Source organism: Pinus tabuliformis, chromosome 3_2, assembly GCF_031772625.1.
Source record: "Pinus tabuliformis cultivar Carrire ecotype Pingquan chromosome 3_2, CPIR1, whole genome shotgun sequence".
Lineage (NCBI taxonomy): Eukaryota > Viridiplantae > Streptophyta > Pinopsida > Pinales > Pinaceae > Pinus > Pinus tabuliformis.
In genome coordinates this window covers 188,603,446-188,675,534 of record NC_142302.1, presented here as the reverse complement: position 1 = coordinate 188,675,534, position 72,089 = coordinate 188,603,446, and positions in this window count along the sequence as shown.

Genomic DNA, 72,089 nt, shown 5'->3' with positions numbered 1-72,089 from the left:
CATCCTCTAGAGCCTTTCAGATTTGTAGAAGTTGGGATAGCTGGGGATCAGTCATGGGGACAACCATGAAGAAATACTAATGGTGCATATGGAAGTAGGTCTTAGAAAAGGTACAAGATGGACAATTATGATACAGTGAAGAGTGGCAGACTCTTGGATACACCTGAGAGGAGGAATAGTACTCATGGATTTTAGTCTAGTTTTGCTTCTGGGAGACATCATCATCGTCACCGTCAGCATTGTAGGAAGAGTGAGTATTTGTAAGAAGAGTTCAATATTCTCCTACTTTTGATGGTGACTTAACTAAGTTAGAAGATGCAGAAGCATGAATGCATGGGATGATTTGAAAGACTCTTTAGTAAGAAGCTCCTATTTGAGAGATATCATGATGGAAAGGCCAAGGAATTCTATGAGCTTAGGATGAGAAAGAAAATATCTAAAGGTTAATCAACAAACTGCAATTATGATTCAAATATTAGATTGAGTTTGATGATCCTCAGTCATTAGAGGAAGTCATCAGAAATTTGAAGCATTGTTGTGAATATTCAAAGTGCAAGATTGAGTTCAAGCGTGACTAGAAGTGTAATGAGAAGACTAGAGGAAAATGGTTTGAGAAGTGAAGAAGATCTTAGGATGCAAGTGATAAGGAAAATGTGGCACTTCATAAGAAGTTCAATGCATAAGAGCAAGGACATGGATCTCATCTTGTGGAACAGTAGAATAAAGGCAATGGTAGAGAACCATTGCGGTGTTGGACCTGTGGTGGAGATCATCGCAAGAAGGATTTCCCTTTGTATCAGAGTGGTACAACAAAAGCATGACAAACCTCTACATTGCTCAAGAGGCACAGGTAGTTGGGGATGTAGGTTAGAGCACTCCCTAGATCTATGCAACAATGGATAACAGGCAGGAAGATCATCATGCATCCATTATCGAGATGGAAGGTGGAACCAGAGGGAGAGTTCTAGGCAGAGCCTCAATACATCCTGTAGTAGAATAAGCTCATGATCCGAGACCGAGCAATAGATCAAGTTAAAGTGCATAGAAACATTTTGGGTCCAAGGAAGCTACATGGAATATGGTTGATTAGATGTAGGGATGATAGTTGGTTTCTAGTATAGTTGAGTTCATCAAGGGAATTGGAATCCCTTGAGAGATGATATATGTAGGTGTTAAGTTGTAGGGAATCGTGATGGGTACAATAGAGAAAGGTAACATGTAAACTGTTATATTTATTTATGCACTAAAAGTTGTGTGTTTATGGAAATATGATGAAGGGAATTTCGTGGAAAAAGAGATTGCCATAGATATTGAGGAAGGATCGGGCTGAGATTTCACTGATGAAACCTTGGAAGCACTAGGAGACCATGGGAGTTGAGTCATGGTTTCTATTGAAATTCTTGTGCTTTTGGTAATTTGTGATTTGTTTGTTCTTAATTTGCGGTTTTTACTATGATTGGTGCATGACCATGCCACTTCGTTTGTGGTGTTTTATTTCTATTTGGTTTTCCATGTTTTCTTTATCTTGTATTCTTGTTCTTCCTTTTATGTTTTTAGGGTCTTGGGAATTGGTTGGGGAAAGAGGAAGGTAATGGAGCTCAGGGAGAGCTGAGTGAAACCCAACAGGTAATATGAGACTTGGATGAAGCCCAGTGCTTGAATAAAGGGTAGCTGAAGGCAGAAATATGACAACCGACAGGACATTCATGGGAAATTTAACATGAAAGGTAAAGTAAATGTATTTGAGGTATCAAATGCCTTGGCTAGGTTGAGAAATGTTGTGCATGCATTGCATGGATGAAGGAAGTTCTCTTAACCTTTATCTTATGAACATTAGTAATTGTGTAGTAATCATGATTATGTTAATGATTATATATATGTATGTATGATTTCCATTATATAATAGGATCATCAGGGATCATTCTTGTGGAAGAATGTTTGCTTTATGTAGGTGAATGGCATGAAAAGGTTCCTGGTTTTATAAGGAATCAAGTGGGAAAGTAGCCCTGAAAGGTCTATGAGGTTAGTATCACATGGATATGATTTTGATAGTATGTGATTATAACTATGACTATGTTTATGTTATGGACATACAATGTTGAAGGATACATTAGCAGAATGAAAGTAGTATGATATGCGACATGCTGGTACAAGCATGGATAGTAAAAAGAGCCACAAACTTGGGACTTGGGTTGTGGATGCGTGCAGTAAGTTTTGGGAAAGACATTAGAGGCTAGGTCAACTAGTAGACATGGTGTGGTCTATGGATGTGCAGTACTAATGTTGTGTACATTTTTTGTTGTGTACATGGTGTGCTATGTACATGTTATACTATGTCATGCGTATTGTGTAGTCGTTGTATTGTGACATTTGTATTCGGTGTGTTGTACTATGTGTACATGTATGCATTGTGTTTTTCATTGTGTGTATGTGTACATATTGTGAAGGGATTGGTTCTTGGGATCCCTGGAGGCTATGGGTTGGGGAAGGATCTCTGGAGCCCTGTGACAGCTTGGGTTCCCTAGAGGTTGTGGGTTTGGGCCTTGTAACAAATTGGGTTACCTAGACGTTGTGGGTTGATATAGTATTCCTTGGAGCCAAGGAAAATTTGGGAAGAAACTAATTTTGAGTTGTTGACACCGAGGGTAGAGGTGGTATAGTCTCTAGATACCCTTGCTATTGATACTAAGGGAAGAGGTGGTATACTCTTTGGATACCCTTTTACTGATATTGAGGGTAGATGCAGTATAGTCTCTGGATACTCTTATTGCTCATGAGGGTAGAGGCAATATAGTCTCTGGATACAGTTGTTGCTGATATTGAGGGTAGAGGAAGTATAGTCTTTGGATTCCCTTGTTGCTAATACTACATGTGGAAGAGAAGAGAAGGCACCAAATGCTTGCTGAGTTGGGTAATTGATCTAGTGTGTGTATGGAAAGGACAAAGAAAAATGGCAGAAGAAAAGAACAACTTAAAGATAAGTTTTAGTATTTCATTTCCGTTTTTAATTTCAAAATTATGAACATAATCTATGTTTTTTATTTATGATGGTTGAGTTTTGAGCTAATTGGATGTGATATGCTTATACATGATGATTTGATGAAGGGTCTAATTTGACTTATTGTGACAAGAATTAAACAAAATTGCAAGTGTCACATTATTCACGAGCTATCTGTTAGTTCCTAATTTACCTCAGGCTGAAAAGGTAGGATCCAGGGCCAACATCAAACCATGCTCAGCCTGGTAGCTAGCCCTACCAGGTCAGGAGAGGGCTCTCTCCGGGTCAATCTCAGCAAATTATGATCGATGAGGTCTTGAGATGACTGAAATATCTACTGATCTTAGGCTAGGTATAAGTGCAAGAGAGTTTGATTTGATAAAATGTTTTTTTTTTGGCTCATATGGAAAGGTAGATTTTGGGTGCGGGGAATGAGGCTCAGTCTTGCAGAGATATCAATGAGGCAAGGTAGGTAATTATTTCTGGCACTTCAATTTGAATGAGATGGAAGGATTAGATAGATGAGGAGATGAAGAGGGAAAGGAAAGTCATGGATCCTCTCCAAATAGCTGAAAACATCAAGAAACTAAAGCAAACCTCAAGCAGAGCACTGCAATTTCAATGGATTCTACTTACACTCTTGTTTGTTTAGTTAAGAAGAAACCAGATAGAGAATGGCATACATAACACATAAGCAAATTCAGAATTACAAAGAAAGCATTGTACCAAGACAAATTGCCACATGGATCCCAAAGAGTGCTGCAAACCCTGGTCTCAATTCCTTAGCCAAAATGCTGGTATGAGTGTATAATGAAGCTCAAAGCTTTCTCAAAAGTCCAACCATGCTAGTGACTGAAAAAAAACATAATATAGACAATCATAGCTCATCCTTGCCTCTGGGGGTCGATCACACATGTTTAGGAGCTGTTTCAACTAATTCTAAACTGAGAACTAGAAATTAGGCAATAGAACAACATGCCTCTAGAAACAAGGGAACTGATTCATTCAGTCTCAAACACCCTTTAAACTGATGAATCTACATCTACAAGTGAAAATTTAACATATTTACATCATGATCCATCAATGTACATCAAATTACATTACAAATTTTCCATTAGGAAAGTGAAAAAGTCAAACTAGCCAAAGCTAGGAGAAAAGCAGAGCATTCCTGGTCAAACTGGTCCAAATTTCCTCTATGCGTCGCGCCTGATTTCTCTATGCATAGTGCCTGTTTGGATCCACTTTTGAAGGCCTTCCTGGTGTCTAAATTTTCTACAAGTGTGATTTTTGGAAATTTATACCTGTGTAATTTCCAATACAAGTGGAATTTTTTAATTTGGCTTCCATTTGCCCCTCCAAAATTCAGTTTTCTCAACACTGCTTCCTGTGTGTCAAAATAGGGGCAGTAAGGTCATTTTTTGAGTGTTTTTGACCTTTTTTAGGGCTCCAAACCTGTCAAAATTTCTTGGCCATTAGTAGGAAAGCACGCTTTTTCATGCCAAATTCAAAAATTCTGAGTTTTTTTCATTTGGAGGCTCCTAGCAAAAGCGAGCACCACGTGGCGTGGCGCATAGAGCAGAAAACCTTGTGTTAAAAATTTCTATGCCTAGCATCTTTTTGCAGAACAATTTTGAGGGCCTTTCTGTTGTCCAAATTGAGTGAAAAATAGCTCTTTGGAAATCTTATTGAGTCTACTTTCCAAACCAACTTGAATTTTTCAATTTGGAGTTCATTTGCCCTGTCAAAATTCAAATCTCCCAAGACTGGTCAAAATGTGCAAAATGAGGCTGCCTAAAGGCAGAGTGCTGTTGCAGTCAAATTTTTAAGGTCTTACTCAACCCCAAATTGAGCTCATGATAGCTCATAGGAAATATATTTGTGTCTAGTTATCATTTGAATCATCAAGAAAGTCATTTGGCCAACCACGCTAGGATAAATCTTGATTTTCCCAAAGTCACTTCAGAGGTGCATCAATTCTCCTGAGGCAACTGTATTTTTGACATTTCTCTAAAACCATGACACCTGTGTAAAAAGTGAAGGAGTTTTTTCTTACTTGGCCTATTTTGGATAGAAACCTCTCTTAGTTTTTCCAAATTCATCTTTCCTTACTCAAAAACATCATTTTAGTAAAACCTACCCCGATGTGTGGAAGAGGGGATTTGTCGAAATGAAGGGAAATGAAGGAGATAAGGGGCTTCTAAATTCTTGAGGAAAGTTTGGGAAGTAGGGAGGGATGTTAGGAAATAGGGGAAAGTTTAATTTCAAAAATTGAGTGAAGGGAAGGGGTCCAAAAGGGAAAAGCATAGGCCTAGCCTAGAACATTGTCAAGTTGTAACAAGAAACTAGGGTTTGTGCGAAAATGAGGAATTTGGGGGATCTCAGTGATGGGAAGTGTTTAATAAGGTACATTAAGGATATGGGAACGTGTATGAACATCAGGATACAAGTTTTGTTGATGATTTGACCATCCAAGAGAAATTACCTTCAAAACCCTAGGCGAGGGAAATGAACCTTACCTAGGCACAACTGAAGCATGAACAAGGTGTAAAATGACCCATTGGAACCTGAAATGATGATGAAAACCATATGAATGATGGTACACTCAGCCGAATGGTGACATGAAGCTCTTGGGACAGCCATTAGGGTTTTGGAATTTTTAACTAGGGTTTGGGATAGTTAGGACTAGGGATTTGGGATTAATAATTTAAGGATATGGGGTTGATGAAAATGTAATGAGAAGGAGAAAATGAATGAGGGAATGAAGAAGTGAGGGAGTGAAAAAATGAAGGAGTGGAAGAATAAACTTGGCAGCAAAATAATAAGTACAAACCCTAGGCAATGGTTTTTGAGAAATTGCAAGGTATTAGGGTTTGAATTTTCTTTTACGCAACCACCATAATTTTTAAGAAAAACCCCTTTACTAGCAAGGTAAGGATCTTGACTTATTTGCACACTAGAAGATTTGAGCAATTTTGGCAATTCGAGGGAGTTTATGATGAAACTAGGCTTGGCAGCTCTATGCGCCGCACCACAAACCCAATGCGTCGCGCCCTTTATATGTGTCACGTCAGTGTATTTTTTACATTGTAGAGGCTGGCCCAATGCGCCGCGCCTTCTCTATGTGCTGCGCCTTTGGATTTGCATAGTTTTGCTTCAAACTTGCTTCCTTTCTCCAACACGACCTTCTGTTGCTTAATATGTCTTCTTTGAATTCAAATGAGCTCTTTGAAAATTACCAATGAGTTATACACAAGAGATTTTAATTTTTCACTTATCAAAAACCCACTTTGTAATGTTTGCATTTGACTTGCTTTTCAAACTCTGTTTTTGGGCAATTTGCTTTATTTTTGCCTGTGATGAACTGGATGCTTTGATTTTTTGTTTGCCTTGCAGGTGATGGAGCAGCTAAAGCTTGTCAAGGTGACCAGGGTTGCCACTGAAGTGATTTACATACAAGAGAACTAAAATTACATGAATTTATACAACAAAAACCTAGAATACTCTATTTTTCCTCAAAACAGAGTTTTGAGGAAGAACACATCTTGGAACACTTGATTATGAAATTTATTGATGCTGGAACCTCCCCATGTGCCTACTGGTTATTATTGGACATTTTGAAACCCTTTTTGACGAAACCCTAATGAAACCCTAGACCTAAATGACAATGAAACCCTAGAAAAGACTTCTGCAATCTTTAAGACAAAAAATGTGACTATATACAATTTTTGATGAATAAACATGAGCCAGTAGGTAAATGACATGAGGGAAACTGTAGGAGAAGCCACTACCGTCAGATCCATGCACCTAATGGAATGCAGCTAACTGGGCGGGACACCTAATATGCAATGCAACAAGAGGATTTGATCTCTGATGGAGGGATGAAGATACCAACACTAACACTATCAATGAGGTATGATTTAAATTTATTACAATTCCTCTTGAGTCTAATGGAAATTATGTTCTTGGTATAATAGGAAAGCATGGAAATGCCTGGTTTGGGTGGTAGGAACTAGCTGCAAGAGAATTAGCAGTGACAAAAAAAAGAATTGGAACATGCAACAATATGTTGATAAAGTACTTCAAGAGCAAGGCCATTGTGGGACACTAGTACCCAATAATGTCCATTGATTGCCATAAGAATGCTATGACCGATATGATGGTTTTTAGGCAGGGATATGTCTTGGTTTTTGGACCTTCTGATGCAAGGAAACTTTCCAAGGGATGGATCGCTCGAGGGACTGAGTAGCAGAGAATGGGATGTCGAGGAACTTGGAAGGTTAGTGATTGCACGGAAGGGGGTGACTATATTTCCCAAGGGAATGCGAAGTAGAGAAGGGAAGGTTGGGGAATAATTTTTTTTTGGTCATTAGCATTGCCAGATGGAATCATAAGCACATTTGAAGTGTGCCTAGGAACAATGAGTCGATAATTGTTCACTAAGAGAATAAGTAGCGCAAGGATTGCAACGTTGGACATTGGAGGAAGAATTTTATCTTAGAAATAGATTCTGGACTTCCTAGGAGGGAGGTGAATCCTTGGTACTACTTTTGAGGGTGGAGGTATGAGCCTCTGGATTCCCTTGTCATTGATGCAGCTATCATATCCTTTTAATTTCCAGTTAAATAAAATGTGTATATGTAGGTATGTGTGTATTCTTGATACTATATTGAGTTGTGCTGATAAAGCTCCATAAACATTATGTTTATTTGTTGATTGAAGTAAATGTTCCTAAGTAAATGTGTTTATCATTGTAAATACTACATTGAGTTGGGTTTATAAAGCTCCATAAGTGGTATGTTTTCCATGTTTTTAGTAGTTATCATTGTAAATGTTGAATCAAGCTGTGTTTATAAAGATCCATAAATAGTATGTTTTTTTGGTCATAAGTTTCATAGAACATCGAGGATGGTGTTCCCCAAAGGGGTAGGGGTTTGTAACAACCCTGGGTTATATTTCCATGCAAAAAGAAAAAAATCAACCAAGGTCATGGGACACGTATTCCAAGTTGAATGGAGGGGAAAAAATCGCATTGGGGGTCACTTGTGGTTCATTAATGGCTATGCAAATTGGCAAAGGAAAAAAAGGCAATAAACAACAATTTAATATAAGAAATGAAGGAAAATAGAAGAAAAGGAAAATGAAGAGACACAAATATGCATGCAAGGGAAATTAGAGAGAAAATAAAGGAAAATGAAAGAAAAGAGGAAAGGGAAAGGAAGAGACATCATACATCAATGATAAAAAGGCACCTGAGAAATAGTTGACAATTTTTTCTCAGCTTTTGATTAGTTTCAGAAATTGAACTCCAAGAGGAGAGGAAGAGAACGTGGACACAAGAAATCAAGCAATAAAGGAAAGGACAAGCAATAGAAAGAAAATGAACACAAGAGGAAGTTTGGACAACGGTAAGTAAGGAAAAAATATAATTGTGGATTTGCAAGTAACAGTGTGCATATGTGATTTAGCAGTGCAGGGATTTGATGCATGGTGCATGCATTGGTTTATGGTTTTGTGTTGTTTTCATTGGCATGGGATTTACTTAGATTTAAAGTGGTTTACAAATTTTCCTTTTCCATTTCTTGGATAGACAGGATGTAGCGGGTTCCCTGTTTTGGTTAAAGCTTTGGATGACTAGTAGATTTCGGATCCTGGTGAGGTGGTCTCAGGGAAATTCCCAAGCGTCGAGGGTGGAGATGGGATTTCTCCTAGAAATCTTGGCGGATGGGTGGAGATAGGAAAATTCTTCTGGGTATGATGAAGAAATCGAAAACATCCAAACTTGTTTGGTTTTAGTGATTTCTGAACCAGTTTAGGTGAAATCACTGTGGTTGAGATGGTTTAACCTAAGGAAGCCTTGGTTGGTTATGTTTTGGTTTATCCCATGTGATCCCACATTCATGCTTGGAATATGGCATGAGAGTGATTGGTTAAAAGAGAGATTTGGTTCAGCCCAATCTATGGTCGGATGGTACATGGAAGTCCCTGACTTGGTTGGCTTATGCATATGTTATTATGTGTTATTTCTTATTGAGATCTATGAGCACATGTATTGGTTATTGTATTTATTTTATGACTGGTTTATCATGGCTTCATTCTACTTAACTGTTGGTTACAGACATGGTATACTCTTGGATGTGATCTTATTATGGATATTGTTCATGGTTTGATAAGCTATTATTTGATTATATGAATTCATGGGATAATATGTGTTTTCTATAGCTAGTATGAGAGCGAAATAAGCCTTCTTGATGAAGTAAGGAAACAATGAGAAGAATGTGAATTCATGGCCTACAGTTATTATGTTTACAATGTGTTTGTTTAAATGGTTACCATGTAATTTCCAAGTTTGGAGCAAGACTAGATCCTATGATTAAGTATACATACACACAAACCTTGTTCATAGAGTTTTGGAAGGTTATGGGAAGATCTGGGCAGTTGGCATGAAGACTAGCCTGAAAATCCAGATATGAGTTTCTTGCCACACACTCTAAACTGAGATATTTCAGTTGCAACCACACGGAGGAAGGCTTGTGTGTGCAACTAGAGATTTCCAACTGCATGCACAACTTGGGATGCGTCCACCTGGGAGGTAGGGTCAGGAAAATGCTAGTTCTAGTCAAGGACAAGGTCATCAACATATGTTGTCTGGTATCTGGGTGATGTAGTGCTCCTAGGAGGTTGGAGTATGTTTCCAGTTGTATATCCCACTTCCATCATTTGAATTTGGATGTTGGGTCATGTCATAGAAACTACCAACTCGTGTTTATCCTAGAGAGCTTGTAAAAGCGGGCAAATGTAGGGCATATGTTTACATCAAGTCCAATCGAAATTGATTTTCAATGAGTTGTCAAATAATACATGGATATTGAGTGTGTCCTCTTCAAATGTTGTAATTCTTTCAGGATGCAAAACCATAGGGATAGTACAGGAAGAGAAATATGGGAGAAGTTTAAAGGGGCATATTCCTTGGAGAACTCGCCATACAGAGTTGTAGTCTACTTGGAGGGACATTTACTGGGTGTTTATCTTCTGATTGATAGATTTCATAATTGGTTGGAAATATCATAAAGGATGAACTCACTAGTAAGGGATAAAGCTTCAGTTTGCAAGTGGGAACAATTGGAGGAGAAACGAGACTCTTAGGTGGATATTTTAGAGGACACAACATGACTAAATTGTCAAGTGCACATGTTATTAATTTAACTATTTTTACATTATGTTTGTATGGAGTTAAAGGAGTTTTGTTTTTATTTGATAATATATATTTTTCTTTTAAGGTAGGTGTTGATAGTGGCACTAACAATTGAGTTGAGTTGCAAGCTTCACTATACTTCTTGAAACGATATGTAGAGAAAGAATAGGTAGTATAAAAGTATTTGGTGATAGAGTGGATGTGTGGAACATAGTATCCAAATCATTACACTTAGACCATATTGGATCACATTTGAACAATGACAAACCAATGCAAAAATATATATTTCAATCATTTCAAGAGAGAACACAATTGTTAAGAGAGGGATTCTCACACAAGTTGGCACAATTGGCACAAGTAGAGGCAATATTTGGAACCATGGATGGAAGGCAGCAAAGGATCAACATGTATAGTAAAAGGACAACTGGAAAATGGGTGGCAGAGTTTAAATTCTTTGTTGGCCAATTAAAAAAATTTCAAGGGACAACTACATGAAAGATTAGATCTAAAGGCAGAAGATCAACATCCCAAAAAGGAAATCTCAGAGTTGGAGGCAATATTTGAGAACTATATCTAGATTTTTTGTTAGAGATATTATTTTTTTTTAGTTTTTTGTTAGAGTTTCATTCCTAAAACTTGTAACTATTTATAGCTATGTAATTTTTTATAAATATGATAGAAATAGATGTAGTAGAGGTTCACTTTTTGTTGGGTGTGGAGCCTGATTACCTTCTGTATTCAAAGGTTTCACTGCATTGGACCCCAGTTCGAAATAGGGTGGCAACGCCTCCCGTAAAATATTCTTTGAAGGGGGGGTCGAGGGGGGGGGTGGCTGTGACCTTTGGGGAGCCCCCCCTGGCGGGGGGATCGGGGGCAGTGCCCCCAAAGCTAAGAATAGATGTAAAATTGCCTTGTAAAATGTTGTAATTTCGTAGTCAATCTAGGTCATTCATTAGGCGGAGATCTAACGGTAGAAGTTACATTTAATTTAGGGTTTTTTGCCCTAGAAGGCAACCCATCACTATATATGAGGGAATTGTATTGCGTCTATGTAGATCTGTATTCTGAGTGAGGAAGAGAGAGGAGCTTGAGAGCGAAGAGGGAATTATAGCGGATCTGCTATAGGTTGTATCTCTTCAGTTTGCTGGATAATATAAAAAGAAGGACTGGCTGTTTCTCCATGGACGTATCCCAAATTAGGTGAACCACGTATGTCTGTGTCTCTCTTGTTTTATGTGTTTTCTGTGTTTATATTTCTGCAATATTTTATGTGTTCCATTGCTCTGTAATATATAATTTTCTAACCACTGGTATCAGAGCCGAAGGTCTTTTTGGCTAATAAACTTGTAGGAGAGAAGGGTTCCTGGTTCGAGTGGGAGCAATGGCGGAAGATGGTAGGTTTAGGGTCAAAAAATTTAATGGCCAAAACTACCAGTTGTGGAAGATGCAGATGAAAGATTATTTGTACCAGAGAGATCTGTACCAACCATTGAGCGGAAAGACAAAGAAGCCGACAAGTACGATAGACACGGAATGGGATATTCTCGACAGAAAGGCACTTGGAACAATACGGCTGTGCCTAGCGGCGTTGATAGCATTTGATATTTCAAAGGAAACGACAACAGATGGTTTAATGTCAACATTGGCCAAACTATATGAAAAACCCTCAGCCTCAAATAAAGTATTTCTTATGAAGCATTTATTTAATATGAAGATGTCAGAAGGTGGATCTGTTGCTAATCATTTAGATGAGTTTAATATAGTTACCAGTCAGTTAAGTTTTGTAGGGGTAATTTTTGATGATGAAATTAGGGCTATGTTATTTCTGTGCTCATTGCTAGAAAGTTGGAATGGTTTAGTTATGGCCATTAGTAACTCTGTCTCCAGATCTAGTACTTTAAAGTTTGATGATGTTGTCAGTGCAATCCTTAGCGAGGAAATGCGATGGAAAAGCTCCGATGAGACATCAAGTAATGCTTTGACTGCAAAGACTAGGGGAAGAAAAATGGAAAGAGGAAAGAGCCCTGGATATCGCAGTAAGTTAAGAAAAGGCAGATCCAAGTCCATATCGGGGATAGCATGCTGGAAATGCAGGAAGAAAGGACACCTGAGGAAAGATTGCAAGTCTCAAAAGGGAAAGGAAGGAGACGTGCAGCAAGAAAATAATCATGAAGCAAATGTAACAGGGGGTTGCAAGATGATTTGATTCTTTCTTTAGAAAATATTATTGATGCCTGGGTGGTAGATTTAGGGACCTCATTCCATGCCACACCTGATAGAAAACATTTTCATGATTAAGTTCAAGGAGATTTTGGACATGTTCGATTGGGTGATGATAAACCCTATAAAATCATTGGAATGGGTACAATTTTCATAAAATAGCATAATGGAAATCAATGGATATTGAAGGATGTAAGGCATGTTCTAGATCTGAAGAAAAATATGATTTCAATAGGGTAGTTGGGAGGTGAAGGTTGCGTAACTACTTTCACAGATAAAACCTGGAAGGTCACTAAAGGATCCCTAGTAATAGTGAAAGGAGGAAAGGTTGGTACATTGTATTTATGCAATGGTATTTCTAATTTTATTAATGCTTTAACCTCTACAGGAGAAGATACGGCATTGTGGCATCATAGGCTCGGGCACATGAATGAGAAGGGATGCAGATTCTTCACTCAAGAAATTTGTTGCCAGGTTTGAAGCATGTTGATTTAAAATTCTGTGAGAATTGTGTTTATGGAAAACATAAGAGAGTCAGATTCCATAGAGTTGGGAAAGAAAAAAAGAGCGAAAAATTAGAGCTTGTGCATACAGATGTATGGGGACCTGCTCAAGTATCATCTCTTGGTGCCTCTCATTATTATGTTACTTTTGTTGATGATGCAACCAAAAAAACTTGGATTTATTGTATTCAAAGTAAATCTGATGTATTTGATACTTTCAAGAAATGGAAAGCTTTGGTTGAAAATGAGACAAGAAAAGGTTGAAGTGTCTCAGATCAGATAATGGAGTTGAATATTGCAGCAAAGAGTTTGATAGGTACTATTCACAGAATGGAATTCATAGAGAGAAGACAGTTCCAGGAACACCACAAGAAAATGGTGTGTCAGAAAGGATGAATAGGACAATCATTGAGCGTGCAAGGTGCATGAGATTGCATGTAGGATTTCCTTTACAATTTTGGGCAGATGTTGTAGATACTGTTGTTTATCTAATAAACAAAGGGCCTTCAAGTTCCTTGGATGGTGGTATTCGAGAGGAGGCATGGACAGGTAAGAAGGTAAACTACTCTTTTTTAAAGACTTTTGGTTGTGAAGCCTTAGCCCACATTAATAAAGAAAATAGAACAAAGCTTGAGGCAAAATCAAAGAAACGTACTTTTATTAGATATGGTGTTAATGATTTTGGTTATCGCTTTTATTATTATGAAAGACACAAAATCATTAGGAGCAGAGATGTCATATTCAATGAAAAGGTTTTGTATAAGGATTGGCTGCAGGAAAAGAAATAGGGAAAAGAAAATAGAGAATACACAGTGCTTGACGAGATCACAAGAAAAGTGATGGTTCCTGAAAATCATAATGATCAACAGCCAGAACAACAACCACAACAGCAACAAGAACCTCAAACCCCTGAAAGTGGTGTTAGAAGATCTACCAAGATAAGTAGACCCCCTGAACAATACTCTCCTTCATTATATTATGTATTGTTGACTGATTCTGGTGAACTAGAATGTTATGAAGAAGCTGTGCAAGTAGAAACCAGGAAGAAGTGGGAGCAAGCCATGAAAGAAGAGATGGACTCCTTAGCACATAACTAGACTTGGGACTTAGTCAGGTTGCTTGTAGGTAAAACAACATTGCAGAATAAATGAGTTTACAAGTTGAAGGAAGAAGATGGAGGTAGGAAAAGGTATAAAGCTAGACTTGTGGTGAAAGGGTTTGCACAGAAAAAAGGTATAGACTTTGATGAGATATTTTCTCCTATTGTTAAAATGACTTCAATCAGAACTATTTTAAGCCTAGTAGCAGCTGAATATTTGCATCTTGAACAGTTAGATGTAAAGACAACCTTTCTCCATGGGGATTTGGAGGAAGAGATATATATGTAGCAACCACAAGGATATGAGGTAAATGGGAAGGAGAAACTAGTGTGCAAGTTGAAGAAGAGCTTGTATGGCTTAAAACATGCTCCAAGGCAGTGGTATCTAAAATTTGATAGGTTTATGTCTGAACAAGGTTATACTGGATGTCACTCTGATCATTGTGTTTATCTCAAAAGGCAAAATGATGGCAGCGATATTATATTGTTATTGTATGTAGATGACATGCTTGTTGCAGGTTCTAACATGAAGGAAATAAATGTGCTCAAAAGAAAATTGGCAAACTCATTTGCAATGAAGGATTTGGGTGCTGAAAAACAAATCCTTGTTATGAGAATAACTAGAGATAGGAAGAATCACAAATTAACATTGTCTCAAAGTGACTACATAGAAAAGGTGTTGAAAAGGTTTAATATGTAGAATGCAAAACTAGTTGGTATACCTTTGGCTAGCCATTTAAAATTAAGTAAGGAGTGTCCCAAGACTCAGAAAGAAATGGCTCATATGTCTAAAGTTCCATATGCATCAATAGTTGGAAGCTTAATGTATGCAATGGTCTGCACAAGGCCTGATATTGCACATGCAGTGGGAGTTGTAAGCAGGTACATGAACAATCTAGGAAAAGAACATTGGATAGTTGTAAAGTGGATTCTCAGGTATTTGAGAGGTAACGCAAATCAAGCATTATGCTTTGGTGGTTCAAACATTGCTCTACAAGGATATGTTGATGTAGATATGGTGGGTGATAGAGATAGCAGGAGGAGAAAAACAGGGTATGTGTTTACTGTATGTGGAACAACTGTCAGTTGGGTCTCGAAACTACAGAGTGTTGTTGCACTCTCAACAACAAAAGTAGAGTATGTTGCTGCTACAGAGGCTAGTAAAGAAATGATTTGGTTACAAAGGTTTCTGGATGAATTTGGTAAGAAGTAGGAGTTGGGCAGGTTATACAGTGACATCCAGAGTGCCATACATCTTACAAAGAATTCTACATTTCATTCCAAGACTAAGCATATACAGCTCAAGTACCATTTCATACGGTTGGCATTGGAAGATAGACAGTTGAAGCTGGAAAAGATACACACTAGCCAGAATCCTGCATATATGTTAACAAAAGTTGTAACTAGGGAGAAACTGAGAATCTTCTCAGTTTCAATTGGTCTTCAAGTATGATGAAGAAGATGAGAAACAACCAGGTCCAAAGTCCATTGTCTAGCAAATGAAACAACGATGGAGTTGCTATAATCAGTCTCCAAGTGGGAGATTGTTGGGTGTGGAGCCTGATTACCTTCTATATTCAAATGTATCACCGCATCGGACCCCAATTCGAAATGGGGCGGCAACGCTACCCGTAAAATATTCGCTTCAGGGGGGGTCCAAGGGGGGCGAAGACGACCTTTTGGGAATTGTATTGCGCCTATGTAGATCTGTATTCTGAGTGAGGAAGAGAGAAGAGCATGAGAGTGAAGAGGGAATTACAGTGGATCTGTTGTAGGTTGTATCTCTTCAGTTTTCTGGATAATATAAAGAGAAGGACTGGTTGTTTCTCCGTGGACGTATCCCAAAGTGGGTGAACCACGTATATCTGTGTCTCTCTTGTTTTATGCGTTTTCTGTGTTTATATTTCTGCAATATTTTATGTGTTCCATTACGCTGTAATACATAATTTTCTAACACTTTTGTGGGCCCAAAAACACTTATAATTTGTAAAAGTTTTGAGATTTCCAAGTTTAATCAAAGACTTCTAGTTCCAACAAATAACAAAATTATGTCATCGTGAGTACTTCTAGTTTTCATTATCTTTTTCCTTCATATATCTTAGTTGTGCGGATCATTGGGAGAGGTCAGGTTGAGAAACAACCTCCCTTACATCCCTTGCAAAGTTATGTTCAACACTGAGTAGATCAAATAGACAAATTGTCAATATTGGTCCCTCTGGACCTTTAGATTAGTACTTTATACAAAATTGCAATTTATATTTTGTTGAGTTGATGAATGATTTTCCCATGCTTTCCATATTTATAAGTTGATTTACCTATCTAGATTGAATAATAGATCATTTATGATACTTTCTTAAATCTTCTATTCTGAACCTCTTTTAAAAAATTTATGATGTTGGGGTTGGATACTTCTACTTGGTGAAAGTTTGGAAGAAAGGGGTTTTATACTTCTACAAGGAATTTAAGACCATCAATAACCACCTCTCAAAAACCCATAAATCTGGCCACTTTTCTCAAAAGGCTATTGTTCATTTCCATGAAATATTAATTAACACAGTAGGGTGAGTTGATTTCTTGGCACAATTTCCAGCCAAAAATTGTCTTCAAGAAATAGATACAACATTTGGCATCATTGTTGGGGAATGGATAATGAGGAGATATTTCACTGGAAGAATGATAATTATTAGATCTATTCTTTGATGGTGATCAAATACTACACATTAAATATTGGCTACATTTCCTTCACCTTAGGACTCCACCTTGTTTCTATTTGGTGATTCCATGAGTGGAAGATTCCGCTAGTTTCAAAATGTCAGATATTTCATTTGTTGTTGTGTTATTCGAGGCTCGGTAATGATTGCATTTAGCATTATATTTTTCTTCCTCTCGACAGTGATGAAAATTATCAGACATCAACAAAGGATGATGTCTTCAAATTTCTTCAATAATGTTTCAACTTTCAACAATATACTTATATGCAGTTGTAAGTATAAGTTGCTCATGGAATTTTTGTTTCATCCTACAAAATATTTCCATGTTTTCACTTGCATGCAAGGTGGTCTATCAAATAATCTTCTTGTCACTAGTTACACTGGAAGTCTGATTACATGTAACATACATAGTTTTAGTTGAATAAAGTAGGGGTGTGTGTCTAAGTAAGATTGTGTTTAAGTAGTCAGTGTGCAGCAAATCGACTGGTTTTTTATTTGCTCCAATATATAAAGCAATTTAAATTTGCATTGAAAGCATTAGATTAGTTTAATAATGACTTTATAGCCCAATAGAGAAGCATTGGTATAGAAGTTTGTTTTCAATAGATTTGGTTTGCAGTGTGTGGTTTGTTTTCAATGTAAATAATGAGCAAAGTGGGTTACAAGTTTCAGTTCACAGGTTGCATTTTATTGATAAATCCACAATGATTGATGGGGATTGGTTTGATTCCATTATCCCAATAGTTAAAGGCACCTGGTCCATTATTTCTAAATCCCATAGAGGGAAGCAAACCCTAGTTGGAACCTATGTTGTAATATTTTCTTATAAAATGTCCCAATTAAACATTTTTGAACTTTTTTGCCAACTTGCCCTAAACCCATCAATTTCCTATCTTCTAAATCTATTACGTATTGATTTGATATTTCTTGCAAGTACTGATTTGATATTTTTAACCTTACACCTTGTCAATTTTCCAATTGTTTTTATCCTTAGTTGAGAATTTTAACTTATTGCCTTTTTTCTAGTTTGAGAAAGTGGATTTCCTTTTTCCAACTCACCCAAAGTAATAAATTTAAACGAATTATTATGAAAATTTGAGATATGAGTAAACAACCCATCATTTTTATAAAATTTATTATTAAAATAGAATGCTGGACCAAGTTGAAATCTAATTAATGGTTATTCTTCCATGGATAAATGGTTCAACCATTGGTGATGAAGAAGAGATTTTTGGAAATACCAAAACACTAAGTGTGTTCTAAGGAGAGGTGTGCTCATGAGAGCACTCATGGATATCGAATCGTGACCAAAAAATAGAGCACCAAGTGCCGAAGGTAGCAGAGAACAATTAGCCAACTGTCCAAGAATGCCTACAAAAGAATTTTTGTTTGGTTGTGCCAAATTGTTTGCAGAAGTTGGGTTCGAGTTTTTCATTCAAATATTAATGAAGTATCCCAATTATTGGAGAAATATATGTTTCTCTTCATGCGAGTTTTTCATTCAAATACTAATGAAGTAGCTCAGTTATTGGATAAGTATATTTCTCTTCATGAGTTCTTTGTTTGTACACTCAAAGAAGGATCCAGGCCTGTGGATCAAAACCCAAAATGTATATAGGAATATAATTTTTTTCAACACAAAATCAAAGACCAGCGAGAACATTTTGTTTGCTAAATCATGAGCAAGCTGACTACTTGGATTGACAAGCTAGGTTAAAATTCATTACAAGATCAATGGATATTATAAATAGTGGACCCCTAGTTTGATCGGTATTTAATGAAAGGTGGCTCAACAAGGAACTTCAAGTGTAGATTCCGACCAACTAAAGGAGAATTTTAAAAATCAGAAACATGGGTTATTTTTGCAGAATGGCATCAATTTGATTACTCAGGAGAAATTTTGAGAAATTGTGAATGGTTTGAGAAATTTTGTTGTTATTTTGAAAGGTATTTGTCCATACTTCATGAATGACCAAACTGATAAAATGTCCAACAAATGAAATTACCAAGATTAGCTCTAAGTAATCTTAGTGAATGGATTTTAGGGATATATGGGAAACCTTTTCTAGTATAGATATGAAATGTCCAACAAATGCAACTACCAATATTAGCTCTGAGTAATCTCAGTGAATGGATTTTAGGGATGCCTAGGAAACCTTTTCCAGTATAGATATGATTCTATAACGAATAGAATTTTCTTATGATGTTGATAAATGTAGCCATTTAATAAATCTTATTCATAAAGTTGAAGGGGATCAAAGTTTTGTTTGCAAATTATGCCTATCATTGGTTTCTACGTAAGGATATAAAGGATAAATAGAGGTTTTCCGAGGAAATTATTGTCCTCTTGCTTACAGTCTATTTCATTATGGGTCAAATCATTTGGTGAAGTAAGCAAGGAGGTAAATGATTCCAAAATTGGAATTAATGTTTGAATGGTGCATAAACATCCATTTGTTGGTTAATAATGTCTAATCGAAACAAGACATGGTTAGTGAGTGTAGCCTCTTCAAATGTTGTAATTATTTTAGGATGCAAAACGATAGGGGTATTATAGGAAGATAAATATGGGAGAAGCTTAAAGGGGCATCTTCCTTGAAGAATTTTCCATACATAGTTATATTCTACTTGGAGAGACTTTTACTTGGACTTGATCTTCTAATTGACAAAGTTCATATTTGGTATGGAAATATCATAAAGCATGAAATCGCTAACAAGGGTTAAAGCTTCAGTTTGCAAGTGGGAACAATTGGAGGAGGAACAAGACTCTAAGGTGGATATTTTTGACAACATAGCACGACTAAACTATCAAGTGCATATGTTAATTTTATCTATTGTTACTTTATGTTTTTGTGGAGCTAAAGGAGTTTTATTTTTATCTAATAATATATATTTTTCTTTTAAGGTAGGTGAACTGTGTAGTGGACTAACAATTGATCCAAGTTGTAAGCTCTACTCAACTTCTTGAAACTATCTATAGAGAAAATAATAGGTAGTCTACAAGTACTTGGTGATAGAGTAGATGTTGTGGAACATAGTCTCAAAATCATTATATTTGAACAAATGCAAACCAGTGCACGTATATATATTTCAATCATGTGAACAAAGAACACAATTTTCAAGAGAGGGATTCTCACACAAGCTGATGCAACTGGAACAGGTAGAGGCAATTTATGGAACCATGGAACCATGAATGGAAGATAACAAAGGATAAATAGGTATAGTAAAAGAAAAAGTAGAAAATGGGTGGCAAAGCTTACCTTCTTTGTTGGGAAGTTAACATAATTTCAGGGGAAAACTACATGAAAAATTTATATCTAATGGAAAAAAATCAACATCCTAAAAAAGGAAATCGCAGACTTGGAGGCAATATTTGAGGATCAGATATAGATTTTTTTTTTAATTAATTAGAGATGCTATTTATTTCTAGTTTATTGTTAGAGTTCCATTCCTAAAACTTGTAACAATTTATAGATTTTTAATTTCTTATAAATAAGGAAAAAATAGATGTAGTAAAGGTTTTCTTTTGGAGTTCCAAAAACACTTGTAATTTGTAAAAGCTTTGATATTTCCAAGTTTATTCAAATATTTATATTTTTAACAAATAGAAATATTGTGTCATATGTGAGTACCTCTAGTTTTCATGATCTTTTTCCTTCAACACTGAGTAGATAAAATAGAAAAACTATCAATATTAGTCCCTTTGCACCTTTATATTATTGTTTTCTGCACAATTGCAATTTATATTTTGTTGAGTTGATGAAGGATCTTCTCACACTTTCTAGACTTGTTAGGCGATTTAATTATTCAGATTAAATGATAAATCATTTATGATACTTTCTTAAGTCTTTTTTTCATCTCTTTTAAAATTAATGTTATTGTGGTTGGATACTGGCGCTTTGGTCAAAGTTTGGAAGGAAGGGATTTTACACTTCTACAAGGAATTTAAGACCATCAACAAACATCTCTCAAAAACCATTAAATATAGCTATTGTGCTCAAAAGGCTATTATTCATTGCCATGAATATTTAATTATCCTTGTAACATTTGAGGGATGCCCTTTCGCTCAAGGGCCAACTTGAACCCAAAGTAGGTTGAGTTGATTTCTTGGCATAATTTCCAACCAAAAAATGTTTCAAGAAATAGATACAATGGAACACTAAATTTCTCATAGAATATCTATGAAATTATAATGAAATAATATCTAAAATTTCAACTAGAAGTTCCCCAATATTTCTCCTCAATATTTCCCAAATTTCACCCTCGAAATCCTCCTAGAAAAAACATTATAGTGGAAATTCCAAAATGACACGTCTCAAGCAACAAAACGCTAGGTTTTTATGCTCTAACACCAAATGTTGTGAACCTTGAGCCTTAAAAATGATAGGAAACCAACAATTACAACCATATTTGAGGGGAAACCTCCTTTTACAATGCATATAGCCTATAAGACAAGATTTTATGATCCTAGGATTATGTTTCCTTAGTGTATATATAAGAGACAAAGTATACGATTATAATAAAATGAGACCATGGAAGGTTCTAGCCTACATAATTATATAACAATAGAGATGTAATCACAAAATAGACCCAAGGGTTAACTCGACTGGTCAAATCCCCATTGTTAAAGTACCTCGCTAATCAGGAGGTCATAGGGTCAATTCTCCTGGACGCCCTTGGGGTTAGGCTCAGCTAGTAGGCCATGGGGCTTGATCCCCTTTGGGGTTGATCAGCTCAGTTCTTTCCTATGGGAAAAAAAGTAATCATGCAATATATAGGGATTAATAAGTATTTTAAGGGTTAACATGGGGCTTATGTATGGCTTAACACAAATAGGCTTACACCAAGTTTGCAGGACATTTTGGTGTAGAAAAGATAGTGGCTAACTTATAGAGGTATGTGTACTAGCCTAGAATGCAAGAATATGTAGGCAAGCTCATAAGAGGATATATGATTTATTGTATCGACAAACCCTGTAATAATAAATAGGGTCTATACCATCCCTTACCTATACCCAATTGTCCTTTGGAAAATATTCCCATGGACTTTGTGAGAGGTTTACCAACAACTAAGAAGGGGCATGATTATATATTCATGGTAGTTGACAATTCAACAATATTTTCATTCTCATTCCATATAAAAATACTATCAAAGGGAAAGACTTAGAAAAAAATTATTTGAACAGATCTCGTTGCACTTTGGAGTACCAAGGAGCATTCTTTTAGATAGGTACACTAGGTTTCTTAGTGCATTTCAGACTATATTGTGGGAGAATATAGATGCAAAGTTGAAGAGGTTTACAACAATCCATCCAAAGATAGATGGGAAAAAATAAGTATTCAACAAGACTTTGGTGCAAATTTTGAGGGGTTACAATAAGAAGCATCCAAAGACCTAGGACAACAATATGGTATATAGATAGCACTCATATAAGAAAGCAGTGCACACTTCTATTGGTAAGTCCCCATTTGAAACTTGTTTTGGATATTTTCCACCTTCACCTTTGGATATTGCATATGGGTAGCAAGGAGGAGTGAGGGAGAATCTCATAGGGGATGCTTTATGAGTAAATTTTTTTATTAAGAAGATAAAAAAGATCCATTTACAAGTGAAAGAGATGTCGAATAAGTCACAAGAAAAATATAAGGTTAGGCATGATCAATATAAAACAGAGAATTCATTCAAAGTGGGAAATGTATTATGGCTACAATTGAACAAGGAGAGGTTACAGGGTCTTGGTATGAAAATCAAGGCTCTGTGATATTGTCCTTTTGAGATACTAGAAAAGGTGGGAGATCATGCCTACAAGCTTAGACTACCCCCATACATGCACATTTTCTCAATGGTGAATGTGGAAAATGTCAAGCTATGTGAGACATCCATGTTGGATCAGGAAGAGGAGTAAGTCCTACTTAGATTCAATGAAGGATATGGTTTGTAGAAAAAATATATAACTACAAGACATTGATAGCATGATCTTTGGTAGACTTGGTTGAAAGGACGACTTCGAGGAAAGGATAAATGATATGTCAGTGAGAAGAGTAGAGGAAAATTTTCCTCACCTAATTTAGTAAATATTCTAGGGACCAAAAGCCTCCCAAAAAGGGGAATATTATAGAGATTGGATCACTATATAATTTTTCATTCATCTGAATGCTTTTGGAGTAGAAAATTTGAAGGAACCAACTTATAGGAGAAATTTGGTTGGTGACACCCAAATTGGAGAATTAGGGTCTGAAAACTTTTAAGGATAGTTTGAAGCCTTAAATGACATTTTTTAGGTGAAAAACATTACCACTAAAGTTCCAAACTCCATGAAATTATTATACACTTGAATAAATTTAAAAAAATGTCAGAATCATGTCAAAGAAAGTTTAAATGCAAAATTTATTCCTCATAAATGTTGACCTATCATGATTGGCCACCATAAATTGAGAGGATGCCATGTCATTCCCCATTACTCATGGATAACTGGCTATCTATATGGGAACTATGAATAAGACTCTAGAAGGGTCAAAGTTTTAACTCTTCTTAAGAGTTGAAGGAGTCAAACTTAACCCATAAATGTCTATTGAGTTATGTTATAACCAAGCCACTATGAGATAAAGGGGTTCCATTCTATTTTTCTCTCATTTTGTTCTATAATAGAGTAAAATAGTTGAGAGAGAGAGAGAGAGATAGAGAGAGAGAGAGATAAGAACATAAAACAAGAGATACACAAATATATGTGGTTCAACCAATTTGGGCTATGTCCATGTAGAAAAAACCAGACCTTCCTTTTATATTATCTAGCAAAATGAGGAGATACAACATACAATAGATATATTGTAATTTCCTCTCCACTCTCATAGAGTCTCCTCTCTCTTTCTCACTCAAAATAATAATACACAACTGCAATATAATTCCCTCATATAAACTGAAGTATCCTTCTAGGGAAAAAACCCTAAATAAACATAACTTCTACCATCAGATCATCTTCCTAATGAACAACCTAGATTGACTACGAAATTACAATATTTTACAAGGCAAATTTTCATCTATTTTTAGCTTCGGGGGTACTTCTCACAACCCCCACCAAGGGGGATCATAAAATCTTTGTCACCCCCCTAGACCCCCCTGACGAAAATCATAAAGGTGGGTTGTTGCACCATTAGGAATGGGGATCCAATGGCTGAAACAAAATAACTTCTGAACAATCACGAAGATAATCAAGCTCCACAACCAAAAATCTCCCTCTTGGAGACTAATTATATAAACTCCATCGTTGCTTCACTTGCTGGAAAATGAGTCCACTTGGACCTAGATGTTTCTCATCTTCATCATCATTTGTGAAGGCCAATTGAAATTGAACATGAGCTTGATTTCACCTTGGTTACAACCTTTGTCGAGATATCTGCAGAATTTTAGCTACTGTGTATCTTTTCCATCTTCAACTGTCCATCTTCCAACTCTAACCGTATGAAATGGTACTTGAGCTATATTTGTTTAGTCTTGTAATGAAATGATGAGTTATTTAAAAGATCAATAATGCTCTGGTTGTCACTGTAAAACCTTCCCATCTCCTACTTCTTGCTCTATTCATCCATAAACCTTTGTAACCAAATAATTTCATTACGAGCCTTTGTTGTAGTAACATACTCTGCTTTTGTTGTTGAAAGTGCAACAATGTTTTTCAATTTTGAAACCAAACTGATAGTTGTTCTACCTACAGTAAAGACATACCCTGTGGTTCTCCTCCTATTATATCTATCACCTACTATATCTGCATCAACATATCCTTGTAGAATAATGTTTGAACCTCCAAAACATAATGCTTGATTTGTACCTCTAAAATACTTGAGAATCCAATTCACTGCCATCCAATGCTATTTTCCTGGATTGTTCATATACCTTCTTACAACTCCCCCTGCATGTGAAATATCATGCCTTGTGCAAACCATTGCATACATTAAGCTTCCAACTACTGATGCATATGGAACTTTACACATATAATACATATCTTCCTAGGTCTCAGGACACATCTCCTTACTTATTTTGAAATGGCTAGCCAAAGGTGTACTAAATGGTTTTTCATTTTTCATATTAAATATTTCCAACACCTTTTCTATGTATTCACTCTGATACAATATTAATTTGTGATTTTTCTTGTCTCTATTTATTCTCATACCAAATATTTGTTTTGCAACAACCAAATCCTTCATTGAAAATAGCTTTTCCAATTTTCCTTTGAGCACATTTATTTCATGCATGTTAGGCCTTGCAACAAGCATGTCATCTATATACAATAACAATATAATATGGGTGCCATCATTTTTCCTTTTAAGATAAACACAATGATCAGAGTGACGTCTAGTATAACCTTGTTTAGACATAAACTAGTCAAATTTTAGATAGCACTTCCATGGAGTCTATTTTAAGCCATACAAGATCTTCCTCAATTTTCACACTAATTTCTCCTTCCCTTTGACCTAATACCCTTGTGGCTGGTACACACACACACACATATATATATATATATATATATATATATATATATATATTCCTCCAAATCCCCATGAAGAAAGGTTTTCTTTACATCTAACTGCTCAAGATGCAAATTTTTTACTGCCACTGGACTTAAAATAGTTCCGATTGAAGTAATTTTAACAACAGGAGAAAAAAAATTCATCAAAGTCTATACCTTCCATTTTTGCAAACCCCTTCACCACAAGCCTAGCCTTAAACCTCTGTTTACCTCCATAAACCAATTTATTCTGCAATGATGTTTTACCAGTAGGAAACTGGACTAAGTCCCAAGTCTATTTATGCAACAAAGAGTCCATCTCTTCTTCCATGGCTTGTTCCCACTCCTTCCTGGTTTCTACCTACGTTACTTCTTGATATATTTTTGATTCACCAGAATCAATCAACAATACATAATACAATGAAGGAGAGTATAGTTCAGGGGGTCTTCTTATCCTAGTAGATCTTCTAACACCACTTTTAGGTGTTTGAGGTGCCTGGTATTGTTGTGGCCGTTAATCATTATGATTTTCAGACACCTTTACTTTTTCTATGATCTCATCAAGCATTGTGTATTCTTTGTTTTACTTTTCCTATTTCTTTCCCTACATCTGACCCTTATACAAGACCTTTTCATTGAATATGACATCTCTTCTCCTAATGGGTTTGTGATTTTCATAATCATATAAGTGATAACCAAAATAATTAACACCATATCCAATAAAGGTACATTTATTTGATTTTACCTCAAGCTTTGTTCTATTTTCTTTATTAATATGGACAAAGGCTTCACAACCGAAATTCTTTAAAAATGAGTAGTTTACCTTTTTACTTGTCCATGCCTCCTCAGGAATACCACCATCCAAGGAACTCTAAGGCCCTTTTTTTATTAGATAAACAATAATATCTATAACATCTACCCAAAATTGTGAGGGTAATATTGCATGCAATCTCATGCACCTTTCATACTCCATGATTGTCCTATTCATCCTTTGTGACACACCATTTTCTTGTGGTGTTCATGGAACTATCTTTTGTCTACAAATTCGATTTTTTGAACAATAGTTATCAAACTCTTTGTTGTAGTATTCACCTCCATTTTTTTATTTGAGACAGTTCAACTTTTGTCCTGACTCATTCTCAACCAAAGCTTTCCATTTCTTGAAAGTATCAAATACATTAGATTTATTATGAATACAGTAAATCAAGGTTTTCTTAGTTGCAACATAATTAAAAGTAACATAATAATGAGAGACACCAAGAGATGATACATGAGAAGTTACCCATACATCTGTATGCACAAACTCTAATTTTTCACTCTTCTTTTCCTTCCTAACTCTGATAAATTTGACTCTCTTCTATTTTCCATAAACACAATTTTCACATAAATCCAAATCAACATGTTTTAAACCTGGAAACATATTTCTTGAATGAAGAATATTCATCCCCTTCTCACTCATGTGCTCGGGCCTATGATGCCAGAGTGTCGTATCTACTCATGTGGAGGTTAAAGCATTAACATAATTAGAAATACCATTGCGTAAATAGAATGTACCAACCTTTTCTCCTTTTTCTATTACCAGGGCTCCTTTAGTGACCTTCTAGGTTTTGTCTGTAAAAGTAGTCACACAACCTTCACCTCCCAATTTTCCTATTGAAATTATATTTTTATTTAGATTTGGAACATGTCTTAACTCCTTTAATAGTTATTGATTTCCATTTTGTTTCTTTATAAAAAGCTTACCCATTCCAATGATTTTACAGGGTTTATCATCACCCAAGCAAACTTGTCCAAAATATCCTTGAACATAGGAATGAAAATGTTTCCTATTAGGTGTGGCATAAGCCCTTGAATCTACTGCCTAGGCATAAATAATATTCTCTAATGAAATATTTAAAGCATCTTGCAGCACATCACCTATCACATTCGCTTCATGATTGTTCTCTAGTTTTTCATCTCCTTCTTTTCCCTTCCGATATTTGTCGTATTTCTTCAAGTGTCATTTCTTATTGCATTTCTAGCACATTATCCTCGATCTGTATTTGGATATGCCTTTCCTTGACTTACTACGATGTCTCGGGATCTTTCCTCTCTTTAGTTTTCTCTAGTCTCTGCAATCAAAACATTACTTGTTGTCTCACCTGAGCTTTTTCATCTCATTCCTCACTAAGGATAACACCAACAACAACATCAAATTTTAAATTACTAGATCTAGAGATAGAGTTACTGATAGCCATAACTAAGCCATTCCAACTTTCTGATAATGAGCATAGAAACAATAGAGCCGCAACTGCATCATCAAAATTTACCCCTATAGAAATTAACTAACTAGTAACTGCATTAAATTCATTTAAATGATCAACAATTGATCCACCCTCTAACATGTTCATATTAAATAAATGCTTCATAAGAAATATCTTTTTTGAGGCTAAGGGTTTTTCATATAGTTTTTCTAATGCCATTATTTTACCTTTTGTTGTCATTTCCTTTGAAATGTTGAATGCCACTGACACTACCATACACAACCGTATTATTCCTAGTGCCTTTCTATTGAGAATATCCCATTCTTCGTCCATCATACTCGTCAATTTCTTTGACTTTACTCTTAATGGTAGGTATATATCTTTTTGATACAAATAATCTTCCATCTGCATCTTTCATAACTGGTAGTTTTGGTTGTTAAATTTCTTGCCCGTAAACCTACCATCTTCCGCCATTTCTCCCACTCGAACCAGGAATCCTTCTCTCCCACAAGTTTATAAGCCAAATACACCTTCGACTTTGATACTAGTTGTTATAAATTACTTAACAGAGCAATGAAACCTATAAAATATTGCGGAAACAAAAACAAAAAAATGCATAAAACAAGAGAAACACAAATATACATGGTTCTCCCAATTTGGACTACGTCCATGGAGAAACAAGAAATCCTTCCTTTTATATTATCTAGCAAAATGAAGAGATACAACCTACAAAAAATCTATTGTAATTTCCTCTTCTCTCTGACACAATCTCCTCTCTCTTTCTTGCTCAGAATAATAATACACAGTCGCAATACGATTCCCTTATATAAACTGAGGGTTTCCTTCTAGGAAAAATAACCCTAAATAAACACAACTTCTACCATCATACCATCTTCCTAATGAATGACCCGGATTGACTACGAAATTACAATATTTTACAAGGCAAATTTTCATCTATTTTTAGCTTTGAGGGTGTTGCTCGGAACCCCAACAAAGGGGGGCTCATAAAATCATTGTCGCCTGCCGCTCCACCCCCACCGTGGAACCCCCTGACAATGATCACACGAGCGATGTTTCCACCCCATTAGAACATAAGGATCCAATGCAACTGAAACAAAAAAACTTTTGAACAATCAGGAAGATAATTCGGCTCCACACCCAATGCGTTGTTGGGAACATAATAACAAGGAGATCTTTCCCTGGAAGAACGATAACAATTATATATTTTCTTTGATGGTGAACATAGATTATTATATATTGGCTACATTTATTTCATCTGGCGGCTCCACTTTATTTCTATTTTATGATTCCATGAGTGGAAGATTACACTACTTTCAAAATGTCAGATGCATTTTTTTTTGTGTTATTCGAGGCCCAGTAATGATTGCATTTAGCATTATATTTTTCTTCCTCTTGACAGTGATGAAAAGTGTCAAACATCAACAGAGGAAGAGGTCTTCAAAGTTCTTCAACAATGCTTCAACTTTCAAGAGTAAACTTATCTGCAGTTGTAAGTATAAGTTGCTCATGGAATTTTGTTTCATCTTGTAAAATATTTCCATGTTTTCACCTGCATGCAAGGTGGTCTATCAGATAATCCACTTCTCACTTGGTTACACTGGAAGTCTGATTACACTTAACAAATAGAGCTTTAGTTGAATAAAGTAGTGGTGTGTGCCTGAGTAAGATTGTGTTTAAGAAGTCAGTGTGCAGTAAATTAGCTGGTTTTTTTATTTTTTTCAACATATAAAGCAATTTTAGTTTTCATTGTAAGCATTATATTAGTTTAATAATGAATTTATAGCCCAAAGGAGAAGCAATGGTATAGAAGTTGGTTTCAACAATTTTGGTTTGCATTATGTGGTTTGTTTGCAGTGTAAGTAATGAGTAGAGTAGGTTACAAGTTTCAGTTCATAGGTTGTATTTTACATATAAGGTCATAGTGATTGATGGGGATTGGTTTAATTCCATTAGCCCAATATTTAAAGGAGCTTGATATGTTGTTCTCTGCATCCCATAGAGGGAAGAAACCCCTAATTGAAGCCTATGTTGTAACATTTTCTTGTCAAAATGGACCCGTTAAACATTTTTTAAATTTTCTACCAACTTGTCCGAAACCCATCAATTTCATGTCATCTAAATCCAGTAAGTATAGATTTGATGTTTATACCTATATAAACCATCTATCCCTACATCCTGTTAATTCTCAAATTATTTTTCACCTCAATTGAGAAGTCTATCTTATCATCTTTTATTCTCATTTGAGAAAGTGAATTACCTTTTTCCAACTTACCCAAAATAATAAATTTAAACATATGAAAAGTTGAGATATGAGTAAACACCTTGTAATTTTTTATAAAAATTATCATTAAAATAGAATGTTGGACCAAGTTGAATCTAATTAATGGGTATTCTTCCATGGAATAAATGGTTCAATAATTGGGGATGAAAAAGAGATTTTTGGGAATACCAAAAGTCAAACACCAAGTGCGTGCCAAGGAGAGGCGCACCCACGAGAGCACTCATGAATATTGAATGCCTAACATGTCCAAAAAATAGAGCACCAAGTGACAAATTTAGCATAGAACACTCAACCAACCATTCAAGAAGGCCTATAAAGGAATTTATGTTTGGTTCCGCCAAATTATTTTTAGAAATTGGGTTTGAGTTTTTCATTAGAATACTAATGAAGTAGCTTAGTTATTGGAGAGATATGTTTCTCTTTGTGATTTTTTTTTTTTAGCTTAAAGAAGGCTCCAAGATTGTCGATCAAAACCCAAAATGTATATAGAACATAATTATTTTCAATATAAAATCAAAGACCAACAAGAACATTTTGTTTGCTAAACCCTGAGCAAGTTGACTACTTGGATTGACAAGCTAGTTTCAAATTCATCACAATATCGATTGATATTATAAATAGCATACCCCCTAGTTTGATTGATATTTGATGAAGGGGGGTTCCATGATTTATAGTTCTTCCAAAATAATTAAACCAGAAATAGCCATATTTTATCAGTTGTTTCTCTCTCCCATCACATTTTTTTCAAAGTATTAACTTTACCTTGTCTCTACGTTCTAATACCATCGTGTAAATCTATTGAGGAAATATATTATTCTAGGGACACTACAAAGGGGTTATTCATGATTTCAAAATGAAGATCTACAAGCTTATTCAAGGTTTCATGAAGACTTGCATTTTTAGCATCTATTAAGACACATTTCTCATATTCGTAATGAAGGTTTATTTCCAAGAGAAGATATGCATCCAAATCCCTTTTCTAGAGAATATTTTCCCACTCATCAGTTGAAGTTGAATGCTTCAACCAAAAAATTCGAGTCAATTCTATCTAGAAATCCTTTTATCCATCATAGCATTTCCCAAATGGAAAAAATATAATTTTCTACACTCAATGGTTGCTTCAAAGAAAAATTTCAGATGACATTTTCCTTTTCATATTATTTAATGGTTCCTTTGACCCTTCCATGTTGTTACGCATATCAAGTATCCTCTCTTCAGCATACGCAAGATAAGGGAAACTTTCCTTTCAATGTTCACGAGACTAAACATAGTCTAAGGGAACATTGGTTCTCTATTTTTTTCCCTTTTTCAATACAATATTTTTCTTATTCAAATTGATGATGAGTCGGTCCAACCTTCCAACAATTCCCTTGCTAAAAAGACAATGCCAAGAAATCGATGCTAACATATTCCCATAACTTTCTCTGATGTCTTTGAATGCATCACATATCAAAATGAGATGTTTTTCTGATTCCACTACCCCAGACGTGCAAAATGTACACACCCATTCTTCCCAAGCTTCTTTAAGCTTTTTCCACCATCCTGTTTCACACTGAATTAGTTGGTTCTTAATTGAGAAATAAAAGCCTTTTCCTTCCATGGAATGCTAGCTCCAATGAACCTTTTTCTTTTAGATCACACATAGTGTTGAATTCCTCAATGTAGTACTTCTTCTTTCTACCCAACTCTTTTCCCCATACCCATTTATGAAACTTCTCCATAACAAAATTTTTTAGCTCCTTCCTATTTGTGGGAAAGACCTTGAGGTAGATATTCCATTTTTGCATCCATTTGTATATTTGTTTCATCCATGTTTTCTATCTTTCACTTATGCCTTCATTGAAGATAACATTAGGCCATCTACCTACTCCCATTTTCTCAATTCTTTTTAGATATCTTATGACCCACACCATAGAAATTTCTTCGATGGGAGTTGATCCTATTTCACTCAACATTATCTCATAAGGCACTGAACTTTTTATTTTGAACTTGCTCATGATCAAGTGCTTTTGGATTTTCTCAATTTGTTTCCATTTTGATATGGGGATGCTCCTAGCTCACAATTCACACCCTTATAGCATCATTGGAGAAACTAGGAGTCCAAAAAGCACTTTAATAGTTTACCAATCCCATAAATCTACCTCTCTACATCTATTTTGAAGAGCATATAATGCTTTCCACGCTCATAAAATTATCTTCTTTCTACAATCCTCCCAATTAAGTTTGTTGTTGAAATCAATCCCAAGGTACTTGTACTCATTTACTTCTTCAAGAATGTTGCCTTCAAAGAAGAACATGTGTTGGATCTGCTTCCTTTTATTAGAGAAAATCATTATTTTGGTCTTGATAGTATTGACTTGCATCCCCGCTACTCTACAAAAATTCTCAAGGGCATATAGGTGCATCTGCAATCCATGGGAAAATTTATAAATCAATAAAGATCATCATCATATAAAAGAAGATTTATCACAAACTCCCCCAACTGAACACCATCTCCACCTTGCAGATTTAGCCACTCTTCCAGTTTATCAATATATAAATAAAAAAGAGTAGGGGATAGAGGTCAACCTTGCTTGACTCCAATGTCACTTCTACAACTTTCTGAAATACATACTAAGGTTCTAATTTTTACTTTAACCTCTTCATAATGTCTATGGACAAAGACTCTATAATGTAAAGGAAATTCAAGTTCTTCCATTTTGCACCATAACTTATCTCTAGGGACTGTGTCAAATGCCCTTTTGAAGTCAGCAAAGCAACATACTACTTATTCTTTGTCCTCCCAAACCTTTTTAATAATGTGTCTCAATGTGATACCATGATCCAATGTAGAATGCTTCAACCTAAAACCTACTTGTCCTTTTGCCTTCTTTTCTTTTACTTTTGCCCACTTACTGATTCTATTTTCTACCATGTTGCTAAAAAGATTTGAAAATAAATGATTGATCATAAATAATAATAAAAAAAAAAAAAAAAAAATCTCATTGCCCTAATGATGGACTCAATAAGCTAGTCCGAAACGTTGGTTTCAAAACTGTTCACAGGTTCTTCCTCAAAATAAAAAAGGATTATTAATGTCTCCACTTTTAAAAAGGGGTATTTCTAAGCTAGTTTTACAGTCTCTTGGAAATCCTTGTTGAATGAGGTTGTTGAATATTTCCATGATGTGCGATGCAAGAGTGTTCATTCCTAATTTTAGATACTTTGCTTGAAGTTAAACCAAGTTCTTTTCCTTTCTTGTTTTCAGCTTATTTATTCCAATCTCCACCTCCTGTAACATGAAGAGCTTTGTAGTTGTGTTGATCCTGGAGGGAGGCTCTGCCTCTAATTATTTCTCATATATTTTTCTTGCATATTCAAACCATTGAGTGGCTGTAATATTATTTTTGATTTGCTTCTTCCTTGGTTGAAGTTCCTTCCAGAAAAGCTTTGGGTTATTCTTGCCTAGATATATTAACTCTTCTCGCCTTGTTTGCATGAACTCATTTTTTTTCCTTTTTAGTATCTACTTATATAAATTTACATTCATCTTCTTCTTGATTGCCCTTTTCAAGGTTTTCCTTGCCATTTTTCATTCCTCATCAAACCAATCATTTACAAGAAAACAATGTGATTCTGATTTATTATTTTTTGTTCTTTTAGACTTCTCAAGGGCACTTTGAATTATATTTTTTAACTCATGATAGTTGAAGTTTTTGAAACTAGTTTTCTCCTTCTGAATTAATCTCTCTAACATTGTCTTGAAGATAGTATAATTTTCTTGTGTTAGAAGAATTTTTCCCCTTGATAGTGATTTCCAAGAGCATTGGGGTTTCCTCTTATGTTTCCTTTCTTCTAACCATGATAACTTTGTATAAATTGGGTTATGGTATGATTTTAAGTCCTAAATATGCTCCCAAATATTAACTACGTCTATCTTTTCTATCAAGATTTGTGAAGAAATCACATAATCAACGACACTTTTCCCATTGCATGTGTTGCAAGTGAAGTTCCCATACCTTTTCCATATATCTAGACCATTGAAAATAATTAAGTTGAAAGTACCACACAGTGTAAGCAGCTCCTCTCCAAAATGATTGCTAACTTTTTCATCTTCTGAACACCTCACCCATTGGATGTAACACTCTCATCCCACATCTACCCAAGTAACCAGCCAACCAAGTTAAATAGGCGACGAGAGGCCACTATAATGGGATTCAACCTCCTTAGTCACTTTAAAGAAGTGGAATCAACCGAAAAACACCACACAAACCTTCAACATCAGCAACAAAACTCCTAGGAGCCATCCCAACCACTCAGGTAACCAACCCCTTAGACCAACTAAAGTTTTAGACCATTAAACCCATGGAAAATACCTTGATATGGACAAGGGTGCATTTAGCAGGCTCCATTTGCTCCCACAGCAAGGCATGGGTGTGTTTGGGGACTTTTCTCCTTAGTCATGTATTTGTGACTCTAGGATTTGTGCCACTTTTCTATGCCCAGAGCCTAGGTCATTACCCATAACTCAATGACAAGTCCATGAATGAAGTTTCACAAGAACAAAGGTACATTTGCAAAAACATCAACAAGGACTACATTGGACCCCTACTAGTGATATGGTGCTAAAAAATATGCTCAAAAATTAAAGTTGTTGAAATGATGTGAAACCTGAACGACCACATAGATCTCATCTTCCTAAATCCGATGCAACTCATTTCGTGGAAAACAAACATCATATGCTCTCGGAAATGAGTTTTGATCGATTTGGCAAATAGGAAAAATTTTGTGTAGGGCTGCCCAGTCAACAATCCATACTACTAATGTGGCATGCTGACTGGGCCTGCTAATTTGGAAAAATGATTGTGTTCAAAGGGCCAATGACATCGCGCCACTTGTTAGATTCTTATTGGTGCTGAGTTGGTGATTTTGTATTGGGTGATGGTGTTGGTTATGTGGCACAGCCAGAGGCTTCCATGTGGCACCTCGGTGGGCAGAAAATGTTTTGGGGCAAGTCTGAATTATACTCCACAGGAATCGAACCTGAAACCTCTTACCAACAAATATCTGCATACACCATTGCGCCAAAGGTGGGCCTTGTGTAAAGGACCCACCATATGTTTATTTAAACATTAATGGGGAGAGTATTGGGGTAAGGGGTCGAGGGCTAGCCCCAGCCCCGGTCACCACGCCCACAAGGACTAGGGGCGGGACCGAGGGCTAGGGCTTAGCCTCGCCCCACCCGACCTTAATATTTTCCATATGACCATAGCGCCGAGAACTAGGGGTGCGCTAAAAGAGGGTTAGGCCTTGGGCTCTAGCCTCCAGTCCCATGGGGGTCCATGTGACTAGGAACGCATGCATAAGGGTCAGTGGGAAATTTAATGAACCTACAAATTGCACCATAATTCTGTCAATTTTTTGCTCCATTAGCAAAAAATGGGGTGAAATTGTAGGATAGTTGGCCAAACTTGGCAAATTTGTGGGTCAACTAGTAGCAAAACTTGGGAAGCTCATAACTTTCTCAGTTTTTGGTATTTTTGGGAGCAGAAAGAGGCTAGACATGGGTTTTTGATAGCTATGAAGCTATTAGAGCTCTTATTCAAGCCATTTGAAGTTGGACCAGGAGGGGTGAAATCCTTCATAACTTGTTGTTTTGTGGTTACTATTATGGTTTTATTGTCAGCATTATTATGCAATTTTTGATTTTAAATTCATGTTTTATGTGTTTATGAATTTAACATAAGAGCCTTAAAAACCCAAATTTATTCACTTACAATTTACATAAACCTCAAGCAGTTTCATATACATATCAACTAGCCATGACAAGAATTCCATCAAACATGCCACAAATACACAATATATAGGTATGAGCAACAGATATGAGAATAGGGGTCTCATACTTATCTGAGGATATCTAAGAAGCATTGTTCCCTTATATCATTAGTTGCATTATCATCTATTAGGTCATAGATACATTGTTCATTCATTTACAAATCAAAACATGAGGAGATCCATACATCATCACTGTCATAATACATGCTTATAACCAGCATAATAAAAACATAAATATCCAAGATACATCATCCATAGAATCCACATATAAACCAATACATTTACACATAATATACCAAGGAAATAACGTCTTATTAATGAATGCAAAAGCCAACTCGATATGGGACTACCATGTTCCACCTGGCCATAGATTGGCTGAGCCAAATCTCTCTTAAGAAAATCACCCCCATGCCAGATTCCAAGCATGAATGTGGGACTCAAACCAAAAGAACCAAACAAGGAATCCTGAGGCTAAACCACCACACCCTCATTAATAGAAACCATACTTTACTGCAATCCACACTAGATCACTAGGCCAAAACAATAAACACATAATTTTTTTTTACCATGTTAAAATTGGAAACTAGGGCCAAACGCCATGTGGGTCATCTTATTTATGGTAGTTGATATTTTTATTGTATCCCTCTCATCAAGAGGTGTAGGATTAATCTAAAGATCATCCGATTTCGATAAGTATTCATGAAGTTATTGTTGGAAATAATACTGAGAGGGGGGGGTGAATCAGTATTATCAACTCAGATACTTTTCAATTTCATACTCAGATTCATATACGCGGCTTCAGTTCAGTATATCAGCGTATATATGCGACTGTGTTAAATGCAACTAGCGTATATGCAGTAATCTTATGAATCAGTTAGCTTATCTTCAATAATTTCATCAGAACATTATTAACCATAATAACAGTAATCAGGTGTAGTAAAACAGAACAGATCATCACACATAAGAAGCACACATGAACACAAGATATAAGGTGGAAACCCAATGTGGGTGAAAACCACCTGCTGCAATTCGTCTCTTTCTTCCTTTAATACAAAACTTCTTTTACAATGTACTGGTGCAGTCCTTTACCAGCACGCAGGCTTCAACCTGCAGAGGGCTACAACCCTCTTAGCTCTTGTACTAGCTAATATACTAGTACATAGGTGCTGACCTACAGAAGGCTACAACCTTCTTTTCTTCAGGGACCACGTTTCATTAATTTTCAGACTGGATCCATGAGTACAAAACAATCACTGCTGCAATACAATCATCAAGTTATACTTGCATCATAAATCTCTAAATCACCCAATTCTGAATCACTGAAACCCTGTCATCAAAAACACAGAACCCAAACCAGAGCCCAGAACTCTGCAACAACCACTAGAATCAACAGCAACCTGAAACACCAAATCTCATAATGCATACGCTACTTGACTATATCAAAACCGCGAGTGTACGCGCTTTAACCAGAGACAACCCGCGTACAGATCTAAAGATAATTACTTATACCTTCGCTGTCAGATCCAACCTTAGCCAAGCGTCACAAACAGATAACCAGCAATACTAGATCTTCCCACTTCGTTAGACATCCATTCCTTGCTCCTCATCCTTGCCTAATGATCTTCTCCTCCTTTTATAGTCTTAGGCCTTGCTCAATACCACGGTCCAAAACCATAATAAATCAATACCAAGAGCCCAATACTTGGGTTCAACACACTTGTCGAGATACCATGGTCCAAAACCATAGGTTCAAATACCGAGGACTAACTACCACGGACCAAGACATAAGTTTTCCCACCTGTACGCGCTTCTCCTTGCGTGAAAGTGCGTGTATACGCATACGCGTCTTCGGCACGTCCAACCCGCGTGTATACGCTGATTTGTCACAATGAACCAGCGTATATCTCTTTCTTGACCTGCTATACTAAGATCTGTCCTCTGATTAAGTTTCCATCACCTGTATCAACCTCTGAGTGAGTTGCCATCAAGGACAACACTTGTATCATAATGCCAACAATCTCCCCCTTTGGACTTGATGGCAACCACCACACCAAGTCACTCTCCCCCTTTGACATCAAGGGCAAAGGGCGGACCAAGATATTCTCTTCCTTGGTATACCTTTTGCTGTCCATACTCCCCCTGAGTACATGCTGAAATTTCTGATTGAGCTCCCCTTTGTATATGCCAAGTTGTATCAATCCATCCATGCTCCCCCTGAGCAGATGCAAGTTCTAAGACCAACAATTCATTCAAGACCATGACTATCATTCATCATATATGATCTGCACCATAAGCATTAGCATCCAAACCTGCAATACCATTCCTTTGATCAAACAGCAAGATGTATCATTTAGCTTCATAGACTTTAGCAACAAATTCTAACCATAATGCCAACAATGCATTATTTGAAGTATATGCTCCCCCTGAGCCTGAGCCAACCATGACCGAACCATTTCCTGGGTCTGTTCTGCTGCCCTTTCTTCTGATCTCTATATACACGACTCTGCAGCCTGTAACTCGCGTATATACACGACTTATCTTCATTATATCAGCGTATGCAAGATAAAATACTGAATTTCTTCACTTTCAGATTCCCCTGTGTCTGTTATGTCAGCTAACTGAGTTATGTCACACCTTTCTGTCTCTAATTCTGTCTTCTTCAATTCCTGGAACTGTGATGATGTATGGTCCTCTTGATTTGAATTTTGAAATTTGCTCCTGCATTCCCTTACTTTATGTCCAATTTTGTTGCATGTATAACATCTTACATATTTCATGTTCCTTCTATTGCAATCAATTGCTTTGTGTCCATATGCATTGCAGGCAAAGCAATATCCTCTGAAATACCTGGGATGCGATGATCTTTTGTTATGGTCTTGAACCATTCTACTTCTACATCTGGCTGCAACATGTCCAAGATTATGACATACATATCATTCAACATTATTCAGTGGAGGAAATAATCGTCTATCACTTCCATAGTTAGGAGTAAAGGATTTTCCTTTAGGAATTTCTTTCCTTGGTTGTTCCTTGTTGAGCATTTCAGATTTCTCATTAGAGTTTCTTGCCTCACCTTGTGAGCTAGATTCACCTTCAACGGATTCATAAAAACCAAGGCCAGTTTTGATAATAGGGGATCTTTGACTACCAAGAATGTCATCCAAAATCTTAGTACTATCTTGAAATCACAACAATTTATCCTTTTCTTCTAATTTACCTTTTAAGATATTTACCTCAACCTGATGTTGTTCTTCCTTTTCCAGATACTGATTCCTTAGGTCTTCTTCAGCTTTTCTTCCTTCTTCCACTTGTTTCTTTAATTTGATCACTTCATGTTCTTGATCTTCAAGAGCTTCTCTGTTCTACTCTCTTGATTTTCCAAGATCTTCTTTTAGAGAGAGGATCTCTTATTCAAGTCTCTGAATTGTTATGCTCTGATCATTTACTATATCCTGCAATTTCTCCCTTACCCTGGTTACTGTCTCCAATTGTTCGTTTAATTTGGTAACTTCCTCAGTTTCTGCATTCTTCTTTTCATATGCCATGAGACTTCTAATGTCTTCACTACCATTGAATGAGTCATTACTTTTAACATAGGTATAATAGCTTCTATTACCTTCTTCAGACATCTTTCCTTTGTTATGAGGGCATCTAGCAGTGTAGTGACCAACTCTACCACATGAAAAACATTTGAAAGGTAGCTTACCTTTGAACCGTCCAGTTCCCCGTTCAAGATTCTTGAAAAATTTACCTCATCTTCTTCCTCTGACATGTATCCTGACGCTTCGAATGCGGCTTCTGATGGTCCCTCTTTTCGCATTTCAAAAGCAGTTAAGATTCCGCGAAGCTGTGACATGGTGATTGTCTGCAGATTCTCCTTTTCTTCTATGGCAGACACTTTGGAATCAAATTTAGCAGACAGAGATCTCAAAACCTTTTCAACTAAGACAACTTCCTTAAATTCTTCACCCAAATCCCTCATACAATTTACAATTTCATCCATACGCAGGAAATAATTAGCTATGCTTTCATTACTATGCATCTTAAGATTTTCATACCAGATTCTGAGAGTTTGAAGCTTTGCTCTTTTTACCTGATCATCTCCTTCGTAGCTCAGAATGATTTTGTCCCATATTTCCTTAGCTGATTTGAAATGCATGACCTTCATAAATTCTGATTGTGTCAAACTTCCCAATAAGATAGTAACAGCTTTGGCATTGAGCTCATATTGCTTTCTCTCTACTGCATCTGTAGGAGTTGCTGATGGGAATTTGTATCCTCCTTCTACGATTCCCCAAACTTCTGCTCCAAGTGATTGTACATATGCAGTGGTTCTTATCTTCCAGTGGGTAAAATTGTTCCCGTCAAAGATTGGTGGCTTGATGTGTGCCTCTCTTTCTGGATTAGACATTCTGATGGATCTTTTCCTTCAAGCGATCAAGCTACCTCTGAAGGACCTGCTCTGATACCAATTGTTGGAAATAATACTGAGCGGGGGGGGGAGGGTTAATCAGTATTATCAACTCAGATACTTTTCAATTTCATACTCAGATTCATATATGCGGCTTCAGTTCAGTATATCAGCGTATATACGCGACTGTGTTAAATGCAACTAGCATATATGCAGTAATCTTATGAATCAGTTAGCTTATCTTCAGTAATTTCATCAGAACATTATTAACCATAATAACAGTAATCAGGTGCAGTAAAACAGAACAGATCATCACACATAAGAAGCACACATGAACACAAGATATAAGGTGGAAACCCAATGTGGGTGAAAACCACCTGCTGCAATTCATCTATTTCTTCCTTTAATACGAAACTTCTTTTACAATGTACTGGTGCAGTCCTTTACCAGCACGCAGGCTTCAACCTGCAGAGGGCTACAACCCTCTTAGCTCTTGTACTAGCTAATATACTAGTACGTAGGTGCTGACCTATAGAAGGCTACAACCTTCTTTTCTTCAGGGACCACGTTTCATTAATTTTCAAACTGGATCCATGAGTACAAAACAATCACTGCTGCAATACAATCATCAAGTTATACTTGCATCATAAATCTCTAAATCACCCAATTCTGAATCACTGAAACCCTGTCATCAAAAACACAGAACCTAAACCAGAGCCCAGAACTCTGCAACAACCACTAGAATCAACAGCAACCTGAAACACCAAATCTCATAATCATACGCTACTTGACTATATCAAAACCGCGAGTGTACGCGCTTTAACCAGAGACAACCCGCGTACAGATCTAAAGATAATTACTTATACCTTCGCTGTCAGATCCAACCTTAGCCAAGCGTCACAAACAGATAACCAGCAATACTAGATCTTCCCACTTCGTCAGACATCCATTCCTTGCTCCTCATCCTTGCCTAATGATCTTCTCCTCCTTTTATAGTCTTAGGCCTTGCTCAATACCACGGTCCAAAACCATAATAAATCAATACCAAGAGCCCAATACTTGGGTTCAACACACTTGTCGAGATACCATGGTCCAAAACCATAGGTTCAAATACCGAGGACTAACTACCACGGACCAAGACATAAGTTTTCCCACCTGTACGCGCTTCTCCTTGCTTGAAAGTGCGTGTATATGCATACGCATCTTCGGCACGTCCAACCCGCGTGTATACGCTAATTTGTCACAATGAACCAGCGTATATCTCTTTCTTGACCTGCTATACTAAGATCTATCCTCTGATTAAGTTGCCATCACCTGTATCAACCTCTGAGTGAGTTGCCATCAAGGACAACACTTGTATCATAATGCCAACAGTTATGAATTTATTTATGTTATAAGACAAATTGTCAAGTCGGCCAGCAACTTGTGTAGGCTCAAAAGCCTAATGGTCATGTCTATTCATCATGTACATTTTAGTATAAATAGGAGAGAACTTGAAGTCATTTGAGATACACTCTTCATGTGATATCCTCCTCTCCACGTCTTGGGTTTTTGGTGAAGGAGAGACACTAAAGAGTACGTTGGGCTAAGTGTATGATGCCCTAGGCACAGTTTAGATGTGCCCTAGCCATAGTTAAGGGAAGGCTCCTATCTAAAGGAGCTCCATACACAGTCAATGTGATGCCCTAATTTGCTGTCAAGTGAAGCCCTAATCTGTTGCCAATGGAGAATCTATACACAGTCATGGAAATACTTGCATATACGCAGCAACGGAGATTCTATACGCACATCAACGGAGACTCTATACGCAGTCATGGAAACACTTGCATATATGCAGCAATTGAGACTGTATACACATAAAAATAGAGATTCTATACACAGACATGGAAACGCTTTCATATACTCAATAATGGAGACTCTATACGCACAGCAACGAAGACTCTATACATAGTCATGGAAACACTTGCATATACACATCAATGGAGACTCTATACACACAAAAATGGAGACTCTATACGCAGTCATATTTACAGTCAATTATACGTAGTCATGGAGACTCTTTATACACACCATAGTTAGCTGTAGTTATGAAGAGGAACTGTTTTCAAGACATATAGCTGCAGAGAGCCACATTCATCTCCGCATGAAGTTGAGTCGCAGCAAAGGGTTTTGACTGCACCTCGCTTTGTCATCAACTCGGGTGCTTGAGGAACAACAGCCTTAGCATATAAGTATATATTCATGTATCTCGGTGCTCTCATTCCATATGCAATCACAGTGAGGAGAATTTTTACAATGATACAGTCTCAGCATCACTACAGGAGATCTCAGTGCAAGGAGAACTTAGCCTCGGTGAAAGTACAGACACTTTCCTAGTCTCATGGTAAAAGTAGGATCTTAGTGACTATCACTATCTCGATGTAATGAGAAGAAGCAGGATCACAACCTCTACATAATAAGAAGGAATTGTACCATAACCTCGGCATAATCCTGAAGATGATGGAAGGATATAATCTTAATGACAGTTACATCAGTGATGAATATCTTCATGGAGTAGTCATGATGCAACCGGGACCTAGCTGAAGGAGCAGTCCTACCACAGTTGTGATGATTAGCTGGGTACTGTGTGTAGATCTTACTTGTTGCTGGGCTAGGTTTCAAGCCATAGTTAGCAGCATAGATTGTGTTAAGGGTTGCACTAGTCAGGCAAGTATGGCAGTACTATCAAGGATGAGAACTAAAGTTTGACACCCCAACCCATGCAGCTGAGACAGCCTGTACTGCAAGAGAGGGACAACATTCTCATGTTGTAGCACAGAGAGGTGCAACAAATAGACGAGATGCATCACTATGTTAGGTGAAGCCGTCACCTTGGAGAATCAGTTGAAGTAGAATGTCTTCAACTGGTCTCATGTATAGATAAGTCAAAATGTTTACTTCTGTTGTAAATGTACTATCTCTCTCTCTGCTGAACTATTGAATAACATTAAAGAAGAATTGATCAAGGGTTTCCCCACATTGGGGTTTGTCCCTGGCCGGCGCCACATCTTGTGTCCTCTTTTCTTGGCTTGTCTTCTGCGATTTATGTTTATGTTCTATCTGTAGTTTACTTTAATGCTGATGTGATTGCTAATCTAGAAAAGATATTGTGCTAACTAAGAAAATTGAAATAAATTTCTCTAGCATAGAACATACCTAAAATTAACATGGTATCAGAGCTGAGGTGAAGACAATGCCCAAGCAAGAGTGAAATAGAAATCACCAAAGACAGTTGGGAAAGGACAAAAGGATCCATGGATTCCTCATCCCTCTTCAAATTCACCAAGGGTGAATTTGAAGCAGAGTATATTATCAAAATGGTGCAGCAGAAGTTTCTGATGGCCTATATAAAGATCACTTTATCAGGAAGTTCGAATCTAAGGGTGGAAGGAAAGGCGGATGCCTTGGTTGTAATAAGTTCAGCCATCATGCGAAGGAGTGTCTAAATGGTAGAGACACATCTCTTGATGAAGATAATAATCATTTTAGGGACATCTTCAATGACCAAAGGAATGACGGGTAATGCAAGTCATCAAGGAAATAGTCGACTCTTCAAAAAAAAGCAAGGGACCCCAGGTATGAAGAATCAAATGTTGTTTCTGATAAGATAAAGAAGAATTATCTTGTATTGGCCCTGATTGTAGCGCTTCAAGACACTTCATCGAATAGATGGGTGCACTCTCTAATTTGGTAGAGATGGAAACAATCGTGGGATTATACCTGGAGCTGATGCCACCTATCCCGGAAAGGGTGTAGGGAATGTTACCCCTCAATTGAATGAGGGTAACTCGATTCATTTGCAGAATCTATTTCATGTACCTGATCACAAGAAGAACCTGGTGTCCATTTCGGCAATGGAAGTCAAAGGTTACATGGTGGCACTCATCGATGGAAAGGTACGAATTTTCAAAAATGTTTTTGAGTTCAGGGTTGTATCAAGTTGCAAGAATTCCACTAGGGACCATGTCCATTGACACATAGTACTACAGGTCTATGAGTCAGATGGTGGCCGAGATTCCTAAATTAAAAAAGAGCATGAAAGTACATGTTTGAGATGTACCAAATAGGGGACCATTCCCCTCATGTAGTAGGTCCACAATTTTGGAACAACCCGAGGAGTTTGAGATTCATGATCAGGAATCTCATGTATACAGGTGGAAGGAAGCCCTCTATGGCTTGAAGCAAAACTCCCCAGGCATAATATGAGAGGATTGATAACTATCAGATGAAGCTGAGATTCACTAGTAGTGAATCCAATCCAAACCCTTACTGGAAGGTTGTGGATGATTGACCTCTCATACCAACACCTTATGAGGACAATCTATTTTTGACAAGTGCAGACCCTCTCATTTGCAGAAGTAAGAGGGAGTTGGATTCCAAATATGGGATGGTGAACTGCAAGCGTGTGGCTACCTCAAGGATCTTAACTTTCAAAAGTTATATGGTAGTGATGTCAGACCAGATTTGGGAAATGCCTTTGAGATTCATAAACTCATTCGCATTGATGTTCTTGGTGAACTTCCGTTCGGACACATGTTTTGCAGTTAGCACGAGGAGCTCATATTTGGTTGAGCCTCACTGGATTGCTGCCAAGAATCTTCTGAGATGTCTTTAGGGCACAATCTCTCATGGATTGAGATACACAACCGGAAATATGAAACTACATGATTATTCAAATGCTGACTAGGCAGGCAGTGTGGAGGAACACTAGAGCACTTCCCAGTGTTGGTTCTCTTGGGATTCTGCTTCGATATCATGGATGAGAAAGAAGCAGAAGTTAGTTGTTATAAGCATTGTTAAGACCAAATACATAGCTACGAGTATGATCTCATATGAAGCTGCCTGGTTGAGGAAGCTCTTCAATGAGCTGTTTGTACTCATGATGAATACCACTATGATTCTCTGTGACAACCAGAGGTGGGATTCGATTATTGAGGAATCCTATATTCGATCATTTGTCCAGAAGATAGACATCAGATACTACCTTATCTGGGATATGGTAAGTCAATGAGCGAGGAAGCTCCATCGTCGTGAGATGATGTCGCTACACATTGTCAAAGCCCCGGGGAAGATCAAATATGTGATTTTCCTGAATGACTTAGAGTCATCGAGAGACCCTTGTAAAAGGGTCCTCCATGATGCATACATTGAACTCTGGGAGCTCTAGGGGCTTGGGGTTCTTATTGGAGCAACATACGACCACAGGTTGACTCACCCTCCCCTGGTGGTGTGCACTGAACAGGATGATTAGTTCTCCTATGGGCTAGGATGATTCATTCTCCATGGTGACTATGGACAAGATGATTCGCTCTCTTGTGGAATAAGATGATTCGCTCTCCTGTCGAAAACATGATTTTCTCTCTTGTGGGATAGGATGATTCACTCTCCTGTGGACAAGATGATTTGCTCTCTTGTGGGATAGGATGATTCGCTCTCCTGTGGACAAGATGATTCACTCTCCTGTGGATAGGATGATTCACTCTCTTGTGGATAGGATGATTTTTTGTCCTATTGACAAGATGATTCTCTCTCTTGTGGGACAAGATGATTCGCTCTCCTGTGGATAGGATGATTAGTTCTCCTGTCGAGGCATCCTACCCATGCAGGCTGAGACTCATGGGAAGCACCTCTCATCCGATCAATGAGCAGGGAAATGAGGATAGGGACCATAGTAGTATCGATGGACACATCATTGTATCTAGCGTACTCCCTATGGTAGGATGATCTTCATTGATCTGGGATCAATGATACTGGTCTGGGACCAGTAAGAGTGGTACCCACTATGACACTGACTTCGGGTCAATAGAGGATTGGTCTGGGACCAGTGGTACACACTCTGAGATTGACTTCGGGTTAGTGGAGGATGGTATGATACATCCTCGATCACTTCTTCTTCTTCTTCTTCATAGTTCGAGCTTAGCAGAGCTTAGCAGAACTAGAAAAACTAGTAGAACTAGCAGAACTAGCAAAACTAGCAGAGCTGAGCAGAGTTGAGCAGAGATGAGTAGAGCTAGCAGAGCTAAGCAGAGTTGATAAGAGCTAGTAGAGCTAAGCAAAGCAGAGAAGAGCAGTATAGGGCCTTGATGGCAGAGATAGTACAACTTGACATATGGATCAGTGGATGGAGCTCTCCCTAGTTGAGAGGGAGTGTTAAAATTGGAAAATAGGGCCAAACTCCATGTGGGTCATATTATTTATGGTAGATGATATTTTTATTGGATCCCTCTCATTGAGAGATGTAGGATTGATCTAAATATCATCCAATTCTGATAAGTATTCATGAATTTATGAATTTATTTATGTTATAAGACAAATTGTCAAGTCGGCCAGCAACTTGTGAATGCTCAGAAGCCCAATGGTCATGTCTATTCATCATCTACATTTTATTATAAATAGAAGAGAACTTGAAGTCATTTGAGATAAACTCTTCATGTGATCTCCTCCTCTCCACGTCTTGGGTTTTTGGTGAAGGAGAGACACTAAAGAGTACATTGGGCTAAGTGTATGATGCCCTGGACGTAGTTCAGATGTGCGCTAGTTGTAGTTAAGGGAAGACTCCTATCTAAAGGAGCTCCATACACAGTCAACGTGATGCCCTAATCGGCTATCAAGTGAAGCCCTAATATGTTGTCAATGGAGACTCTATACACACTCATGGAAACACTTTAATATACGTAGCAACGGGACCCTATACACACAACAACGGAGACTCTATACACAGTCATGGAAACACTTGCATATATGCAACAATGGAGACTCTATAAGCACAAAAATGGCATCTCTATACACAGTCATGGAAACACTTGCATATATGCAGCAATGGAGACTCTATACGCATAGAAACAGAGACTTTATACATAGTCATGGAAACACTTGCATATACGCAGCAACGAAGACTCTATGTGCACAAAAATGGAGACTCTATACGCAATCATATTCACAGTCAATTATACGCAGTCATGGATACTCTTTATACGCACCACAGTTAGCTGCAGTTATGAAGAGGAAGCGTTGTCAAGACATATAGCTGCAGAGAGCCGCAGTCATCTCCGCATGAAGCTGAGCCACAACAAATGGTTTTGATTGCACCTCACTTCATGAACAGTCATCAACTTGGGTGCTTGAGGAACAAAAGCCTCATCATATAAGTATATGTTCATGTATCTCAATGCTCTCATTCCATAAGTAGCCATAGTGAGAAGAAGTTTTATAGTGATATAGTCTCAGCATCACTACAGGAGATCTCAATGCAAGGAGAACTTAGCCTCGGTGAAAGTACATACACAGTCCTAGTCTCATGGTAAAAGCAGGATCTCAGTGACTATCACTATCTCGATGTAATGAGAAGAAGCAGGATCACAACCTCTACATAATAAGAAAGAACTATACCGTAGCCTCGGCATAATCCTGATGATGATGGAAGGATCTTATCATGTTCTTGAAGATCATAATATTAATGACGCTTACATCAGTAATGAAGATCTTCATGGAGCAGTCATAGTGCAGTAGGGACCTAGCTGAAGGAGCAGTCCTACCACAATTGTGATGATTAGCTAGGTACTGTGTGTAGATCTTACTTGCTATTAGGCTAGGTTGTAAGCCATAGTCAGCAACATAGATTGTGTTAAGGGTTGCACTAGTCAGGCAAGTATGGCAGTACTATCAAGGATGAGAACTAAAGTTTGATGCCCCAGCCCATGTAGCTGAGACAACTTGTACTGCAGGAGAAGGAAAGCATTCTCATGTTGTAGCACGAAGAGGTGCAGCAAATAGACAAGATGCATCACTATGTTAGGTGAAGCTGTCACCTTGGAGAATCAGTTGAAGAAGAATGTCTTCAACTGATCTCATGTATAGATAAGTCAAAATGTTGACTTCTGTTGTAAATGTACTATCTCTCTCTCTCTGCTGAACTATTGAGGAACATTAAAGGAGAATTGATCAAGGGTTTCCCCACATTGGGGTTTGTCCCTAGCTGGCGCCACATCTTGTGTCCTCTTGTCTTGGCTTGTCTTTTGCGATTTATGTTTATGTTCTATCTGCAGTTTACTTTAATCTTGATGTGATTGCTAATCTAGAAAAGATATTGTGCTAACTAAGAAAATTGAAATAAATTGCTCTAGCATAGAACACCTAAAATTAACATACCATGATCTCCACCATATCACTAGGCCAAAACAAGCATGGATGCCATTAGATTTCTCCACCTACACCATGAGGAATTTTCCTGTCTCCTAGTCTCTAGACTTTACTGCAATCCACACCGAATCACTAGGCTCTAACCGAGGCTTCACTCTCTAAACTTTATCACAATCCACATCGGATCACTAGGCCCTAACTAAGACTCCACCCTCCATGCTTTATCATATATCTCATCTCAGGATTCCTAGGACTGATAAAGGGAAATCACCTCTAGGCTTTGCCGTATATCTTGTCATTCACTGGTCGAGTATTCCTAGGCCCACTGAGGCACACAATACCTGGCTTTACCACAATCCACAGTCTGGTTTAGGGGTTACTAGGCCAGTGGATTTACCACAATTTGCAATCCAGTTCATGGATCACTAGGCCATGTGTGATTCCATTAAGAGATCCACCTCACTCAATTTTGAATCCATTCGACAATCTAGCTCAACCAAAAAGTCAGAAACCCATCACACCATGACTATCCAGAAATGGCAAGGCTAGGATGAAAGCACTGTAACACATGGCAAAACTCATGCCATAACAACAAAAAACCACATGCAATACCATGCATACCAAATCTAGCAAGGAAATCACACATGCAAATCAATACCTTCAAACAATCCTGTTGTAGCTTATTGATCCTGCTCTTCCTTGCTTTCTCCTTCCTTCTTCTTGCCTTCTTTTCCTTTCTTGATCCAATGCCAAAGTGATCATAGAAAACTTTAAGTGTACTAGAGTGAGAGAGAGAGAGAGAGAGAGATAATGAGAGATCTCTAAAACTGAACTGACAAAAGTTTGAGCAAAAATTGCCAACTGATCTTTAGAAGCCTTTTTATCAATGAGGCCTCTATTTTCTTCATTTTCCATTATTTTCCTTCAATTTGATCCTCATATGTAACATGTGACCTTTCATCTTCCTTTTCTCCTAGTTTCCATTATTTTCATAAATAAGTGTGCCAAAATGCCACTTTGCCTTTCCAAATCCTTTGCCATTACCTTTTCCAATTTCCTTTAGCCATAGTAACTGAAATGAACACCCACTAGAATGTTTTTCCCAACATTCAACTTGGAATACATGTTCCATGGCCATTGTATTTTATATTTTTACATGGATTTTTTTACCAAGGTTGTTACATTGGGGATTCTCCTCTTCAGTGAGCCAAATAGGATTGTGATCCTCTTTGCAACAAAGAATACTAGCTTGTTGATTTTCCATTCTAGCATTGAAATATCCTACTAAAATAAATTCTCCCTGCTGAGAGTATGTGGCAATCTATTGCTTAAAAGCTGCCTATGGATGCTTGTTGTCTAGCCCCTTATTTTTGTAAGTGTTTTATACTTGATGTGAAAATATCCTGTTGCAATTCTTATGTGATTCTGATTCTCTGATATTTTGAACCATAAATATTGTTTATTTTCATATTCAGTCATTAAATAAATGTGATGACCTTATTTTTCTTTCACTAAAACTAGTATTCCCCCATACCCTTTTCCATTTTCTACTACCTTGTTCAAAATTGCTAACTTCAAATAACCATCAAACACAAGATTTTTGCAACCATCATGTTCATGAGTTTCTGTGAGACCAATTATGTCTCTACCTTTTGCAATAGACCCTAACCCAGGTCCCCTCCTCCAAGTGTAACCTCTACAATTCCAACAAACTAAACTTAGGTAGACATGGGTAGGATTTGACTACTATGCAGTTTGGCACATAAGACTCAAATTTGAGTCTTCACCCCTTTTCATCCATGTTGATCTTGTTGTTTTCCTCCCTATTATTGTATTCTTTGTTTTTTATTTACTCCCATCTTGTTGCCCTATTTTTCCATGAGGCCCAAACACTGCAATAACTACTTTACCATTGTACAAGAATGCTCTTTTCCTTTCTGGTATTGTTAATGGTAAGCCTAAGAATCATTGTATTACCCAGCTTAGGATCTAGAGCAACTTGAGGTTTGTGATGAAGTAGAAACATTTAACACACAATTGACTAATTGCATGATGGTTATGTAAGTTGGAATGAGATTATGTCCAAAATAACATTGAAGAAAACATGTTGTTCTGATTCAAAGGTGGCTCAACAATGAACTTCAAGTGTAGATTCCAGCCAACTGGAGGAAAATTTTAAAAATAAAAAACATGGGGTTTTTTGCAAAATGACATCAATTTGATGACTCGTGAGAAATTTTGTGAAATTGTGAACGGTTTAAGAAATTTTTGTTGTTATTTTTAAGGGTAAGTGTCCATATTTTGTGAACAACTAGAATGACAAAATGTCCAAAAAATGAAACTACCAAGATTAGCTCTCAGTGAATGGATTTTAGGGATGTAGGGGAAACCTTTTCCAATATAGATCTAATTTTATAAATAATATATTTTTCTTATGATGTTGATAAATGTATCCATTTAATAAATCTTATTCATAAAGCTAAAGGCGATCAAATTTTTGTTTACAAATTATGCCTATCATTGGTTTCTAGGTAAGGATACAAAGGAGAAATAGAGATTTTCAAAGGGAATTATTATCCTCTTGCTTACATTCTATTTCATTATGGGATCAAATCATTTTCTGAAGCAATTAGGGAGGTCAATGATTCAAAAATTGGAATTAATTGTTGAATGGTGCATAAACATCCATTTTCTGGTCAACAATGTCCAATCGAAATTGATTTTTGAAGAGTTTTCAAACAAGACATGGTTAGTGAGTGTAGCCTATTCAATTGTTGTAATTCTTTTAGGATGAAAAACCATAGTGGTAGTGCAGGAAGAGAGAGATGGGAGAAGCTTAAAGGGACATCTTCCTTGAAGAATTTTCCATATAGAGTAATATTCTACTTGGAGAGTCTTTACTTGGTCTTGATCTTCTAATTGATAGAGTTGATATTTGGTCTAGAAATATCATAAAGGATGAACTCAAGTTCTATTTTTATCTAATAATATATATTTTTCTTTTAAGGTTGGTGCATTCAAAAGTGGCACTAACAATTGAGCCAAGTTGCAAGCTCTGCTTAACTTCTTGAAACTATCTATAGAGAAAAAATAGGTAGTTTATAAGTACTTGGTGATAGAGTGGATCTATGGAACATAGTATCCAAATCATTAAACTTCGACCACATTGGATTGGATTTGAACCATTGCATAGAAATATATTTCAATGATGTCAACAAATAACACCATTTTCAAGAGAGGGATTCTCACACAAGTTGATGTGATTGGTAGAGGTAAAGGCAATTTGTGGAACCATAGATGGAAGGAAACAAAGGATCAACAAGTAAGGTAAAAGGACAACTGGAAAATGGGTGGCAAAGCTTACCTTCTTTGTTGGGCAGTTAACATAATTTCAAGGGACAACTACATGACGTCTATATCTAAAGGAAAAATATTAACATCTTGAAAAGGCAATCTCAGACTTGGAGGCAATATTTGAGGATCAGATCTATTTTTGTTTGCAATTAATTAGAGATTCTATTTATTTTTAGTTTATCATAAGATTTTCATTCAAAAAAATTGTAACAATTTATATATTTGTAATTTATTATAAATAAGGAATAAACATATGTAGTATAGGTTTTCTTTTGGGTGCCCAAAAATACTTGTAATCTGTAAAATCTTTGATATTTCCAAGTTTATTCAAATATTTCTAGTTCCAACAAATAGAAATATTGTTTCATATGTGAGTCTTCTAGTTTTCATTATCTTATTCCTTCATATATCTTGAAGTTATGTAGATAATTGGGAGAGGTTAGGTTGAGAATCAACATACCTTACATCCCCTGCAAATTTATGTTCAACAATGAGTAGATAAAATATACAGAGACTATCAATATTGGTCCCTACGAACCTTTATATTATTGCTTTCTACACAATTGTAATTTATATTTTGTTGAGTTGATGAAGGATATTCTCATACTTTCTAGACTTGTCAAGTGATTTACTTATTCAGATTCAATGATAAATCATTTATGATACTTTCTTAAGTATTTTTTTAACCTCATTTAAAAATTTTGTTATTGTGGTTGGATATTGGTGCTTTGGTCAAAGTTTGGAAGGAAGGGATTTTATACTTCTACAAGGAATTTAAGACCATCAACAACCACCTCTCAAAAACCCTTAAATCTAGCTATTATGCTCAAAAGGATATTGTTCAATGCCATGAATAGTCAATTATCCTTGTAATATTTGAGGGACACCCCTTTGGTTCAAGGACCAACTTAAGCCCAAAGTAGGGTGAGTTGATTTCTTGGCACAATTTCTAGCCAAAAATTGTTTTCAAGAAATTGATACAACATACCTAAATTTCTCATAGCATATCTATGAAATTATATCTAAAATTTTAACTAGTTGTCCCCAATATTTCTCCTCAATATTTCCATAATTTCACTATCTAAAACCTCCTAGAAAAAATGTTATAGTGGAAATTCCAAGATGACATGTTTCAAGCAGCAAAACCCTAAGTTTGTATGCTCTAATACCCAATGTTGTGAACCTTGAGCCTTAAAAATGATAAGAAACCAAAAATTACAATCCTTTTTGAGGGTAAATCTCCTTTTACAATGAATATAATGTACAAGACAAGATTTTATGATCCTAATACTATGTTTCCTTAGTGCATATATAGGAGACAAATGATACGATTATAATAAAATGGGACCATGGAAGGTTCTAGTCTACATAATAATATAAAAATATAAATGTAATCACACAATATATAGGTATTAATAATTATTTTAAGGGTTAACATGGGGCTTATATATGGTTTAACAAAAAGAGGCTTACACCTCCAAGTTTGTGGGTCATTTAAGTTAGAAAAGAGAGTGGTTGGCGTATAGAGGTATGTGTACCAACCTAGAATGCAAGAAGATGTAGTCTAGTTCATAAGAGGATATACGATTTATTGTATTGGCAAGCCTTGTAATAATAAATAGGGTATATACCATCCCTTACCTATACCCACTTGTCCTTTGGAAAACATTCCCATGGACTTTGTGAGAGGTTTACCAACAACCAGGAAGGGGCATGATTATATATTCATGGTAGTTGAAAATTCAATAAGATGTGCGTTCTCATTCCTTATAAAAATACCATCAAAAGGAAAGACTTAGAAAAAACTTTCTTTGAACATATCTCCCTACACTTTGGAATACCAAGGAGAATTGTTTTAGATAGGCACACTATGTTTCTCAGTGCATTTTGGATTTCATTGTGGGAGAAGATGGATGAAAAGTTGAATAGGTCTACAACATTCCATCCATAGATAGATGGGAAAAAATAAGTAGTCAACAAGACTTTGATGCAATTTTTGAGGGGTTACAATCAGAAGCATCCAAGGAATTGGGACAAAAATGTGGTATATAGCTAGCACTCTTATAATAAAGCAGTGCACACTTCTACTGGTAAGTCCCCATTTGAAACTTGTTTTGGATATTTTCCACCTTCAACTTTGGATATTGTATATGGGTAGCAAGGAGGAGTGAGGCAGAATATCATAGGGGATTATTTATGAGTACAAAAAATTGTTAAGAAGATCCATTTACAAGTGCAAGAGATGTTGAACAAGTCAAAGAAAAATATAAGGTCGAGCATGATCAATACAAAACATAGAATTTATTCATAGTGGGAAATAGATTATGGGTACAGTTAAACAAGGAGAGGCTACAGGGTCTTGGTAATAAAATCAAGGCTCTATGATATGGTCCTTTTGAGATACTAGAAAATGTGGGAGATAATTCCTACAAGCTTACATTACCCCCATACACGTACATTTACTCAGTGGTGAATGTAGAAAATGTCAAGCTATGTGATCCTTCCACGTTGGATCAAGAAGAGGAGAAAGTCCTACTTCCCATTGAGGAAATAGCTCCAAATTCCTAGGTTTATTTAACAAAGGATATGGTTTGTAGAAGAAATCTAGAACTACAATACATCAATAACATGATCTTTGGTAGATTGGGTTGAAAGGATAAGTTCGAGGAAAGGCTAAATGATACTCCAGGGAGAAGATAGAGGAAAATTTTCCTCACCTCATTTAGTAAATTGTTTAGGGACCAAAATCCTCCTAAAAAGGGGAGATAGTATTGAGATTGGATCACTATATAATTTTTCATTCATCTGAATGCTTTTGGAGCTCAAAATTTGAAGGAATCAACTTATAAGGGAAATTTTATTGGTGACACCTAGATTAGAGAATTAGGGTCTGAAACCTTATAGGTCTAGTTTGAGGCCTTAAATGACATTTTTTAGGGGGAAAATTTTACCACTAAAGTTCCAAACTCAGTGGCATTATTCTACACTTTAATATCTTTTCAAAAATGTGAGAATCACATCAAACAGAGTTCAAATGAAAAAACTATGCCTCATAAATTTTGACCTATCATGACTGGCCACCATATATTGAGAGGATGCCATGTCATTCCACATTACTCATGGATAATGGGTTATCCAGATGGGAACTATGAATAAAACTCTATAAGGGTGAATTTTTTTACTCTAGTCAAGAGTTGAAGGAGTCAAACTTGACCCCTAGTTGGCTATTGAGTTGTGTTATAACCAGGCCACTAGGGGGAAGGGGTTTCATTTTATTTTCCTTGCATTTTGTTCCATAATAGAGTAAAATAGTTGAGAGAGAGAGAGAGAGTAGGGGGGGTTTAGGTTATTTGGCAGCCCATGGGACACATTATTATGTAACTCCATAGAGAGCTCCTTATCCCTTGCATTTGCACCATTTACATTCCAAAAAGAGAGAGCCAGGAAGCCTCAATTTTCAATTGAGTTTTCGTCGTAGGGTTTCCTAGAGCATATATGGTGTTCATTATAATTGGTGTGTGTTTGTATTTAACTATTCTCTATTTTTCAATTTTTTTTTTGCATTTATAAACAAGAAAAAACAATACTAACATATAAGGAATGTAAAGGAAATAACCCTTCACAGTAAATATTTTAGTTTATTTTAATAGATATATTGTGAAAAAATGTTCATTTGAATGTCCACAATAGTTTACAAATCAATTCTCTATATTTTATGGCATGGATACAATAATTTTTCTAAGGATATAACCTTATGTCTATTGATATTTAGAATAATTAATAGATGAAGCTATGAAGCAAAATCTCACCCAAGTTTTGAAATACTCTCCTCATAAGTGAGCTAGAGAGAGGCAAGTCTAGTGTGCTCTAGAGAGATAGTCTAGTGTGCAACAAAAACTAGGCAGAAAAGTGCTAAAACAATTATATTTGTGTACCCAAGAGGAAAATGTTGAAAGAAAGAGAAAAATAAAAAATTAAGTGCCATTAAGTTTATAATACTTGGTATTTTATACCAACAAGATCACAAGATGAGATGTAGCCAAACTTTGTCGCCCACCTGGAACTTGTGTGGCACCCAATGCTAATCATGTCACTGCTTGTACTTAGCATTGGATTTGTCCAATATGTCATGGACCTATTGGTGGTTGTGTTGAATGTGCTCAATGAAGCTATTTGCCTTGTTGTCTTTGGACTGGACATGAGCCAAATATGCCTGAGTCACTACAAATGGTATGGCCACATCAATGGGACATAATGGTTGGAATCCCAAGCCCACCTGAAAAGGGTTGTGGCTAGTCGAGCTATGGAGAGCTCGGTTGTAGCTGTGTTGGACATAGGGAAGGTTCTCATCCCATGTGCGTGGATGCTTTGAGTTGTACATGCGCATAATGTGTACGATCATCTTGTTGACGACCTTTGTCTAGCCATCAGTTTGGGGATGGAAAGTTGTGGACTTAGTGAGCTTGGTGTCCAGCATCAACCAGAGACTGGAAAAAAATGTACTAAGGAACCTGCTATCCCGATCTAAGGTGATAGACTGTGGGATCCCAAAGTGTAACCACACTCGTTCAAAGAAGAGTTTAGCAGTGGCTTTTTTTGTGATACTCTTCTTGCAGGCCGCCATAATGGCCATCTTGGAGAATCTGTCGATGACCACAAAAACATAGTCATTTCCACACTTAGCAGAAGGAAGGCTTGACATGTAATCCATGTAGATGGATTCCCAAGGTCGACTAGGGGTAGGAAAACCTTGCTTTTTGATGGTTGGTTTGGCAATGGCGCAAGAAGTGCAGGATCTGATGTACTTCCCGACATCCTGTCGAATATTTGGCCAACAGAAATACTTCTGCAGTACTGCCATCATTTTCTCGATCCCGAAATGCCCAACAGCTTGACTAGAGTGTGATTCCCAAATCATCTTCGCACGCGCGCTTGAAGTAACACAAAGGTGTCCCAGGTGGCATAACAGAGCATCTTGGAGGTGAAAATTTGGAACTTACTGACCCTCCAAGAGTTTATGGTATGTGTGGTCGAATTCTAGGCCGTTTTTGTAGAGAAGTGGCCAATCAGAAGTCTCATGCCAACAAGAGCTGAGCACGGTGGTTAACGCCATGATCGATGGTCGGCTGAGGCAGTCTGCAACATTATTTGTACTACCCTTCTTGTACTTGATATTCAAATGGAATTGTTGCAGGTATGTGGACCACTTCTGATGGCAATCAGTCTGAAACTTCCCTTGCATCTGTATTAACTACAGGGGTCGGTGGTCTGTGTGGATGACTATTTCCTTCCCCAAAATGTAATGCTTCCATTTTCAACAGGCCTGCACAATGGAATACATATCTTTGTCATAAGTGGGATACTTCCAGCCTGTGTTTGAAAGTGTCTCACTGTGATATGCCACTGGATTCCCTTGTTGAGTAAGGACTGCCCCAATAGCATATTCAGAGGCATTTGTCTCGATCTCAAATGGTTGTTGTAAGTTTGGTAATGTGACCACTGGTGCAGAGCAGAGGCGATGTTTCAACTCTGCGAATGCCTTCTGTTGAGATTTAGACCAAAATATTTTTTCTTTCACTCCTCCTTTGGTGACTTGACTCAAGTGCCAAGTGATATGAGAGAACCCCAACACCAACCTGCATAGAAATTGGCAAGACCCAGAAAGCTGTGGAGCTCTGTCAGAGTGGTTGGGGTTGGCCAATCCCAAATGACTTGGATATTGGCTGGGTCCACATGCACCCCCCGTTCATTAATACTGTATCCCAAATACTGAACCTGGGTCATGCCAAGAGTGTATTTATCCAAATGGGCGCACAACTTGTGTTGCCGCAGTGTTTGGAGAACCTGTTGAATGTGGTGGAGGTGCTCTTCCCAACTCTGGCTGAAGATCAAGATATCATCCAAGTATACCACTACAAATGAGTTGGTGAATGGTCACAAGATGTCATCCATAAGCCTCATGAAGGTTGCAGGAGCATTCGTCAACCCGAAAGGCATAACCAACCATTTGAGAAGGCCCTCCTTGGCTTTGAAGGAAGTCTTCCACACATTAGAGGGTTAGATTGGTACCTGGTGATATCCAGACTTCAAGTCGATCTTGTTGAAATATTTTTTCCACTTGAGTTGGTCTAGAAGGTCATCAATCCATGGGATCAGGTACCTATTTTGGACAGTGATCTTATTCAGCGCCCAATAGTCAATACAGAGTCTCCAAGTCATATCATTCTTCTGTACCAACATGATCGAGCTCCCATAAGGTGATGAACTCGGCCGAATGTGACCTTTCTACAGCAGCTCCTAAATCTGCCTCTTGATTTTATCATTCTCCATAATGGAGCGGTGATAGATTGGTCCATTGGGTAACAACACACCTGGGGTCATATCGGTGGAGTTCTTGACCTAACAGTGTAGAGGCACCCCTGCGGGGGAGGTGAAGATGTCCTCATACTCCTCCATGACCTTGTCCATCTGTTGTTGTCATGCGGAGGGGCCCTATCTTGAGGTTGTGGCCACTGTCTTCTTCTTTCCTTGAGGGTGTATCATCAGGAAAACAAATTTCCTGGTTTTTGAAATGAGCTTACTACATTGTTTTTCAGTAACCAGAGAGATGGTGGTAGGTGGTGATACCTATGGTATCCTTTAAAAATTATTTCATGATGTAACAATAACAGCATGAGGCCTTGACTCATACATAGCATGTCAGTTCCACAAGTATGGTTGGCCTAATAATACATCACAAACATCAAGGGGAGCAATGTCACATGATACCTCATCCGTGAAGGGCTTGATGTTGTATGGAAGGCGATATTATTGGCTCACGCGAAGATCTTGTCCTTGGTGAAGCCACCCGATGGTGTATGGATGTGGGTGTGCTGTGGTCAGTAAGCCTAGCCACTTCATGACCTCTATTGAAATGAGGTTCTTTTGGCTCCTGCTATTGACAATGAACTATAGCGGGGAACCCTTTACCCACATTTGGGAGTATAAGAGATGCTCCTCCTCCTATAGATATTTGGGTTCCTCCTTCTAGATCTTTGTGGTGGTGATGGTGGCATTGGGCTCCACATCAATAATTTGCTTCCCTTTTTCATTCCCATTATCGGGTTTTGACTAAGAGTTGGAACATGCATCTGATTCGGAAGCCTTCAGTTCGGTCACCAATGAATTCTTGGCCCAACACTCACTTGTGTTGTGGGTGGAGCTCTTATGGAACTTACACCACTTTCCCATGTCCTTCTTCAGCTTCGCAGTGTTGTCCTTTGCTTGTGGCCTTGGCGAGTTGTCTTGGGCCATCCTACCTTGGCTTTTTCCTTTGTTTTGTGGTTTGGGGGCACCTTTCCCTTGCTTCGGATTCATAGATCCAAAGTCTCTCTTCTTTTATTTAAACTTCTACTCAATCTTGACGGCATATCGGTACGTCATGCTGAGCGAGGAGATGTCTAGGAACTCCATCTCTTCTTGGATGTATCTATGTAGACAGCCACGGTACTTGAGTACCAATGTTTGTCAGGATCCTTGATACCCAACTTTGTGCGAAGGGTATGAAAAACATTGGTAAACTCCGACACATCTTGGTCCCTTCCCTGCCGCAGTGTGGTCCACTTTACATATTTTTCCTCGTCGCTCCCGAAAAGGTAGTACTGCTCCTTGATGGCATCCTAGAATGAATTCCAAGTGGGAGAAGCTGAAAATAGTGAGGTCATATTTTCATCCTTCTGCTCACAATAGGTTTCCCACCAATCTTTGATATGGGGGCGGCTTTGAGAAGAGAAAAAGTAATCTTTTCTCGGCTAGAAAAATCATGAATAGAAAAGATATCCTTCTAGTAGATTCAACCATTTATCTACTGCGTTTGCATCTATTTGGCCCTCAAATATGAGAATGTCAAAGTTTACTTGTACCTTAAAAGGTGTGGAGCCTCTAGAGTGACTGTTGGATGTGGATGCGTCGCTGGTGGGCAACCATTGAAGGATCTATGCAAAGTTATCCATCATTGCGTTCCTTTGTTTTGCGAGGGCCTCCTCGAGCAATAATTTGATAGGAGCTCCTACTACCTCATCTTTATTTTCTTCCCCCATGGGAGGCCGTCGGGATTTTCGAGGCTAGTCTTGCAAAGGTTCGACTAGTTCGAGCCCTAACTCCTTATATCCTGACCTCGTTGGGGACATGCAAAGAAAAATAGAGAAAGAGCAGACCGATCTGATACCAATGATCCAAATTTAAACAAGAATGCAACAAATTATAGATATAACCATAAATACAAATATGGAACAGAAATAACACTACCTCTCATTAATATCAAATAATGAAACATGATTACAAATAGAATGGAAATGGGACTAGCTCGGGCGATGGTGGCTTACCTCTGAGAAGAGATGTGATGAATACATACCTCTGAACTCAGATACAATGAGGCTTAAGGGCCTTTTTATTATTGAACAATGCAAGCAAACCTGAAACAACCAAAACCCTAACCTGAGGAGATGTAACACTAAGAGTTTATGGGCCTTGTTGGGGTTAGTTGGGCAGCCAACTTCTCGGGGTCGTAGCTTGGTCATATTATCTCCATTTTATGTGCATGATACCTCGTTAGAAAGATCTTTCCAAGGAATACAACTAAAAATTTGATCTTAATGAGATCTATCAAAGGCACATTGCCAAAAAAAATGTCGTTTAGGGCCTCAAAATGGCTCCGGAAGTTCAGGGCCCGAAAAACTGCCAAAAATAGTAAATTGTGCTACAATTAACGAAACTGAAAAACTGAAAGAAACAATGGTGGTGGTCCACGTGGAATAGGCGGGTGGCCACCAATATCCACCTGGACCATTTATCGAATTGAAATTTTTTCTTCTTCATGGTTTCTTTAAGGGCTTCCATCTTATTGAAGCAACGTGATTCTTGATAACCATCTCACATATGGAAATTTAAATGCTTTTCAAATTTATTTTATTTTTTGTCGTGAGGATGTTTCTACTTAGGACACTTGGGTCCATGCTTCTATTATAAGCACTACTTTGACGAATAAAGGCCTCTTTGGTAGAGTGAAATGCAGATATTGAAACATAATAAGCATTTCCAAGTATAAAAGAATAGAAAAAAATAGCCCATCAAAATGAAAAATTAAGAGCCTAATATACTTGAGCTTCAAAAGAATATCTTCATTGCAACTAGATCATTAGGATTAAGGGAAATCCAATTACTTCATTCTTTTGGGCTTAGACATAGTTGTGTTTAGTGAATGTAGTTTCTAACTTTATCCGAGTTGCATCAAGAGTTTTAGTTCTAAATCCCATGCGTTGAGTCCTTTTATGGTTCCCATTTATCTCTTTTTGATGCATCCTAGAGAATAAGTTTTGTTCCTAAAGTGACTCAATTGTAAAGTCCCTTGCTTACTGATAAATATTCGATACTAGATTTCTAATAAAAATAATTAATATTTGTTAGAAAATTTTCACTTGAAGCTGATTGTAAAAAAATAATTATTTATATACGTTGGGCTTGAAAAAAAAAATATTAAAAAATATGGCAACCAAAATTGTGTTTAGATGTGAAATTTATGCATCTTGGAAATTCACAAAATGAGGATTAGAGGGTACCTTCAATAAAAAAATTGTACTAAAACTCATTGAAAAAAAAGTGGTTCTATAACAACGGATCACACATGTGCATAGTGCATAAAAATTCATTGAAAATGGTTCTTACACTCCAAATGGACTTTAGATTGCATGTTATGCATGTTTTTAAAACACTATTAAATCCAAAATTTCCAATGGAGGGTAGCCTTAATGAAGGTGACACATGGTTGTCTCGGAAGTATCACATGGTAGGATAATTGGGTTCTTACTAGTTGTTGATGTGGTATTTATGTGACACAATATCGGCTTGGCGAGTGGCTCAATCAAATGGGCGGGGTTGGATGGATGGCTTGTAAGGTTCAAAACCCTCCCATAGTGCTGCGGGCCACCGGAACTGCGTAGGTTTGGTATCCTATCAATAGTATTGATATGCAGGAACCTAGATAGAGGCCTCTTCACCTTCAGCTCTCGAAATGTCATCACATCAGGAGAACAATGGATTTGTTTCTCCGAACTTTTCAGTATTTCGAAGAGAAAGTCAAGAGTAAGGCCGAATGATCAATATATCAGAAAGCGAAGGAAGGAGACGAGGAATAGAAGTAGGGGACCTATATACCTTACCTTGTTTCTACCCACTCACCTGCAAGGGAGCCCTAGACCAGGAATGCACGTAGTTAGGAGAGAGCGATCTTTGGTTGGTTGGTGTTTACCTTGTTTCTGTGTTTCTCACTGTTATAGACATTTTTGGGCCCTACAACCCCAAGCATGAAATGTCCATAACCCAAGGGCTCCTAAGTCCCTAAAAGTGTTGTTCTAACCCCTAAAGGAACAAGGTCAATAGATTACAGCTTCTCCCAGAAGTTCTCCATGAGAAACTGCTCAGAATTGGTCAAAACAGGATCATTGCAGCTGCTCCACTGGCTAAGTGCGTTGCATCTCACCCAAATACACTGTGAGGGTGCGTTGAATTTCAAAAGTCCCTTCTGTGGGGTGCGATGGGCGATAAATGACAAATGGCAGTGTCATTCCGCGAGGTGGAGAGGCAATGGAAGCTTCCAGAATCTTCTCCTGTGACACTTGCCTCACTGAATTCGACCAAGGATGAGTAAGAGGCCATCAGTCTCCAAGTGGAAGCAACAACTATCGGAGAGAAGACACTAATAAAATCACAAGCTGACTCATCCCCCTTACAGATATCTATATATGGATCCCTCATCCCAGAGATCCAAAGGCTGGAATTTTGCATATTGTAAGGAATTGTTGTTGGTTTCTTGAGACAAACATCAGATTGTTGGGTGATCTAAGCTTTGTTTGAGGTGAAGAGGGGCTTCTTTGCTGGGAGGTTGATGCTGGGTCAGAACAACTGGTTGTAACTCCTCTTGGCTCTTTTATTGTTTATCAATAAAAGCTATTTGAGTTTTCTTCCATGCTTTTGTGTCATTGATGCTTGCTACATTTGTATGGTCAATTTACATCTGATCCTAGATTGTTTATGATTATAGATCCATGTCTTTGTATAGTGCTATGCTTCTGTGATCTTACAGGTACTTTGTGAAGCTGGGCGTGCAAGGGAGCAGGTAGCTGAGGACTATCCAAGAAGAGAGGGATCAAATTGGGAGATTAGCGCAAGAAAGAGGTTGGTCTTTCTGTTCCTCTCTATCTATAATTCATAAAGGAAAAACGAAAGTAGCTTTTCTCTGTTTGTTTCTAAGGCACCTGTCACACCTTAGTGGGATAGAGCAATTCTATATAGACACTTTTCCCTATAACAAAATGGCGACTCCACTGGGGAGGTTGATGCTGGGTCAGAACAACTGGTTGTAACTCCTCTTGGCTCTTTTCTTGTTTATCAATAAAAGCTATTTGAGTTTTCCTCCATGCTTTTGTGTCATTGATGCCTGCTACATTTGTATGGTCAATTTACATATGATCCTAGATTGTTTATGATTATAGATCCATGTCTTTGTATAGTGCTATGCTTCTGTGATCTTACAGGTGCTTTGTGAAGCTGGGTGTGCAAGGGAGCAGGTAGCTGAGGACTATCAAAGAAGAGAGGGATAAAATCGAGAGATTACAACAAGATAGAGGTTGGTCTTTCTATTCCTCTCTATCTATAATTCATAAAGGAAAAAAGAAAGTAGCTTTTCTCTGTTTGTTTCTAAGGCAGCTGTCACACCTTAGTGGGATAGAGCAGTTCTATATAGACACTTTTCCCTGTAACAAAATGGCGACTCCACTGGGGAGATAATTAGTTTGTTTGTTTATCATTCTTTGTTGTTTGTTTCATAAACTTATAAGTAGCATTCGAACTGCATTTGCCATAACAAATGCAAAGTAGACAACTACTACTTCAATCCATCTACTAGATCTGTTTATGATTTAAACAACTGATTCACAAACTATCTGATTGCCCTTGTGATAGCTCTTAGATCCTCCTTAGATCTACCCCTGATTGTTGCATTACTGATTGCTTTTTGCTCAGCCAAAACCCAAGAACTGAACTGCAAACTGTGACCTGGAACCCGAACAGAGTCTCGTTTCTATCCCAGCGCAGGTACTGTTCAGAGATTCTAAATTTCAGCACACTTCTCGAGTGGAAAACCTGCGCTGCATTTCAGATTCTCTGTGTTACAGGTGTGCTGATCAGACTAGCTCTGTGCAGTTGTGGCTTCTGTGGTTCATTCTTTCCAGTTCTATTCCTGAATTTTGCTGCCTGTGATCAGTATATGTCTGTTTGAAACCCCTTTTCCTTGTTGTTATTCCGCCTCCTTTGTACAAAATAACTGTAGATGTTTTTTGTGTGTTTGTTGAGTCATTTACAGTTCTTCTTTGCAAAAGTAGTGTAATCGTACTGTCGTCCTTTGATTTGAATCTGTCGCAAGTGTCGATTTCAATCGTAGGAAAGAGCTTGAATGTTGTTGATGGTCGATTACCCTGTTACTATTGCTTTTGGTCTGAATTTTTAATTTTCTAGTGTCAAGAACAAGTATTCAGTTCAAAATCGTAAAGTGTTGTGATCGTCTCCATTTTTGATTTCGAAAAGAAACTTGTTGATATTTGTCACTTGAAAAGAAATTCAGATTTGTGCATCAACTTTCTTTTTAACATTCATATACTAAGAAAGTCAAAAACAAGTACATGCATGTGCATTTTCATATAGACAGTCTGATTGGCTTGATTTAGGAAAGTGCATTTAGAGTGTGCTCTTTGCTGTTTGTGAAAAGATTCTGTCTTTCTTTTCCCTAGTAGCTAGGATTTTCATTGCATAAAGGAGATAAAAAGTTTGTTTATCATCTTAGATTGCATTTTAGGAATTACATCTACATCTCGTGGTGAACCCGAAAGGCAAACTTCATAAACAAGATCAAATGATCATGTTGAAAAACGCACCGTCAACTAGTGAAAGTGAAGCCCCAGGACAAAAAGGAAAATATAGATTTCTTTGTAAACTGTGCGAAGGCGATCATGCCATCCACCGTTGTACCTTCTTGGACGAGGCTAAAAGAGTTTTGGACGATCGTCCGGTTTCACTGTTACGAATTCCTCCTGGATATAAAAAAACTCTTACCAAGTCCGTCACTAGTTGAAAATCCGGCTGGCCTGCTCAGGTGGTCGGCCGAAGAATCTATCATTGAAGATTAACCATCTGAACCCATACCAGACGAAATTCAAAAGGTCGAGGGGGCAGTTGACCCGGTCTTACCTTCAGAGGTTCCATCTTCAGATGATACAATCATTGAAGAGAACAAGGATGACATTGTCCAAATTCTTTTCATAAGCACAGACTCCAACGAACATGGGGGCAATTTACCCGTTCCTTTACCACAGGAAGGAAGTTCGTCAGAGTCGTACCCGGCCGTCTATTCAGTCCCACCTCCAAGCAACCTAGTTGTCTCCTTCGATTGGAATCAGCTAGGCAGACCCCGTTTACCAGCTAGTATACCATTCCGAATCATTGTTCAAATATATAGAATGGTTATGGCTGGTACCATCATAGATGAGGGGGCTTCTATGAGTATCCTTTCCTCAACTGCTTGGAAAGCGCTTGGTTCACCATTGCTTTTGCCTGAGATGAGAAATCTAACAGGTTTTGATAAAGGAACCAATCGACCGTTAGGGATCCTTCCCAATGTGCCCATAACATTGAGAGGGAAAACCGTTCACATGAACGTAATGGTAGTTCAAGGACCCCTGGATTACAATCTACTCCTTGGACGAGACTATATTTATTGCATGAGAGCCATTGTCTCATCACTCTTTAGAGTGATGTGTTTTCCGCACGAAGGAAGAGTGGTCAAGCTCGTAGACCAGCTTTCATTTCCCGGATCACGCATAGCAAATAGTCATATACCATCCCTGAATGGTCTTTTCACGCAAGAAATGTCTCAATCTCCAATCTGTCCACCCGATGAGCGCGAGTGATTCGAGGGACATGACTGAAACCCAGGGGGCATGCACCCTGGTCTGCTTCGGCAGAAAAACCTCGGGTATAGGGTAGGTTTCCGCGAGAGTATATGACCTCCGTACTCCCGTCCGTGATTGGAAGAGGGAGTTGGACTAGAATAAGATCCTCTTGTCAAAGTTATGTGAGTTGGCGGGCATCGCCACTCACCTTTGTTTATCTTGGTAGACATCACCGAAGAGGTGTTTTGTTTACGCCGTAAATAGAACTATCTTTGATAACCTGTAAGAGGTAGGCCTCTCTCGGTAAAACAAATGTTTTAACGGACTAAAGAAGGGGTAACTTTGAAACTATGTTTTATACCTGGGGGCATGCAAGCCTTCTGGCGTGCAAGCGAAGAGCGACTATTTATTTTTTTAAATTTGTAGGACCTCTAACCCTTTAAACTCGTAGGATTGGTCGTTTCCTAACTTGCATAAAGAAAGGATGTGGGGCAAAACTCTAAAAGTTGTCGTTTTTATATGAGACATTCTTATCACACGACTGGATTGATCGAGTAGTTTTAGCACATAGTTCAAGCTCGTTAAAAAATAAACATAAGACATGAGAAAATGTTTCCCCCCGCGTTTAAGCTCGTTAAAAAATGAACTATTCCCTGGTAAATAACCATCGTGAATGTAGTATTTCAGCCATTAAAGCCTTGGTCGTGTTTGCACCGTCACCTCCACTTTTTCATTGGCCGATCATTCACCTCCATTTGATTTTTTACCCATTTTGAGGAACAGCTGTGAATAGTGATTTCGCTAGCCATCCTTGTGACACTGCCGTGATTGGAAAATTCCAAACCTTACCTGGAATCAGTTGCTGCCCATTTTATCACTCGTTCCTCAAAAGACGAGTCTCCTTTAAGCTCTTTTCAACTGACTCATAAAATATGAAAAGATTGCCGAGCCATTGGCCTCTCCAGCTCATTAAAGGGACAGGAAGTGCTATCCCTCCTCTAGATTTTAATCTTTTTGGACCTGAGGGATTATTACACAAAAAGATCGAGCGCTTGTTTTGTTCGGCTTGTTAAAAGTATCGAAAATTCATCCCTTCTGTATTGTTTTATACTTTTTGGGACTTAAGGGATTAGATGACGAAAAAGGAATTTTGGAGTTACCTTTACGTCCCTTTTTAGACTCTCTAAAATTGAAAAGGAATGAGTTATGTTTGTCGTTAAACTCGTTAAAAGTATAATAGCGACAAACTTGTCTATAGACAAGAACGAGTTTCACTATCGCTAGGCTCATTAAAACATAGCGATGGCTTTGCCCGAAGGGCAAATTATAGAACAAGCATATGTTATCCTCCTCAAGCTTGACAAAAATAAAGAGGTACTGGTCAACAATGACTGGGGAAAATTGGGAAGAAAACTTGAAGAAACTTTGTTGGTAGCAAGTCGCTCTTGAACATGACACTTCCACTCCGTGTCCGAGTCAGGTTGGGTTGTTTCATTCACCGGTCACATCACCATGGTCACGCCATACCATCCACATCAGGGAAAATTTTAAGAACCCCACCTAAATTTACAAATATAATAAATGGGCGAATCTCCATGGTATATAGGAAAAATGGAAGGCGATTTTATCAATAATATAATATGTATATATAATTTTTTGGCGAATCTCTCACCAGGCATGGCGAATATTTTACTCAATTATAAAATCTTGTAAGATCTTGGCGAGTCTTTCACTAAATAATAAAACTTTGTATGGATCTTTTTTTCCAGAGGAAAAATCTGTAACCTTTTATTTAAAAAATGAAAAGTTACAATTGCAGATGCCTGATGCATTCCATAAGCTGCCCAATGGGCTCGAGTGCCATGGCACCCTTCGCAACGTTACAGACTAACGTGCGAAAAAAATGAGAAAAGAAGAGAGAGAGAGAGAAAGGGAAGAGGAGTGAAAGCAAGAAAAAACTGAAATACATATGTGAGTAAGGCTCACGTTTCAGGTTTTTCTTCCTTTTTTCTTTTCGACCTTGCGCCACTCTCCTTGAGTGGGCTCAATCGAGTTTATGACTAACTGTGTTTCTGCTTTCTGCGGGCCTAATTCCTTGTCTGAATCTGATGTGTCTGATTGGTGGTGCCGCTTTATCCCTCCCATGTTCTGGTCATCATTTGTCTTCTCTGCCTGATTTGGGTGAAGCTGTGGAGCCTTGGTGTCTGATGTGGTTTCCTTCTGATTCCCCGTTTCTTGGGAAACCTCAGCTTTCTCTATGGTAATATCTTCCTCTTCAGCTTCTGATTCTTCATCTTCTGAGACCGGAGTGGAAAAGAACCATCCTTTCTTCAGCTTTCCTTTCTGCTTTCTTTTGCTGTTTGTTTTTTTGGCTTCTGGACATGTGCTTTGCAAGTGTCCTGTTTGTCTGCAGAGCCTGCACCTAAAGGCGGTATTTTCATAGTCTAGTGCTTGCAACCAGTTTTGTTGTTTATATATCAGCCTTATGTTGTCAAGCAGCCCTTTACTTAGGTCCACTTCCACACAAATTCGTGCGAAAGTGAAAATCCTTTCATCAATCCTTTCCCTATCTGTTTTGATGTATTTCCCTATGCTGTTCCCGATTCCTTCCAAGACTTGTTCACTCCAGAAGTGTAGGGGAAGGTGATATAGACGAACCCAGACCAGCACTTTGGAGACTGTCATTTTGTTTGGATCGAAGTCTGTAAACCATGGGGTCATGAACAGCCTCGTCGTTCCCCAGAACCAAGGCCCAGCATTGATGATTGTATCTCTGGCTTCCCGGGATGCAAAAAAGACTATGAAGAACCCTTTGGAGCATAAGTGTATATCGCATTCCATGGTCCAATTGGTGAAGATCCATTGAAATAGATTCGTTGGTGTTGGCCAAAAACTGTTGAATCGGAAAATTAAGGCCTGCGATTCATATGACTTAACATGGTCATCCAGCCCTGAGGAATCGAAATTAAGGGCTGGAGTTTGCCCTAGCTGGTCTACTATGTATGGCCGAGGTGTATATCCACCTTGATCTGGGGAGGATCCTGTTTCTCTGTTGCCTTGGAGAATGTTTTTATAGGATGAAGCTCCGTTAGGTTTATGCTGGGGTGCTGTTTTCCCCTTTTCCCCTCCTGAACTGCTTGGCTGTCCCTGGGCTGGTGCCCCTCCTCTCAGCCTGAGATTCAAGACAATGGTTTCTCCTGGGCTGATCTCGTAGCTTCCCAAAGTTCTGTTGTCCTGGAGAGACCACCTGCCACTGACTAAATGTTGGATCTGGCCAGGATAGCCAGTCAAATCACAAATTTGCTGCTTTAGCAGCGAAACAGAGCTATCTGCACTTACCCATACTAAGAAAGATTTCTTCTCAGGGGTTTTAATAAAAATCTGGAAGCAATTTTTAGTTACCTGATGTCTGCGATTTGGCTGAGCTCTGCCTGAAACAGTGTCTATGCTGGTTGCCAGATGGTCCAGCTGTGTACATTCTTCCAGATCTTGCCTCTTATTGGGTCGATCTACCTTTTGTATGACGAGAAACGCGTTCCCTCTGCTCATTCGATGCCTATTCCCTCCGATCTGTTGTCTGGGTTCTGTATAGTCTTGAAACTTGCTCCGATCTGTTAGATCCGGCCTGGATCTGTGGAGTTTGAGCCATGCATTTGTGTGATGGGTTGGATCTGCTACGTGCAATCCCCCATCTTTGCATACAAAAGACAGTAGTGGGGCGATTGGCCTGATGAACAGCCAACTGGCAAGGCCTGCATAAAACAACCCAAACCCTGACGATTCTCCGCCCCCGAAATGGATTCTGAGCCAAAAAACAAGGATTGTTTGCCGATCTCTGTCCTCGTTCAGCTTCCCAGTCTTTTCCTTCAGATCTACCTTTGATTTGTTCAACCCTTCAAGCATATCTGCTATGCCAAGAGCGTCGGGGTCTTCCCTGGCGATGGGCCGAATAAACTCATCCTTACAGGTTATCGAAAGGGTTTTGGGAGCTCTGTTAGCACGCACTTGAGGCTGAGCCTACAGAGGCCAGAGGCTATGGCCGTCCCTTCTGCGCTGCCTCCAACAATCGCCCAGTCGGTGACTCCATTTCCGACACAGGGAAAGCTTGCTATGATGGCCATCTTCCGTCTTCAGGGTTTTCCGTCCTCTCTCTTCCCCTGTAAAACCCTAAACTTTGTATGGATCTAAGACGATAGAATTTCCCCTTTAAATAGTCTATGCTCACATGAATACCATGGTATTACCATGGGTCAATACCATGGGTTATCATAAACCTGGAGCTTAAAAATTACTATTAGTAACTTATAAAAATTAATAAAATTAATAGTTGATTTTTATTTTATTTTTTATTTTAACCAAGCTAAAATGTTTAACCTACATTAAATTACAACATCCATTTTAATTTACTCTTGACCAAGCCCCAAGAGGATCAAATATTTTTCACTCTATGCTAGTTTGCATATCACGATATTTGATACCTCTCGGGGGTTAGTAGATCCAGAGTAAAGATGTATCTATATTGGTTTAATTCCCCCATTTAAATAGGCTACATTCCAGGTGAATACCATGGGTCAATACCATGTGCCATTTTGGTGAATACCACATTGGGTCAATACCATGTGCCATTTTTATTTTTATTAATTCTAATATTAGGGTTAATAATAGTTTTTTGCATGGTATTAATAACAATTTAGTCCATGGTATTTGTCCCATAGTATTTTGCCCATAGGTTTCACCTAAATATAACCCATTTTTTGAGTGTTCGTAAATATAAGGTGACTTATGGAGTAAATATAAAAAAAAAAATTATTTGTTTACCATACTTGGCCCATAGGATTCACTTAAATAAAACCTCTTTCTTGAGCCTTCATAAATAGAACGAGGGTTATGGACTAAATATAAAAAGAGGTTTTATTTATTTACCATACGTCTAGTTTATTTATGTTTTTATTTATTTACCATACCTTTTGAGTAGGTATAAAAAGATGTTTTATTTATTTACCATACCTCCACTTTACTTATATTTTTATTTGTTTACACCAGGTGACTTATGGAGTAAATATAAAAAATGTTTTATTTATTTACCATACCTCTCATTTATTTATATTTTTATTAATTTACCATACCTCTTTTATAAATATGGTATTTGGCCCATGGGATTCACTTAAAATAAAACCTATTCTTGAAAATGGGCGAATGGATTCACTTAAGTAAAACCTATTCTTGAAAATGGGTGAATGGAAGGTTGTAACTCCTAATTTCAAGGGCTAAATTTACCTTTTTTACCCTCTCCCTTAAAATAAGGTGGGCTATTTGAGGTGATTTGTAAAAATGTACTATGAAACAAAATTTCGCCCACTAAAAATTTAAAACCCCTTAATTTCGCCAAAGGGCAAACATTCGCCCCTAAAATTATCCTTGATCCACATTTGGGGTTAATGCTACCAGAGAATTCACCTGTGTCTCACCCACTACCATACATTATACTCCATTCTGTCATGACCACCACCTTGAACCTTATATCACTAGATCGTTTTCACCTCCATTAAAATCATTTGCTCCGTTCCGTGTCATTGATGTGGGATTCATTAAGGCCCTCCTGTGACGGATCACTTCTTGTCGACATCAGCTCATTATCCAAGAAGTTGATCTAGGAACACCCCATTCAGTACTTTGAAGCTTGCATACCTCAATGGCAAGTTTCTCACTTCCGGCGACAGGTTTACATCAATGGCCTTCGACCGAAAGATTTTGTGTGGTGTTCGAAGCCAAGTCCTTTATTCACACCACGTGAATTGTACTGAAGTACCTTGAGGGTCATTATCATTATCCGTGATTCCTCTTGCGCTTGTTAACAATTTACATCATTGACTGGTAATCAAGCGATGTCTTTCCATGTTCGACTTCAGAACATTTCTCACATGGATCGACTTGTACTTTGAGTGAAGATCGGACGAGATTGAAGACCCCAGATCTAGTTTCATCCATCCGGGCTGTGATATATATTCAGGGAAATAAAGACATTAAATGTACATCATTGCTGCACAGATAATCATCCACTCAAAAGGATGATGGCTCTATCAGAATCATCAGTCTACACTCAGATGATTGTCTGTCCTATGTACATGAAAATGAATTTATAACGCTGAGCATGGGAATGCCCGCCTCAGCTAGATCATGAAAATATTATGAAGATAATGTATTGTATTGTATCTTATTACAGGTCTCCTCTCAGCATTGAAAGAACTTCGGATCCTCATAATAAAGCATTTCACCCGACATCAAAAGATTAACGGCCTCATGCTTTAGGGGGCAACTGTTATAGACATTTTTGGGCCCTACAACCCCAAGCATGAAATGTCCATAAACCAAGGGCTCCTAAGTCCCTAAAAGTGTTGTTCTAACCCCTAAAGGAACAAGGTCAACAGATTACAGCTTCTCCCAGAAGTTCTCCATGAGAAACTGCTCAGAATTGGTCAAAACAGGATCATTGCAGCTGCTCCACTGGCTAAGTGCATTGCATCTCACCCAAATACACTGTGAGGGTGCATTTCATTTCAAAATTCCCTTCTGTGGGGTGCG